The sequence below is a fragment of the Podarcis bocagei genome, assembly GCF_964188305.1.
Source record: "Podarcis bocagei genome assembly, chromosome: W".
Classification (NCBI taxonomy): domain Eukaryota; kingdom Metazoa; phylum Chordata; class Lepidosauria; order Squamata; family Lacertidae; genus Podarcis; species Podarcis bocagei.
In genome coordinates this window covers 74,427,158-74,499,246 of record NC_138131.1, presented here as the reverse complement: position 1 = coordinate 74,499,246, position 72,089 = coordinate 74,427,158, and the positions used below count along the sequence as shown (strand labels likewise).

At 44.9% G+C, this 72,089-nt stretch overlaps 1 pseudogene across 1 annotated transcript; it reads right to left on the bottom strand.

Annotated features, from left to right (window-relative positions):
• Positions 1-35,955: 35,955 nt before the first annotated feature.
• On the bottom strand, positions 35,956-68,936 carry LOC308578102 (protein CIMAP1C-like; annotated as a pseudogene). Its single transcript has 5 exons — positions 68,825-68,936; positions 66,078-66,247; positions 58,916-59,026; positions 58,182-58,295; positions 35,956-36,440 (listed from the first exon to the last, which is right to left on the bottom strand). The product of its transcript is annotated as a protein CIMAP1C-like (transcript).
• Between the last annotated feature and the right edge of the window lie 3,153 nt (positions 68,937-72,089).

Sequence of the window (72,089 nt, the reverse complement as noted above, 5' to 3'; positions counted from 1 at the left end):
AATGGCTGTATTTGCAAAAGACAAAATTCCTCGCTGGACTCAATAACAGAACTAGAATGACTAAATGCTGTTAACCAGCCACCAACTCAAAAACGGATTCTACGCTTACTGTCCTGGAATATTGCAGGGTGGGGAAACAAAGGCGGAGACCCAGACCTAATGAACTTCTTCAAAGATTTTGAATTAATACTTCTACAAGAAACATGGTCAACTAGAGATATTAAAATTAATGGATTCACCTCCTATACGAAACCCGCTTTGAAAACAAAGACGAAGGGCCGGCCGAAAGCAGGGTTCTGTTGTATGATCAAAGACAACTCAGGGTTTGAGATCAAGCAGCTAGAAAAATGCTTTCCACTTGCACAAGCTCTACTTTTAACACAAAAAGACGATACCTTGCTACTTGTAAACGTCTACATCCCCCCAACCAAAAACAACAGCAGCAGTGAAAATTGGTCACAGCTAACCTTCTATATAGAAAATTTGACCGATAAATACCCAAATGCTTCACTGATAATAGCAGGTGATTTTAATGCAAGAGTGGGAACCAACAATGAACAACTATGTAGCAAATTAAATTGGAATACTGATAATGATATCGCACATGCCCTGAAAATAGGACGTTTCTCCAGAGATAGGGTTGTAAACAACGAAGGCTTACGCCTACTCGAATTATGTAACAACTTTAATTTGCAGATTGTGAACGGCTCAACAGAAGGCGATAGAAGCGGGGAGTTTACATACTTCTCCCCCCGAGGATGCAGTGTCATTGACTATATTCTTGCCCCTTATAATATTATAAATTCGATCATGGACCTCAAAATTGGAACGCGTACTGAAAGCGACCATCAGCCACTATCGCTGTCTATAAACTTAAAGAACAAAACCAAAATAACTAAGTACAATATCATAGAACCTTCTCAATACAAACAAATGACTCAATTAAAATGGTCTCAGGAAATGAGTGCAGCAGTGGGGCAAAAACTCACAGCCAACCTGAGAAAACAAGTATTATCCAATTTAAAGACCACTAATCCCTGCAGTGATATTCTGAAAACTTATAATGAAATCTTCCAAATGTTTGTAGAGCTTAGTACTCCACTTAAAGGTTGGATACTTAAACATAGCGCTAGCCCCTGGTTTGACGATGAATGTTTCCAGCTAAAAAGAAAACTGCGTCAAACATTTAAAAATAATCGCATTAAACTAGAGCCCTCTTATCTCGATGAAAAAAGAAAATATCATTACATTTTGGCCGAAAAGAAACAGAAATATGCAACCCAAAAATGGCTACAACTATTTGACTCAATTCAGAGTAAAAACAACAAAGCGTTCTGGAACCTAGTGTACGGAGGACTGAAAGCCGAAAATCAACTAACCCAACCACCAATTGCAGAATCCAAATGGTCCCAATACTTTACATCTGTATTTAACAATCTACACAGTGAACTTAAAGGAAATGAGACCGCTATAAATAAAATCAATAAACTCCAGGAGTGGCCAAGGGTAGAAGAAGTGGAAATTAGAGAGATAGTTAAAAATTTCAAATCGGGGAAATCGCCTGGGCCAGACGGTCTACCAATAGAATTATTTAAGACCTATATAGATTGGTGGGCAGCACCCCTAGCTCAATTGTTTACTCTCATAGACAAAGATGGGATCATACCGGAGATATGGTTAAGATCAATAATTATCCCAATCTTTAAAAATGGCGACCCAAAAGAACCAAAGAATTACAGACCGATAAGCTTACTATCAGTGATAGGGAAAATCTACGCTAAGCACCTCCTATCCAAACTCCTTATATGGATGAAAAATTTAAATTTACCAGGGAAAGAACAAATAGGTTTCTCTAAAGGTTGCTCTACATTAGACCACTGCCTTATACTTATGCATTTGGTTGAAAAATATAGATCTCAAAGGCAATCTAAGATATATGCTGCTTTTGTAGATTTTCGTGGTGCATTCGACTCAATTGACCGCCCAAAGCTGTGGAGGAAACTCGCAGAACTAAAAATTGATCAGCGCTTATTGATTCTAATACAAAATCTATACTCTTCCAATGTCTGTCAAGTCAAACTTAACACCATAGGTCATCTTTCATCAGACATCCCAATCTCGAAAGGGGTAAAACAAGGATGTATTCTTGCCCCCTTTCTATTTAACTTATTCTTATCAGACTTGCCAGATCACCTTCAAAAAATAGAATCACATGCCCCTAAACTTAATCAGAAACCAGTTCCTCTCTTATTATACGCAGACGATGCAGTCCTACTATCATTAACGAGCTTGGGTCTGAAACGTCTTATATCTTCTCTGACCCTTTACTGCGAATGTAATAAACTCTCTATAAATTACGAGAAGACAAAAATTTTGGTCTTCTCAAATGGTTGGAAACTAGAGAAATGGAAAATAAGAGGGCAAGAAATCCAACAAGTAAAAATCTATAGGTATCTGGGAATCTTATTCCAGAGCAATCTAGGGTGGGCAAGTCATCGCACAAATGCCATAAAACAGGCAAAGTGCACCTCATCAGCAGTTGCCCGTTTTTATTATCAGAAAGGTAATCAATTTATTCCTGCGGCCAATCAGATTTTCCAAACAAAAGTGCAAGCCCAGATATTCTATGGAATCCCGCTATGGATTCAAGCATATAACAGTGATTTAAATAAGATTCACTCCAGCTTTCTGAGACGTATTCTTGGACTCCCAGCTGCGATCAAATATGAAACAATGTGTGCAGAAATAGGCATACACACAATGGAATACTGGGCCTGGTCCACCTCAATAAAGTACTGGTTACGCTGCCACTTTCGCTGCTCTCCATCAAGCCTGCTCGCTGATCTGCTCAAAGACTCCTATAAATCAAGATGGTATCAGTACCTCGAAAAAAAGATTGAATCTTTAGGCATCGAGCTGGAGTCCCTGTATAATTCTAATGAGCAATACATTTTCCATAATATCCTAGCTAGACTAAAGGATGTGGAGAGACAAAATATTATGGCAGCTGTAAACAAAACTTGCTCCCCCATATTCTATGATTTAAATATCTTAGATAGCAGAGTCAATTACGTCACTAAATTAATAATCCCAGCCCAACGTAGGGCTTTTATGCTGGCCCGGTTGAACGTCTTTCCCTCAGCATTTGTCTGGGGAAGATATCAAAACATCCCTAGAAACAAGAGATTCTGCAGATGCTCTATGAATGTCCCGGACACTGTAGAGCATATTCTCTTTCATTGCCCATTGTACAGTACGCTCCGTCAACGCGTGCTGTCCCCTCTTTTGGGTGGTCTGGAACCCCAGCAAGGTGAATGTGTGGGATTCTGCCTATCTGACGTTGACCAAAGGGTAACGGCGGGGGTAGCCGAGTTTTTGGCTGCAGTCCTCCAAGGAGCAGGTTAACAAGGAAAACCACTGATTTTATATGTATATATATATATATATATATGATTGTAACCAACTGCTGCCTTTTTATATATATTTCAAGGCTTTTACATGTTATTTTCTTTCTTACGGTTTTTATTTGCATAATGCCTAATAAAGGTTTGATTTCAACATTTTGACTATTATAATCCTCCCCTCTTTGTCTTCATATATCAATTCCGGTTCATATTTGCTTTTAACATACATTACAACCCCCCTCTTTTTTCTTACATCAGATGCGATGAATTCTTCCCCTAACTTTGGTTTTACCAATAGTCTTTTATGCTTAGTATTGATGTGGGTTTCTTGTAAGCAAGCAAGGTCCCACTTCTGCCTCTCTAAGATACGTTCTATTTTCTGCCTCTTCCTCCTATTATTTAGACCATTCACGTTCCATGATAACAATTTAAATTTCATTATTTATTAGTTAAAAAATTCTAAAGTTAATGGAAAGAGTTTACGTTATCTGCAGTGGTAAAGGAGAGGGGTTTTGTAATAGTTATTGGTCTGATTGCCAATATCAAACCACTGGCGTAGTTCTTTATCCTTCCACCCTTTGCTGAGCTTTTTCTTCTTCTTCCGCCTCATCCGATAGCTCTCCCTTTCTTCCTTCCTCATTTCTTACTTCACTTTTCCCACCTCCTAATTCTCCTCGATACTTCCTCCAAAACATATCTGCTTCCTCAAATGTCTCAAATCGTCTTCTTTTTCCTTTGAAGTTGAAGGAAATCCCCACTGGGTATTCCCATCTGAAAGATATTGCTTTGGCCTTTAATGCTTTTGTTAGAAATTGGAATTGCTGTCTCTTTTTTATCAGCCTAGGTGGGACTTCTCGTAAAATTATTATTTCCTTTCCATCTATGGTTAATTTGTTCTTACTCTTTAGTTGGAGGATCTTATCTCTCATCCAATTCGATGTGAATACAATGATGCAGTCTGCCGGCCATTTGTTCATTTTTGCTTTTCTTGAGTTCACTCTGAAGATTTTCTCTGTCTGTTCTATTATGTCTTTTTCCTGTAAATGTAGCCACTTTGCTAAAGTTTCAATCATCTTCTTCCAAATATCCTCCTTCTCCTCTTCTGGAACATTTCTGAATCTCAAAGTCTTCTCTTTAATCTGCATCTGTATCATTGCTAGCGCGTCCCTTCCTTTCTTCAATAGAAAATTCTATTGTCTCCTTTAATGTAAACACCTCTGTAGACAAAATACTATTTCAGTTTTGCAGCTTTCCCACGGGTGTCACTGCTCGGGGCCGTGCCGGAGGCCCTTACCTCCCTAGGTTTCGGACAAGGCAATGCCCCCCGGAGTCCTCTACCGGACTACCCATTTTCATTGGGGGAAGGTGATGGCGCTCCCTTCCCCCCCCATTCATTTGCCTAACAATAACCCCTGCCAATGCCTAACCGCCACTTGAGCAAAGCTCGCCGCCAATACCTTCAGCTGAATGGGGCAAAAGAGGGCGGTCCCCGGACGTGCCTGGCCTTAAATGGGCTAGGCCATGCCCCCCCCAGCCCCGCCGATTGGCGGGCAGGGTTGCCGGCACGCCCGGGGATTCCCCTGCTCTCGTGGGGGCAGAAGGCCAGCCCCCGCGAGTGGAGTGTGTGGGAGGGGTTAGCCCGCAACCCCCTCTCCTCTCTAGCTCGGAAATGGCTTTCCAGAAGACTTGGGCCAAAGCTTGGATCTTCAGTGGGTGGGTCTGCGGCCACAGCTGACAGAAGGTGGCTCACAACAACTGTCCTGGGACCAGCTAAGAGGAGAGTCCACAAATTCATGTTTGAATGGAAGCTATACCACATAATAATAATAATAATAATAAATTTTATTTATATCCCGCCCTCCCCAGCTGAGCCGGGCTCAGGGCGGCTAACAACAATCAAATAAACAATCAAATAATGACACATTCTAAAAAAATTTCATTATAAAAATTAGTTAAAATCACATTGGTGGCAACCGATTAAACAAAATTGTCAGGCTGCGCCCTGACTAAAGGCCTGGCGGAACAACTCTGTCTTGCAGGCCCTGCGGAAAGATGTCAAGTCCCGCAGGGCCCTGGTCTCTTGTGTCAGAGCATTCCACCAGGTTGGACATCAATTTCTAAAAATGAGTTGGTAGTTTAAAAATATTCTTATAAAGAAATAAGCATGGGTTCCAGGTCTGAAAAAGTTTAAGGTGTTGTTTTCTGCATTTGAAGTTTGTGAGCTTGGGGAAAATGGATTGCAGATGGGTTTCATGTAAGGTCCAACATACAGTGGTGCCCCGCAAGACGAATGCCTCGCAAGACGAAAAACCCGCTAGACGAAAGGGTTTTCCGTTTTTCAATGCGCTTCGCAAGACGAATTTCCCTATGGGCTTGCTTCGCAAGACGAAAACGTCTTGCGAGTCTTGCAATTTTTTTCACTCCCCCCCTTTTTCTAAGCCGCTAAGCCGCTAATAGCCTTTTAGCCGCTAAGCCGCTAAGCCTTTAATAGCCGCTAAACCGCTAATAGCGCTAATCCGCTAAGCCGCTAATAGGGTTGCTTCGCAAGACGAAAAAACCGCTAGACGAAGAGACTCGCAGAACGGATTATTTTCGTATTGCGAGGCACCACTGTATTCCTCCATTATCTAGCTGACAATTTCATTTCCCAGAAGTTGGAAGAAGCAACAAGGGAATCATCTATCTTGGACCTGGTCCTCACCCACAGTGAGTGGCGGAGCAACCTGCTGCAGCCCCCAGACAGCATCAAAAGGAATGACAGTAAGAGCTGTTCAACAGTGGAATTTGCTGCCAAGGAGTGTGGTGGAGTCTCCTTCTTTGGAGGTCTTTAAGCAGAGGCTTGACAACCATATGTCAGGAGTGCTCTGATGGTGTTTCCTGCTTGGCAGGGGGTTGGACTCGATGGCCTTTGTGGTCTCTTCCAACTCTATGATTCTATGATTCTATGAATGGCCAGCTGAGATTTAGAACAAGAAGCACATTGGGAAACTATATCCCTTGCTTGGGCCAAGGGAATAGAAAACTGTTTTGCCAATGCTTTCGCAGGAAGGTGAAAGGTGTTATGACATAGTATAGGATCAGAAAAGAGAGAAAAGGCAGAAATGTCCCCCAAAGCCGCATCTGCTCTTGCATTGCCCTCTGCTAAATACCATGGGTGCGATGTGTGGGAGCGAAGATGTGCAACATAATAAGGGAACTCTCTGTGCTGAAGTAAGGCCTGCAGGGCAAGAAACAAGGAAAACAAGTCAGAATCCAAGGAAGGAGTTATATAAGATATTGGTAAAATAGCAAAAAGGTGATATACATACTGAGTATCCACAATAAGATTGAAAGGTTGAGTAGGAAAGGATTGAAATGCAAGAATCACAGCCGCTAGCTCAGCTTGCTGAGCAGAAGACTGTGGGGGGGGGGTAAATAAACATTTCCATTGTCCTCCCTCCTCCCATGTCACTACCCCCTCTACTTCTTGTTCCATCTGCGAAAAGGGTCAATGCAGAGGGGAGAGGTGTGAGAGACAAGGGGGTAGCCAAAACATAGGTGACCTGTGTCAGAAATGTCAAACCGTCATCCTTTGGAGCGTTAAAAATGATGACACCTATAGACTTCCGGGTTGTCGCCATCGCCGCATGGCGGACTCCCTCCGAGCTCCGGAGGGGGTCTGCTCGGCAGGGGCTGGGTCCTACCGCGCCGGCGACGCGGGGACCCTTAAAAACCACGGGCACGGAGCCCGTGGACATGGGTGACTCGGCTGGCACCGTTAGCGCCCTCCCGACTCGTGAAGGAGCCTTTTTAAAGGCTTCGGATCGGGTGCCGGGGAGCGGCGTGGTGCTTTGAGTCCTCTGCTTTCCCTGCCGAGCGAAGCCGCATGCCATTCGACGGAGAGCGCTGACTTCTTCCATTGGAAATTCGGACTATTAACAACAACCCGTGAGTAATTGGGAAACCGGGTTCAAAAGGAGAAAAAAAGAATTTTTTTTCGGATTCGGCACGAGCGGGGGTGATCTAAAAAGGAAGTCAGTCCCCCCCCCTACTGTAAACATTCTAAAACAAGGACTGGGTAACCAAGGTCGAAAGAGAAGCATACTCTTGACAAAAATCATTAATTCCACGATGGGAAATTACAAGAACTGTGCTGGAGGAGAAGAGTGGAGGGTGAGAAGGAAAATGTAACCCCCCCTGGGAACCGGGGCGATTCGCAGAGCCTGGCGAAGAGAGACGGAGACTTTGACAGCTGTCAAAGTAGCTGTCAAAGTTGGAGAATATAAAGAGGACTTTGTTAGGAGGACTTTGCTGGTTAATTTTGTTACAATTTGATACAATATGGATATAAACTGTCGGAAAATAAGGAACAACAATTTGACTTTTGGATTAGAGGATACAAAGTTATTACAATTCCCCTAGAGGGGTTTCGGGACATTACAAAAACGGTCGTAAGTGGAAAAATACTCTTGGATTCGTACAGGACTTGTTATCTTCTGGGAAAGCTGCAAAACTGAAATAGTATTTTGTCTACAGAGGTGTTTACATTAAAGGAGACAATAGAATTTTCTATTGAAGAAAGGAAAGGACGCGCTAGCAATGATACAGATGCAGATTAAAGAGAAGACTTTGAGATTCAGAAATGTTCCAGAAGAGGAGAAGGAGGATATTTGGAAGAAGATGATTGAAACTTTAGCAAAGTGGCTACATTTACAGGAAAAAGACATAATAGAACAGACAGAGAAAATCTTCAGAGTGAACTCAAGAAAAGCAAAAATGAACAAATGGCCGGCAGACTGCATCATTGTATTCACATCGAATTGGATGAGAGATAAGATCCTCCAACTAAAGAGTAAGAACAAATTAACCATAGATGGAAAGGAAATAATAATTTTACGAGAAGTCCCACCTAGGCTGATAAAAAAGAGACAGCAATTCCAATTTCTAACAAAAGCATTAAAGGCCAAAGCAATATCTTTCAGATGGGAATACCCAGTGGGGATTTCCTTCAACTTCAAAGGAAAAAGAAGACGATTTGAGACATTTGAGGAAGCAGATATGTTTTGGAGGAAGTATCGAGGAGAATTAGGAGGTGGGAAAAGTGAAGTAAGAAATGAGGAAGGAAGAAAGGGAGAGCTATCGGATGAGGCGGAAGAAGAAGAAAAAGCTCAGCAAAGGGTGGAAGGATAAAGAACTACGCCAGTGGTTTGATATTGGCAATCAGACCAATAACTATTACAAAACCCCTCTCCTTTACCACTGCAGATAACGTAAACTCTTTCCATTAACTTTAGAATTTTTTAACTAATAAATAATGAAATTTAAATTGTTATCATGGAACGTGAATGGTCTAAATAATAGGAGGAAGAGGCAGAAAATAGAACGTATCTTAGAGAGGCAGAAGTGGGACCTTGCTTGCTTACAAGAAACCCACATCAATACTAAGCATAAAAGACTATTGGTAAAACCAAAGTTAGGGGAAGAATTCATCGCATCTGATGTAAGAAAAAAGAGGGGGGTTGTAATGTATGTTAAAAGCAAATATGAACCGGAATTGATATATGAAGACAAAGAGGGGAGGATTATAATAGTCAAAATGTTGAAATCAAACCTTTATTAGGCATTATGCAAATAAAAACCGTAAGAAAGAAAATAACATGTAAAAGCCTTGAAATATATATAAAAAGGCAGCAGTTGGTTACAATCATATATATATATATATATATACATATAAAATCAGTGGTTTTCCTTGTTAACCTGCTCCTTGGAGGACTGCAGCCAAAAACTCGGCTACCCCCGCCGTTACCCTTTGGTCAACGTCAGATAGGCAGAATCCCACACATTCACCTTGCTGGGGTTCCAGACCACCCAAAAGAGGGGACAGCACGCGTTGACGGAGCGTACTGTACAATGGGCAATGAAAGAGAATATGCTCTACAGTGTCCGGGACATTCATAGAGCATCTGCAGAATCTCTTGTTTCTAGGGATGTTTTGATATCTTCCCCAGACAAATGCTGAGGGAAAGACGTTCAACCGGGCCAGCATAAAAGCCCTACGTTGGGCTGGGATTATTAATTTAGTGACGTAATTGACTCTGCTATCTAAGATATTTAAATCATAGAATATGGGGGAGCAAGTTTTGTTTACAGCTGCCATAATATTTTGTCTCTCCACATCCTTTAGTCTAGCTAGGATATTATGGAAAATGTATTGCTCATTAGAATTATACAGGGACTCCAGCTCGATGCCTAAAGATTCAATCTTTTTTTCGAGGTACTGATACCATCTTGATTTATAGGAGTCTTTGAGCAGATCAGCGAGCAGGCTTGATGGAGAGCAGCGAAAGTGGCAGCGTAACCAGTACTTTATTGAGGTGGACCAGGCCCAGTATTCCATTGTGTGTATGCCTATTTCTGCACACATTGTTTCATATTTGATCGCAGCTGGGAGTCCAAGAATACGTCTCAGAAAGCTGGAGTGAATCTTATTTAAATCACTGTTATATGCTTGAATCCATAGCGGGATTCCATAGAATATCTGGGCTTGCACTTTTGTTTGGAAAATCTGATTGGCCGCAGGAATAAATTGATTACCTTTCTGATAATAAAAACGGGCAACTGCTGATGAGGTGCACTTTGCCTGTTTTATGGCATTTGTGCGATGACTTGCCCACCCTAGATTGCTCTGGAATAAGATTCCCAGATACCTATAGATTTTTACTTGTTGGATTTCTTGCCCTCTTATTTTCCATTTCTCTAGTTTCCAACCATTTGAGAAGACCAAAATTTTTGTCTTCTCGTAATTTATAGAGAGTTTATTACATTCGCAGTAAAGGGTCAGAGAAGATATAAGACGTTTCAGACCCAAGCTCGTTAATGATAGTAGGACTGCATCGTCTGCGTATAATAAGAGAGGAACTGGTTTCTGATTAAGTTTAGGGGCATGTGATTCTATTTTTTGAAGGTGATCTGGCAAGTCTGATAAGAATAAGTTAAATAGAAAGGGGGCAAGAATACATCCTTGTTTTACCCCTTTCGAGATTGGGATGTCTGATGAAAGATGACCTATGGTGTTAAGTTTGACTTGACAGACATTGGAAGAGTATAGATTTTGTATTAGAATCAATAAGCGCTGATCAATTTTTAGTTCTGCGAGTTTCCTCCACAGCTTTGGGCGGTCAATTGAGTCGAATGCACCACGAAAATCTACAAAAGCAGCATATATCTTAGATTGCCTTTGAGATCTATATTTTTCAACCAAATGCATAAGTATAAGGCAGTGGTCTAATGTAGAGCAACCTTTAGAGAAACCTATTTGTTCTTTCCCTGGTAAATTTAAATTTTTCATCCATATAAGGAGTTTGGATAGGAGGTGCTTAGCGTAGATTTTCCCTATCACTGATAGTAAGCTTATCGGTCTGTAATTCTTTGGTTCTTTTGGGTCGCCATTTTTAAAGATTGGGATAATTATTGATCTTAACCATATCTCCGGTATGATCCCATCTTTGTCTATGAGAGTAAACAATTGAGCTAGGGGTGCTGCCCACCAATCTATATAGGTCTTAAATAATTCTATTGGTAGACCGTCTGGCCCAGGCGATTTCCCCGATTTGAAATTTTTAACTATCTCTCTAATTTCCACTTCTTCTACCCTTGGCCACTCCTGGAGTTTATTGATTTTATTTATAGCGGTCTCATTTCCTTTAAGTTCACTGTGTAGATTGTTAAATACAGATGTAAAGTATTGGGACCATTTGGATTCTGCAATTGGTGGTTGGGTTAGTTGATTTTCGGCTTTCAGTCCTCCGTACACTAGGTTCCAGAACGCTTTGTTGTTTTTACTCTGAATTGAGTCAAATAGTTGTAGCCATTTTTGGGTTGCATATTTCTGTTTCTTTTCGGCCAGAATGTAATGATATTTTCTTTTTTCATCGAGATAAGAGGGCTCTAGTTTAATGCGATTATTTTTAAATGTTTGACGCAGTTTTCTTTTTAGCTGGAAACATTCATCGTCAAACCAGGGGCTAGCGCTATGTTTAAGTATCCAACCTTTAAGTGGAGTACTAAGCTCTACAAACATTTGGAAGATTTCATTATAAGTTTTCAGAATATCACTGCAGGGATTAGTGGTCTTTAAATTGGATAATACTTGTTTTCTCAGGTTGGCTGTGAGTTTTTGCCCCACTGCTGCACTCATTTCCTGAGACCATTTTAATTGAGTCATTTGTTTGTATTGAGAAGGTTCTATGATATTGTACTTAGTTATTTTGGTTTCGTTCTTTAAGTTTATAGACAGCGATAGTGGCTGATGGTCGCTTTCAGTACGCATTCCAATTTTGAGGTCCATGATCGAATTTATAATATTATAAGGGGCAAGAATATAGTCAATGACACTGCATCCTCGGGGGGAGAAGTATGTAAACTCCCCGCTTCTATCGCCTTCTGTTGAGCCGTTCACAATCTGCAAATTAAAGTTGTTACATAATTCGAGTAGGCGTAAGCCTTCGTTGTTTACAACCCTATCTCTGGAGAAACGTCCTATTTTCAGGGCATGTGCGATATCATTATCAGTATTCCAATTTAATTTGCTACATAGTTGTTCATTGTTGGTTCCCACTCTTGCATTAAAATCACCTGCTATTATCAGTGAAGCATTTGGGTATTTATCGGTCAAATTTTCTATATAGAAGGTTAGCTGTGACCAATTTTCACTGCTGCTGTTGTTTTTGGTTGGGGGGATGTAGACGTTTACAAGTAGCAAGGTATCGTCTTTTTGTGTTAAAAGTAGAGCTTGTGCAAGTGGAAAGCATTTTTCTAGCTGCTTGATCTCAAACCCTGAGTTGTCTTTGATCATACAACAGAACCCTGCTTTCGGCCGGCCCTTCGTCTTTGTTTTCAAAGCGGGTTTCGTATAGGAGGTGAATCCATTAATTTTAATATCTCTAGTTGACCATGTTTCTTGTAGAAGTATTAATTCAAAATCTTTGAAGAAGTTCATTAGGTCTGGGTCTCCGCCTTTGTTTCCCCACCCTGCAATATTCCAGGACAGTAAGCGTAGAATCCGTTTTTGAGTTGGTGGCTGGTTAACAGCATTTAGTCATTCTAGTTCTGTTATTGAGTCCAGCGAGGAATTTTGTCTTTTGCAAATACAGCCATTTGTCGCTGCTTTCGGTGGGGAGGGTAATGGTGGGTCTTTTAGGGGGGGGGAATGAAGGGAAGCTGCCAAAAAGCTTTATGGAAATGGTAAAGATTTTTGATTTAGTGGATATATGGAGATATAAACATCCTGTTGAAAAGGAGTTCACATATTTCTCAGAACCAAAAAACTCGTATAGTCGAATCAACAGTATATGGATTACTAAGGATATGACAATTGAAGCAGAGAATGCCGAAATATTGCCAAAAACACTTACAGATCACAATCCAGTATCATTAACTCTTAAAGGAAAAGAGGAGAAAGGGGAAAAAATGTGGAGAATGAATGTTTTCTTATTAAAAAACGAAAAAGTAATACAAGGAGCCAGGAAGTTGATGAAGGAATATTTTGAAAACAATTGGAGGAAAGGGACAGATGTTAAAACAGTGTGGGATGCTGGGAAGGCGGTTGTTAGGGGATATTTCATACAACCAAACTCAATAGCATATAAGAATAAAGAAAAAAAGAAAAGGGGGCTTTTAGAAGAAATTAAAAGGAAGGAAAAATTGGCCTATGCAAGCAAAAATAAAGAGAGATTAAATCAAGAAATTAAATTACTGAGAGTAGAATATAATAAAATTATAGAACAGGAGGTAGAACAAGAAATCAAATTTTGGAAATATAAAAAATTTTGAATGGGCAAATAAGCCAGGCAAGATCCTTGCCTGGCAGCTAAAGAAACAAAGAAATGAAAAATTAATAAATAAAATAAAAGTAGAAGAGAGGACAATAAGGGATATGACAGAAATTAAAAAAGAATTTGAAAAATATTACAAAAAATTATATCAAAAAGATGAAGTGCCAATAGAAGAAATAGAGGAATATATAAAGAAAAATAAATTAATAGAGATAGCAGAAGAAGACCATAAATTATTAAATGAACCAATATCAACCGTAGAAATTAAGGAATCAATTCAAAAATTAAAAATAGGGAAATCCCCAGGTCCAGATGGCATACCAGCAGAATATTACATAGAAATGTTAAATGAATTAATTGACCCACTAAAAGAAGTAATAGAGGAAGCAGTAGAGAAGGGGAATATTCCAGACTCTTGGACTCAAGGGTATATAACGCTCCTGCCAAAACAAGGTACAGATTTGGAATCGGTCTCAAATTATAGACCCATTTCATTGTTAAATTCTGATTATAAAATTTACGCAGGATTATTGGCTAATAGGTTGAAAAAAATTATAGGAAAAATAGTACATAAAAATCAGGCTGGATTTGTGGAAGGTAGACAAATAAAGGATAATATCAGAAATATAATAGACATAATGGAATATCTACAAGTAAGAAGAGACAAACAAGCAGCCCTGATTTCAATCGATGCGGAGAAGGCTTTCGACAAAATCTCATGGGAATTTATGAAAAAACTATTAAAAGAATTGTGTCTAGGTGAAAAATTCCAAAAAGGTATAAATGCAATATATAACCAACAGAAAGCAAAAATTATTATTAATGGAGAGTTTGGAGAAGAAATCAACATCTTTAAAGGTACAAGACAAGGATGCCCCCTATCCCCAATGTTATTTATAATAGTATTAGAGGTTCTATTAAAGAAAATAAGGCAGGACAACCAAATAAGAGGAATAGCAGTTGGTGAAAAAAGATATAAGTTAAGAGCCTTTGCAGACGATGTTATGATCACAACAGAAAATCCCCTACAATGTACACCTAGAATATTGGAATGCATAAACGAATATGGCAGATTAGCAGGATTCAAATTAAACTATGGGAAAACCAAAATACTAGTGAAAAATATGGAAGAAAAGGATAAAGTGAAATTACAAGAAATTACAGGATTGGAAATTAAAAAGAAAATAAGGTATCTTGGAATAAATTTAACAACAAATACTATAGACTTAAGTAATGAGAACTATGGGAAAACATGGAATGAAATAAAAAATGACTTGCAAGTATGGGGAAAATTAAATCTTTCCTTACTAGGGAAAATATCGGTAATAAAGATGAACATATTACCAAGGATGATGTTTTTATTTCAAAGTATCCCAATACTAGGAGGAGATAAATGTTTTAATAACTGGAAAAGAGATTTGGCTAAATTCATATGGTCAGGGAAAAAGCCAAGAATAAAACACAAAATAATGATAGATAAGAAGGAGAGAGGAGGATTTGGTCTCCCAGATATGGAGTTATATCACGATGCGGTGGGTCTGACCTGGCTAAAGGAATGGATCAAATTAGATGACTCGGATGTATTGGGTTTAGAGGGAGTAGAGACGAGATTTGGATGGCATGCCTATTTAATAGATGAAAAAGTGAGAGTACATAAAGGCTTCCTAGGGCATATAATCAGAAAATCTATATATAAAATATGGGAGAAATGTAAGAGACTCTTAGAACCGAAAACTCCCTGGTGGGCATCGCCAGCAGAAATTGTCGCAGTGAAAAAATTAAATATGAAAGAAAATTGGGCTACCTATAAAACTGTATTAAAGGAAGAAAACGGAGAATTGGAATTAAAGGACTACACAGAGATTAAAGCTCATATTAGTGATTGGTCCCAATATATTCAAATTAAGTATAGATTAGCAAAAGACAAAAAGTTAGGATTTGAAAAAGAAATATCAAAATTTGATAAATATTTAATACAAGAAAAATCAAAAAATATATCTAAATTGTATAATCTGATTTTAGAGTGGGAAACAAAGGATGAATTGGTTAAAGCATCAATGATTAAATGGGCGCAAGATATTGGGAAAAATATTATGTTTGAACAATGGGAAAAATTGTGGAAAGAAGATATGAAATTCACCATGTGTTATATACTGAAAGAAAATTACCTTAAAATGCAACATAGATGGTATTTAACACCTGAAAGAATAGCAAAAATGAATAAAAACTGTAGCGATATCTGCTGGCGATGTAACACGGGAAAAGGTACCATGATACATATATGGTGGAATTGTTTAAACATCAAACAATTTTGGGAAATAATATATAATGAAATGAAAAAAATGTTTAGATACTCATTTAGGAAAACGCCAGAAGGTTTTCTATTGGGAATTGTACCAGGAAGCCTAAGGGAAGAAGATAAGACCTTATATTTATACGCAACAGTAGCAGCAAGGCTATTGATTGCGAAAAACTGGAAAAGTGGTATAATACCGACAAAAACAGAGTGGCTTGCCAAATTATTGGAGTATTACAATATATCCAAAACAAAGGAAGAAACTGGAAGGATTTCAAAAGAAAAGATAGATAGGGACTGGAAGGTGTTTAAAAGATACTTGCAAAATCATATCGAAAAATCAGAACTCCTATTAGAATAAACAAGTTCCGTTTCAAATACTGATATATCAAATAAGATGGAAAACAATGTGTAATAGAAAAAGAAGTATGAAATTAGGGTAAAGGTGTGTGAAAGAAAGTAATAGAAGTGGAAAGAAATTGTAATTGAGTAGATTGGAAGTCAAACACAAAGGTGGGGTGAAGGGTTGGTGGATGGTGATGGGGAAAGGAACTATTTGTGGGATTGAGTGTAAGTATGTTTGAACATTTTTAAGGATTGTAAGAAATGTATGTTTGCATGCTTGTATATGTGTATTAATGATGAATTTAAATTAAAAAAAAAAGGAAGGGACTGGACGTAAGTTTTTGTTCCTGAACAACAAACCTCTGTAGAGATACCCAGCGGCGTAGCGTGAGTTGTCAGCACCCGGGGCAACGCAAGTAATTTGCGCCCCCTAACCCGGGGCAAGGCAAGTAATTTGCGCCCCCCAACCCCTAACCTGCGAGTTGCCGCTGGCGCTGCCACGCAAACAACGCTGCTTGCCCGGAGGAGGATGGAGGCAGAAGCAGCCGCCGCCTGTGGCTGGGCCGAGGGGATGGCGGCGGCGGCAGGGTGCAGAGGCTGCCCGTGCCCGGCCAGGCGTCGGTGGCGGCGTCGGCGCTGCTGCAGCGGCTGCTCCTCCTGCGAGCAGTGAGCGGAGCGCAGCCACAGCGACGGCGGGGGGCGCGCGTGCTAGGGCGCAAGGCTGGCGGTGGCGGCAGGGAGCCCGACGGAGGAAGGAACTTGTCCCTTCCCTCTGGACTCGCGCCCCCCCAGATGTTGCGCCCGGTGCGGTCGGCACCCCTGGCACCCCCCACGCTACGCCACTGGAGATACCAGATTTCCGAATTAGAACGTTTTCGCAGCTGAACAGGACAAGAAACCTGAGAAAGTGAGGAATAAAAAGAACAAAGGACTGATTACGACATGGAAAGAAAAAAGGGAGGAGCGGTAAAGACCAAGGAAATTAAAGGCCTTTTTTAGATTGGACGTTTGAAGTTAAACATTATTAAAATAAATAAATTAAAAGAAAACCGGCAAGGTGGAACTGGGGAGAAATCTGGCCATGGATTTGAGACCTCCAGGCTGACAACATACAGACTGATGGACATAGGGAATCTAAACCGGGGAAGGGGGGGGGGAGATTTGGAATCCAAAGGCTGTGCAACTATTTTTTGAATCTTTTTATATCTTTTATCTTTTATATCTTTATATAACTCTTGTATATCATTTCATTTTGATTGGACATGTTTTTTTTAAAAAAAAGGGAATTCGTGGAAGGAAACTGTTGATTTATTAGTGTGTGACCTGCTAATTGATTTACGGTCCAATTAGCTCTTTACAGCGGTCCGGCACGCTTCCCACTCAGCGGCGCAATCTGCTTCGTTCCGTCACGCCTAGCAGAGTAAAACACAGCGGCAAACTGTCACGTAGCTTCCGACAAATACACAGAGCACCAGATTGTCCATTTACAGCTCTTTATTGCATCGTTTCTCAGAAAACTCCAGGACTTCTCGCAGCCATGACAAACTGCGTCTTTCTCTCTCAAAGACCGAGAGGAACAGTCAGAAAACTCCTCCCAGCTTCCAAAGCTGACGTCAGAATGTTGAGGCATCATGGGAACAACTTAACCTCTTAAGTTCCGACTCCCATACCCCCTCTGCATCACATTCTGACAATACCTGTGGAACATCCACATACCTATCAGACTTACACTGTGCGAAACTTACCCACGCACCTGTGGCCTGATATCTTTCAGGTGGAACACCCTTCGTTGTGCGACTGGATCGCCTGGGCAGAAATTCAGATGCTTCCCCTGACTCACCATCACCAGCAGATGTGTCCTCAGCATCACGGGATTCCCCCTCTGACTTAACACGTTTTCGAATCCCCTCCATCACACTCACTGGAGAACTAGGCTCACTCTTGGCCTCTCTTTTAACAACTTGTGGAGATGCCCCACCCTGCTCCAGACCTTGGTCAGTGACCTGATCGTCATCAGCAGACTCAGCCTCTCCTTCCTCCCCCTCAGAACCTTCCTGCTCTGAATCAGAAAGACATTCTGATAGAACATCACGCTTGACAGGAGTCTTTAACCTTTCATCCTGTTCGTAGAACTCAGCGTGTTTGCTGATCAGCATTTTACTCTGATCACCTGATGGGAACGCAAACCTCCATGCACGCGCTGCTGGCTCATACCCACAGAAGATCATTTTCCGGAACTTGGATCCATCTGGCCCTTGCAAAGCTTTAGGCACTGGCACAGATGCGTCCGAACCAAACTTGCGCAGAAAATGAATCTGGGGTTTCCTGCCATGCAACAAACCAAAGGGTGTGTCACCTATCATTGAATTGTAGGTACGATTCCAGGTGAAGCTCACATACCTGATTGCCTCCAGCCAAAACTTTGGTGGCAACCCAGAATCTGCCAGCAACACCTTTGCAGCCTGGACCAGAGCCTCACATCGGAGCTCTGCCACCCCCCTCTGATTGGGTGAAGTCACTGTGTGACGTATCCCTTTCATGCGAAAGAACTTCTGCAAAGCAAATCCTGTAAACTCAGCACCTCTGTCACTTGTGACTGCTTGCACTTTGGTGGAGAACCTTAGTTCCACCTCCTCAATCCAACTTCTGATCAGCTGAGCTGCATCTTCCTTGGATTTGAGCCCAAGAGTCCAGGTATTCTGTGTAAAGCTATCCTGCATCGTCAGCAGAAACCTGGCCCCTCCCAGACTTGGCTCCTTTACGGGACCCAACAGATCTATGTGAACCAATTCAAAGAGTTTGGTGTGTACCCTCTCCACCTTTGGGTAACTGCACCCTTTTACCTTTGCCTGTCTGCATGCTTCACATTTTATCACACATCCACATTCTATGATGTGACAGCCTTTGGCGACCTCAGGCAGCGTCTGTAGTTCTTCTAAAGAACCATGAGCTGTCCTAGCATGCCAAACATGAGCACATGACACATGAGCGGGAACTGTAGCACACAGGGCTTGTGCTTTCTCAACCTTCCCCTCACCCTCCAGAGGCGTTTTAAGAATGAAGAGATCATTCTGCCCCTTTTTAACCTTGGCAAGTATCCTCCCTCCTTTGGAGATTGTGCAGACATCATCTTCGAAACAAACCTTAAACCCCTTTTTTAACAAATAAGGCACAGACAAAAGACAGTGGTGTATCCCTGGGACAATACTGTTAGGATATTTCCGTTCCACCTTAAAGGGAGCAGGCTTTGTAAGCAACAGAGTCTGCGCATGTCCTGTTGACAGGATGTTTATGCTTGCTGTTTTTCCTTTCGGTTTTGGCAGTCGGCTCAGACACGCTGACAGAATGGACGTGTTTTCTTTTGTTTCTGTTAAACGCTAAATAAAGTCTGTAAATTATGCTCTTCTGTGATGCAAGCTTCTGACTGTGCTTTCTGCTGAAAGAGGGTGCACACCAGCCTAGGAATGTGGCTAAGAATTTCCAAAGGCTTTGTGCCCCTAACTGTTGGATCTGCGTGACTACGGGAGGCCGATGGATGTCCAGAACTCCGGCTTGGGGGCCATGATGGACGTTATCTCCCTGGCAGTTTCCCAACAACAAGGTTTCGGGCCCAGATTCACGGCACCTACAGGAGAGTAAAGCTGCAACAGACTGCGTTTAAGAGGTACGGTGGGAAAAGCGAAAGAAATGAGGGAGGCTTTTGGCTTTTCTGTTTACCTCGCAAGGATTAATTGGCCTGGGAGCCGAGCCAAAGAGTTCGTGATTAATGGGCTGCCAAGATAAGGAGTCTTTGAAGGCATAGGGCTCACGGCTCAAGTAAAAAGCTGAGATGGATCTCTTACAGACCTCAGAAACTGCTCCGTGTCCAAAGTTGGATGGGCAGAATTATGAAGCTTGGGCAAAATGGTGTGAGAGTTTGCTGCGTCAGTTTGGGGTGTGGCATGTCGTTTCTGAAGCCCCCCCAGTTCCTCTGACAGAGAGATGGAAATCGCAGAATTCGAAAGCGATTGACGTAATAGTCTTATCCGTATCTCTTGAGGAAATTAAGACGCTGGCTGGCAACACCACTGCACGTGGAATGTGGTCTGCTTTGAAAAAAGCTTATTTGCCAATAATCCCAGCCCAGAGTTTGACTGCATCGGAGGTCCTAGCTGTTTCCCAGAATGCGATTGAGTGCAGGGATGCTGAGGGCACCGGTTGCAAGCTGCAGGGGGAGCTGACCGTCACGTCATCCCAGGCAGCGTTCCAGCCTCCAGGGGGAGCCAAGGAGTCGGCAGCTGAGAGCTCTGTTTCTCATGGGAACCAAGGCCATCGCCTTTGCAGAGGCCGGAAAGGCAAAGGTAAACAGAGCCACAGGCAGACACCTGCAGATGGCCAGGAGCAGAGGGAGGGTGAAGAGCCCGCGCCAAACAAAGCGATGTTTGCTGGCACTGCTTCACCAAAGGCTGAAGGCACGTCTGCTGACCAGAAGCAGGGGGGCAAGCTGCAAAAGCCCACGCCAGTGGAAAGCAAGGTTTTGCTTGCTGGCACAGCTTCACCAAAGGCTAAAGGCACGTCTGCTGGCCAGGAGCAGCAGGGGGGCAAGCTGCAAAAGCCCACACCAGTGCAAAACAAGGGTTTGCTTGCTGTAAAGACTGCTCCAACAGCCAAAGGCAGGTTTATTGTGGATTCAGGTGCCACCCGCCACGTTTCCAAGGACAGGCATCTCTTTATCTCCTTCAAGCCTCAGGAAAGTGAGATCCACCTGGCTGATGGAAGGACGTTGCAAATTGCAGGAGAAGGGACTGTGAAACTTGCAAGTCTGCACACTACCATCAGTAATGTACTTTATGTTCCAGGAGCGGCGAGCAACTTGTTGAGCGTCCCACAGCTTACTGGACGTGGTTTTCAGATTTCCTTCAAGAGGAGCGTCTGTGTCATCAGTAAAGGCAAAGAGGACTATTTGCATGCAAAGTTTATGGATGGTTTATTCCATATAACTTATGATGACACTGTTGTTGTGAATAATGCTGATTCTTGTTGTGTTGCACAAACTAACAAAGTTCTTCATGCAGGTTGCATTCACGATGCACATCGACGGTTTGGTCACCTCTCTTGGAAGGCACTGGCCAAGATGCCAGAGGTGGTTGAAGGTTTGAACATCAAACCCTGTAAATTTCACATGAAATGTGTATCTTGTGCAGAGAACAAGGTGAAGGTTGCTCCAAAAGGCAAGGAGTCTAGCAGGCAGGCTTCCAAGCCCTACCAGCTAGTGCATGCGGACCTGGTTGGGCCACTTGCGCCCTCTATAGGAGGAGCAAGGTACTTCATGATTCTGATTGATTCTTTTACCAGGTACATTCATGTGTATTTGCTCGAACAGAAATCGCAAGCGTTTCCAAAGTTTAAGGAATTCTGTGCTTGGTTGGAGAATGTGCACGGTAAACGCATTTCTTCTTTATTTACTGATCGGGGGCGGGGAGTTCACTTCTCAGCAGTTTGAAGCTTTCCTGACTGAGAAGGGAATCCAGCATGACATGTCAACGCCCAGATCGCCATGGATGAATGGTCTTGCGGAGAGAGCAAATCAAACATTGCTGCAAGGAATAAAAACCTTGTTGCATGATGCCAATCTCCCTGATAAGTTTTGGGGGGAGGCTCTGGGGAATTTGGTTTACAGTTATAATCGCAGATTGTCATCACCCATTGGTTGTACCCCCTATGAGAAGATGTTTGGCAAGAAACCCAACACCAAACACATGAGAATTTTTGGTTCGGACATGTGGGTACGCACACAACAAACCAACAAGCTTGGGAAGCGTGGGGCACATGGTTTGTTCATGGGGTACGAAAAAGGTGCATACAGGGTATGGATGACTGACTCTAAGTCCATTAAGTTCACAAGGAGTGTTGAGTACAATCCTAAGTGGGGGGAAAATGTGGGAATTTTCCAGAGTTACCCAGAGGAGGATGAAGGTGATGTCAAGCAAGCAGCTAAAGCTGAGGAAGCTGCTGATGATGAGGATGAGGATGAGGATGAGGATGAGGATGATGATGATGATGATGATCAGAGTTCGGATTCCAGTTCAGTGGGCGGCGCTACTGCTGATGTCAGTGAAAGTGATGACACAGCAGACTACCAGAGCGCAAAGGCCTCAATCAGACCATCTGATGCGTCTGACAATGAACTGGAAGAACCACTGTTCACCATTGGTCACTTTTCTCCTAAGAAAGAGGAGATGAGTCCAGAAGACTTGCGTCTAGTACGCAGATCTGAAAGGGCGACCAAGGGCAGACCTCCAAAGAGGTATGCTGATGAGTTTGCTAAGACAGCAACTGCTGTTCTTAGTAGCTCAGAGAAGGTATGGGAACCTTCAAGCTTCAATGAGGTTCAGGAGTTAACCTCTAAAGATGCTGAGCCTTGGCTTAATGCCATGAAGGCTGAAGTTGATTCCTTGAACAGGAACCAAACTTGGGAATTGGTACCGATAGTCCCAGGAATGAGACTGGTTGGCAGCAAATGGGTCTTCAAGGCCAAGACAGACCAGAATGGCAAGGTAGTCAGACACAAAGCCAGATTGGTTGCCAGAGGTTTTTCACAGGTACCAGGACAGGATTACCACGAGACCTACTCTCCCACAGTCAAATATGAGAGCATTCGGCTGATGCTCAAGATCGCTGCGGAGGAGAAACTGCATGTTTCCCACCACGACATTAATACAGCTTTTTTGTATGGGATTTTGAATGAACAGCTGTTCATGCTTCCACCTGATGGGATGGAAATACAGAAGGGAATGGTCTGTAAACTGCGGAAATCCTTATATGGTCTTAAGCAGAGTGCCAGGTGTTGGAACACAAAACTCACTGAGACATTGCTTTCTCTAGGTTTTCACCAGGGCAAAGCTGATCCATGTGTGTTTGTCAAGGAGGAGGGGCAAAACAAACTGTATTGTTTATGTTTTGTTGATGATCTTCTGATGTTTTGGAAGAATCAGGCTTTTTACCAAAGCACCCTAGCTCAGCTGAAGGAGCACTTTGACATGAAGGATCTTGGTGAGGTATCCAACTATCTTTCTCTGCAGGTGGAGAAGGACCAAGCAGGTAATTTTCTGGTACACCAAACACAGAAAATTGCTGATGTGTTAACCAGGTTGAATTTGATTGATGCAAACCCAGCAGACACACCGATGGTGACAGGTTACCAGGTAAACAGTACTGCTGAAGCGTTTTCTGACACAACGCTGTACAGATGCATTCTAGGCAAGCTGAATTTCATTGCCAGATGTTCAAGACCTGACATAGCTGTAAGCTGTAATCTGCTTAGCAGACATGCCAACAATCCTACGGTTCAGGATTGGAAAGCTCTGAAGCGCATAGCCCGCTATTTGAAAGAGACTATGCACTACAGGCTGAGGTTCACCAGTCAGAAGACTGGAGGTCTTGAAATCTTTGCAGATGCAAGTTTTGGAAGTGACACCACGGATGGTACAAGCACTTCTGGAGTATGCTACATGTACAACCACTGCCTGTTTGACTGGTTGTGCAAGAAGCAGACAACAGTGAGCCTAAGTTCCTGTGAAGCAGAACTCAATGCTCTGTCATTTTCACTCATGGATTGTGAATGGTTGATGCAACTGTTTAAGGACATCAGGGTGTCTGTGAAATGTCCTATACAAGTGTATCAAGACAATAGATCGTGTTTGGCTTTGCTGAACTCCGAGAGTTGCAAGCAGAGAACCAAGTACTTGCAGATTAAGCTACATCGTGCAAGAGAGTGTATTCAGAAAGGACTGATTCGGGTGTCCTACATGGCAGGAAATGAAATTCCTGCTGATCTGTTGTCTAAGGTTGTTAACAGAGAACAACTTAAGGTTTATGTACAAAAGTTGCAATTGGGTGAACCACAGGTACAACAGGTTACACGGAAAGGGGGAGGATGTTAGGATATTTCCGTTCCACCTTAAAGGGAGCAGGCTTTGTAAGCAACAGAGTCTGCGCATGTCCTGTTGACAGGATGTTTATGCTTGCTGTTTTTCCTTTCGGTTTTGGCAGTCGGCTCAGACACGCTGACAGAATGGATGTGTTTTCTTTTGTTTCTGTTAAACGCTAAATAAAGTCTGTAAATTATGCTCTTCTGTGATGCAAGCTTCTGACTGTGCTTTCTGCTGAAAGAGGGTGCACACCAGCCTAGGAATGTGGCTAAGAATTTCCAAAGGCTTTGTGCCCCTAACTGTTGGATCTGCGTGACTACGGGAGGCCGATGGATGTCCAGAACTCCGGCTTGGGGGCCATGATGGACGTTATCTCCCTGGCAGTTTCCCAACAAATACAGCACTCCAACTGCTCCTGTAGAATAGACATAAAGACAGTTGCAACGTTAGTTACATTTCTTTTCTGTCCATTTGCAAAAAGTACAGTTTTTCCAGCAGAAATTGCTCTGCAATTCCACATCTCGACAGCAGGGGTCTCTGGAATCAAGTTGCGATTAGCTGCAGAGTCTATCACAAAACAAAACTCTGAGCCTTTCTCACAGCTGTTCTCAAACAATGCCATACTGGCTGTTATTTGATAAGTCTCCTCCTGGTGTTTGTCATGTCCACCTGCCTCAGTCCCACGCCTGGCTGCTCTCCCAGGCTGGTTGCCATGGAAACCCGACTGGTTCCCATGGGAGTTGACCTTGACAACATCCTGCCTTGCCTCCTTGCTCCGGTGGGGGCAATTACGCCGCAGATGTTCCGTAGAATTACACACGTAGCACCGACGAACGGAAAAACACTGGGGTGAGCTCTCAGCTAGCAAAGCTTCCGGGACACCAGCTCCGCCCCCTCTGAAACGGCACTTCCCCTCGGCATACACAGTGGAAACTTTTCCAAACTGGCTTTTGGGCTCCTCTGCCCCCCCAACACTTCCAACAGCACTCTGTAAGGCTGTAAAATCAGGGCTTCTGGCTGAACACTCGGCATCATCCTGCTCCTGGCCTTCTGCTGAGCTTTGACACAAACCCCTCAGCACATTCCAGGCTTCACAGGCCGACTCAATGCCTTCCAAATACGGCAACAGCTTAGCGTGTACGCTTGCTCTCAACATGCAGATCTCAGCTCTCTCAGCTTTCTCTCTCTGCATCTTCTCCTCCAGAAAAGCAGACTTCAGCTTTCCTGCATCTCTGTCCACCAGCCCCGCAATTTCAGCAGCAGCCGGTTCGCTTGGGGACGGCTGTTTCTTGCTTATGTCCCACAAGCCAGTTGCCCAAAACCAGGCTCTCACCCTTCTAACCCAGGTTTCCCACGACTGGGTGGTGAGCTCTTCAAGCTCTTCAAGCTTCTCAAGCGGAACTTCAAACACCTCTAGGTCATCTGCCATCTTTCTCCCGTTCTCCCCAGGCGCCCCAAGCTGTACTCACAGATCACCAGCTCTTCCGGCTCCTGTCCGTGGAGAAACGATTCCTTGCTGCTCTTGGCACTGTTGCATTCAGCACAGGCAAACCTTTGCGTCTTTCAGCTAGCTGCTTGCCTCAGATACAGGCCTCCGCTTCCGGTCAGCTTCACTGCCTCCGAACGCAGACTTCAAACATTCCGGCAGCCTCCAGTGACAGCTTTACAAGCAGTAATTACGGCCCATAACCTGTTGATTTATTAGTGCGTGACCTGCTAATTGATTTACGGTCCAATTAGCTCTTTACAGCGGTCCGGCACGCTTCCCACTCAGCGGCGCAATCTGCTTCGTTCCGGCACGCCTAGCAGAGTAAAACACAGCGGCAAACTGTCACGTAGCTTCCGACAAATACACAGAGCACCAGATTGTCCATTTACAGCTCTTTATTGCATCGTTTCTCAGAAAACTCCAGGACTTCTCGCAGCCATGACAAACTGCGTCTTTCTCTCTCAAAGACCGAGAGGAACAGTCAGAAAACTCCTCCCAGCTTCCAAAGCTGACGCCAGAATGTTGAGGCATCATGGGAACAACTTAACCTCTTTTTTTAAAAAAGGGAATTCGTGGAAGGAAACTGGGGTGGATCTGGGGAAAAATCTTTTTTTTCTATTTTTGTAAATGATATGGGAGGGAGGTAAGATTGTGTAATTTAAATTGGATAGTGGGTTAAACAAATTAAGTTTTAAATGGGGAGTGAGAGATTGTAGAACTAAATTCATGAAAGGGGAATACAGCTGGGAGGGGGAAGGGGGAGTCCCAGAAAGTTGGTATTGAAAGTAAGGCTTTAAGTGTATTTTATCTTTGTATTTCTATATTTTTTGGAAACTTTAATAAATATGATTTTTTTTTAAAGTGATGACACCTATAAAATCAGCCAAGGCAATTTGCACGGCAGCATTTGTTATGAATAAATGCTGCTGTTCAGTCTGTGAGAAGGGCAGATATATTGATGCAACATCAGAACCGCTCAAAGCTATAGCACGTGAACGTCCTTTGATAACAATGTCTGATGTGGATTCAACAACGGAATAAATGTTTTTAGGTGGGGTGTGTGGTAAATGTAGCCATTCTATAATGCAGATTGTCTTCTTCTTTTCTGTCTGAGCATATAAATTCCTGTTGGCAACAATGGTGTAGCAAACACTGCCAGATGCAGCTTGTGTGCAGCACCTCTAGGTGGTGCATGCGGAAAGGTTTCAATGCTTCACCCACAAAATGTTGACAAAGTGTAGGGGAGTTCCGCATGCCTTGAGGCAGGACAACCCACTGATATCACTGGGTGGGCTGCGAATTGTTATATACTGGCAATGTAAAAGCAAACCGTTCCCTGTCTGCTGGAGCCAGTGGGATGAAGATGGTTCAATGTGGCCGAAAGTCAATTGTTCAGAATGACCGCTCCCCGCTTAAAACGGGGGGCGCCCTTTGCGTGGGCGCGTGCAGCCCCTAGACCTGGAGCGGCCCCAACAGCATAGGCTTGGCTTTGCCTTCCCTCAGGTGTGATACCTGGAGGTCTCCGCCTACCTCAGTCAGTTGTCCAATCCCACCTGGGGGAAGCGTTGCCAAGGAGACCAGGCCAGGTAGGGGAGGGATTACCTGCCCACACAATAGAGGGAGGATCTCACCTAGGAATCCTCACTTGGCTCCAGAGCTTCTCCCACCCTACCCACCCTCAGTTAATGTCTTATTTTGCAGGTTAACTTTTCTTCACAGGTTTTTGCAGGTTAACTTTTCTTCACAGGTATGCGGGCGCTGCTACGTTAAGGTCGCTGTTAAAGGGCCGGAAAGGAATTTCCCTGCATTGGCAGGTTTCGCCTTTCCCGTAGCAAAACGTCACAACTTTGGCGGTATCAGGCCTTGGGCGGAATCCTTTTGTCCATCTTCCTCTTGCGGCGGCGATACCAGGGTTCCCCGTTAAAGGGGTTTTCTGAAGGGAGGCTTTGGCCGTACACCGAAAGGTTGTCATTGCTCTCCCCTGCGGCGGCGGCGTTACGGGGGCGGCCATCTCTGCTTGAACATATGTTCTCCAGAGCTGGCCCATCCCCCACACACACACTGGATAACCCTGATGCTCCCTAGGTCCCCGGCTGGGGACCAGGGAGGGAGAACGCCCAATGCCTGAGCCAAGGTCTACCCACATTTGAAATTTAATAAAGTTGTGGCCAATTTAATCCCATAGCACGTTGTCTTGAGTCGTTATTCCACATGACGGGGGGACCGTGCAGGATCTGGGGACTCCGCCTGCCCACGCAAATAAGCTGTTCAGAAACAGCTGGTGCCGCTGCTGCTGATTTTTCTTTTGGTAGAGGCCACTGTTCTACCCCCACTGGGGTATCAGTGATCCTGGTTTGCCACACTGGAAACAAGTTGTATCGGTGGCTACAGGCTGGTTTTCATTTAGCGCTGCTGCCAGCAGATGAGCCTTGTGGGTGGCTGTACCAACAGACTGACAAATGCGAAGCATGGCTGCTGTGTCTGTGGCAGGATTGTGTATCATCGGTTGTAACGCAACCTTACAATCCTCATTGGCATTTTCAAAGGCCAATTGTTTGATAATTATTTGTTTGGCTTCAGGATTTTCAATTTGACGACTCACTGCTGTAAGCAGCCTGTCCATAAAGGAAGAATATGATTCTCTTGCCTCTTGCCTGATTGAACCCCACCTTGATTGAATACTGGTGGGTTCTGGGATTTTTCTCATTGCTTGTTTAGCAGCAAGAGCAGTGTCCCTCAATAAGATTTGCAGCAGTGTGGCTTGCACTGAAGCTTGAGTGAAAGGACCACGCCCCATCATGGCATCTATGACGTCTGCAAGGGTAATATTTGGATTATTTCCCCTGATTTGTTGAAACAAAGCTGGAGCATAAGCACGGCAGGCAGTTTCCCATTCGTGGGCAAACAAAACACCTGCTGATTGGGGTAACACTGTACGTGCCAAAAGCTTGATGTCATCTGGAACCAAAAGCTGGGCTAATGTGGCTTCCAAAAGAGCCTGTGTAAATGGGGCTTGAAGTCCATTTGTCCTTACTGACAATTGCAGCTCTTTCAAGATTTTAAAGTCAAAAGGTTGGTGTGTCACTGAAAGTAGCTGGAGTGAGTGCCAAGCCAGGAATCATGCTTCTTTTCAAACCATGTTCTGAAGTTTGTTTCATGATCAGAACAATCCTCTCAAGTGATTGTTTTCACCCTGCTTTAAAAGCAACACTTCAAAGAACGGCTCAAAAAAATAAATACACAAAAAAAAACCTTAGCAAAACAGGATTCCCAATGAAATGGTCTGCCTCACAGCCAGAGGCTCTACTCCAAGGAAGCACTGAGGAGGAGTGTGACAGTTTGGAGCTTTGCTGTGTGTTCTCTGATCTGGTGACACATGCTGTCTGTTGAAGTTGAATGGGGAGGGGCCCTTAGATGTCTGAAAGAGTTCTGGGACTTGCTGGTTAATGGGATTTTCTGCCGTCCTCAGCGGATGCTCAGCCCTTCTGTCTATTCCAGCTGTAGTGTTTCAGAAAGTTGCTTTGAGCCAAACACACTCCCCTTTGAAAGTTTCAAGATCTCAAGTCTCAAATGTTTGGTAGCCAAGAGCATGGCTTAATTAGAATTGGAAACACTATTGAAAAGGTTTACTTTTCAAATACATTTAAGTAGGAATTACTCAGCCTTGGAGAAGCCCCTTCCTTGGGTCTCTGTCACTCACCTGTCAGTCACTCATCCATTCTGAATGGGTAGAAAGAAGCACAGAGCTATGACATACAGAGAGGCGTCAGGCAACCTCACTGGAGGAGGACTGGTGATTCTGGCCATGTATCTGAGTCAGTAATCACAACGCAGAGAATTGCCAGAGTTAGAATTAATCATCCTAGCAGAGACTGCTTAGAAGTATGGAATTCAACAACAATCAATCATGCAGAGATGCAACGGAGAACATTTTCTGAAATTAGAAAAAGCTGCCCAGTGCTGGGGAATGACCCCAGTCATGTCCAGTGTGGGAGAGACATGGCAGGATTAACCACCCTGTGCTCTTTCAGCAACTTTCTCTGTGGTCAAGAGCTGTAGGTGCTCATCAAATGGAAGCCCTACTTCCATCTACTGCTCTGAAGTAGGGTCATCTCTGCCTCCAGGTTTTCAACTTTTATGTACATCTTCTGAAAATGCACAAACCTTTTCTCTTGTATGAATGATGCCAGGTTTTAGCTCACTGGTTCCTTTATTTTATCCAGTTTTCTGTTTGGAATCTTAATGGCTCCCCCTTTGTATTTTTTTTAAAATAATTTTTATTAACTGGCTAATCACATCAAATTAAATCACATCATATAAATTCCAAATTACAAAGCCAAATTTTTAAATTTTGTTGGGGGAACCCATACTTCAAGATCCAAAGGGGGATTCAGATCATCTTCTTTACTGCGTTAATGTCCAAATCAGTCCCAATCAGTCCAAACAAAGTTCATAATTCTATCCAGTCTTATCTTGGTGTTTCCACATCATATCTTATTCATATAATTTCTCTTTTTCCTTTACGATCTCTTCTGTTGGTCTCCTTAAGCCGATAGCAAGTATAATAATCCTGTGTGGATTTCCCGTTCCTCCACTAAGTCCAGATGGTTTCCATATATCTCCTTAGTAGATAACCTCGTTCTTTCCATCGTAAATTTTGGCATTTGTCGCTCTTAAGTCCCACCGAGGAGTTGATCCACGATATGTAAACAACTCTATTTCTCTCTTTCTCCTCCCAGACCCAAGAGCTCCAACAATGCCTCCCAAAATGGCGACGGCATTTTTAACTGCGTCATTCCAGAACTCTTAGCTTTCCAGCTTCATCTTGAAACATTGCTTTGGATCGAAAGTTTATCTCCACACAGCCTTAAATCCACAGCTTAAGTCCTTAGTTTCTGACTCATTAGGGGAGGGGATTCTTGTTAAATCACATAAAAAAAGGAAGGCAGGTTTTCTCCCCCCTCCCCCATTTGTCATACCATATCTTGACGTATCTTCTCATATTTTATTCTTGTCTTGTTATCAGAGATCTCTTCTGTCAGCAGTCTTTACTCCCCTTTTTCCTTGAAGCATGTGCAATTAATCTTGTCCAAATTGTTTCTTTTAAAGATCATTTGCAACTAGCGGCGCGAATCAGGAACGGCGTCCAGGAGAGCCGGAAATCCCACAGGAGGGCTTTGTGCCTAGTGCCCCCACCCCCATAAATTCGGGGGTGGTATAGGGCACAGCAGGCAAGGGCCGTCCCCCGCACAATTCTGCACCTCCTCCCAATTGCTTAGCCCAGCCATACTGAATTCTGTCTGTTGATCACACTCAAACACAACAAGGGACTAGGGATGGAGGAGAAATGTGATTCAATTTGCATTTAAAGGCAAACCTACTTAATTTGCACTTCCCAAAACAAAATGAGTACTGAAGTGCAGCCATTGTTTGAAATCCACACTTGCTGAATTTTGCAAGGTTGTCCTCCAGTCAAGCCATGTGTCCAGAAATGCATGTATTAGGGAAATAACATACAGAAATGTATTACATTAATTTAAATTGTTTTACAAAAATACATTAGGCAAGTTATACATACAAACTATGTGCATGTTATGAGAAATTTGCACTAAAAATGCTGGTGATTTTTTCTTTTAATTGCAAACTGATGTGGGAATGTGGCAAAATATTTTTAAGGTGACATGGAAATGAGGAGAGCTAAACTTAAGACATGGGTATAGCCAAGGAGGGGCAGATCCAAAAATATTATTGAAAAGCATTGAAAGTACTCAATTATCTGAGGTTCTGCTCCCCCTCAGCAGAAGCCTGGCCCCCACAATGTCTTATTTATGGTGTATTTTTGCCTGTGACTTAAGAAACTGAAACTGAAAGATTCTACCGTCCTTACAAGGGAAGTAACCTAGGCACTATCTCTCATTCAGTTCTGTAGCTTGGGGGTTCCTTCTACTGGAACCTTCGCCAACCTGGGGCTGGAAGCTGCAGGAGGGGAGGAGAGGGCTCTTGAGCTGGGGTCCTGCTCATGGGTTTCCCTTTGGGGCATTCACTGTGGGAGCAGGATCCTGAATTAGATGGGTCATTGGCCTGACCCAGCAGGTTTTTCTTAGTTTCCTATGTTCACATGCTGGTTTAAGAATAATCAATGTAGGTGATGTATTTTGGAGAGGTTCTGGCCCTATCGGGTTCTTTATAAGGGTGCTTTGTATGCTGCCATTCTTTCTGAAGGCACCTTGGTATCTCTGGTCCCAGCCCATGCCCTCATGCCATAGACCTGGCTGTTCCTTTCTCTCCTTGCAGGCTGAAGAGAAGCAGAAGGCCTCAGCTGCATTTGCTCAGCTCCACACTGCCATGGAGATCCTGGGAATTGTGGTGGAGGAGCAGAAGGCCATCTGGCGAGTTTTGGCCGCCATCTGCCACCTGGGTGCTGCAGGGGCTTGCAAAGGTAAGACTAACGGCTGGCAAAGGTGGCATTTTGGGCTGGGTGGTTCTACAAGGAGACTGCTGTGCTGGATCCATCTGCTGCAGCCTGAGAAAGGAGATGATGGAGATGTCCCTGCTTTGCAGGCTGCATGGTGCAGCATTTCAGAAAATCAAGCCATCTGCTTGGGCTCATTTGTCTGAATTCCCTGCCCCCTTTTAGCCTATCCTTCTAGGAGCATTACAGAAAGTCAATGGATCTCAGTTCAGCCTCTCTGCTTGAGAGGCTGCTGTTTTCATATAATGCTGGTCTTGCACAAGGCCTGCTCTTGGAGATCCCTGGAGTGGGAGGAGAGCCAGAGAAAGTGCAAGACCCTCCAATATCAAGAATCACAAAACAGAGAAACCAGTAGGAGAACACTTCAATCTCCCAGGACATTCTATACAAGATCTCAAAGTAGCTGTTTTACTACAAAGGAATTTCAGAAATAGACTGGAAAGAGAAGCTGCTGAATTGCAACTCATTACCAAACTTAAAACAACGGAGACACCTGGTCTGAACAGAGACATTGGATTCTTATCTCATTATACATGACTAAGCCACTTCTCACCTTCTCACCCCTTGCCTTTTCCTGTAAGACCTACTACAGTCGTTAAGAGTCGTCAACAGGCTCATCAGGCTCATCTCAGCTATCTGCCAATCTCCGATTCCCACCACCCTTCTGAGTAATACCCCTCCCCACCTTCTCTATATATAGAAGGATCTGGCAACTTCTGTTTCAGTGTATCTGAAGAAGTGTGCATGCACACGAAAGCTTATACCAAGAACTAACTTAGTTGGTCTTTAAGGTGCTACAGGAAGGAATTTTTTTATTTTGACTATGGCAGACCAACACGGCTACCCATCTGTAACTCCCACAATGAGGTCACTGTTATTCTTCTGTCCCTTAATTTTGACCCAAATGCTCTCACTTTGGCATTGAGGTTCTAAATCTTGGATCTCTTCACAGGTATACACATCCCTGACATATAACGCCACTCCTCCTCCTTTCTTGTCTGGTCTGTTTCTCTGAAATAGATTGTATCCCCCCATTATTACATTCCAATCATGGGACTTATCCCACCAGGTTTCAGTGATGCCTATTATGTCATATTTAGTTTGTTGTACCAAGAGCTCAAGCTCATCTTGTTTATTTCCCATGCTTTGCACATTAGTGTACAGACATTGAAGTCCATTAATCATTTCCCCGTGTCTCTTATTTAAGGATTTTTTCCTCCCACCACTAGGTCTGTGTGCTGTTTGCTCCATTTGGTCTATGACATTTGGATGATCGTCTTCATCAATTGATGGACTCCTACCTTCAGGAGCACTGTCTCCCTCCCCCACATTAGTCAGTTTAAAGCCCTCCTGATGAGGTTTCTGAGATTCTTGGCAAAAACATTTCTCCCAACCGTTGTGAGGTGCAGCCCATCACTTGCCAGAAGTCCATCTTCAAGAAACTGCAGTCCGTGATCTAAGAATCCAAACCGTTCCTGTTTACACCATTTGCGAAGCCAGCTGTTCACTTCCACTATTTTTCCCTCTCTCCCTGGGCCACGTCGTTCAACTGGGAGGACAGATGAGATGACAATTTGTGCATTTAGTTGCTTCAATTTCCTGCCGAGGGCCTCGTAGTCTCTTTTGATCTTCTGGAGGCTATTGCTTGCAGTGTCATTGGTTCCCACATGAACCAAGAGGAAGGGGTATTTGTCAGTGGGTTTTATGATTCCTTGCAGTCGTTCAGTTACATCTTGGATCTTAGCCCCGGGGAGTCAGCACACTTCCCGAGACATCTTGTCAGGCCCACAGATCACTGCTTCTGTTCCCCTCAGTAGGGAATCCCCTATCACCACTACACGCCTCCTCTTAGGTTTGGTCGGGGTTCTTCCGTGAGCTGTCCATTCCAAGGTCGCCTGCACATTCCCTGAGGACTGACTTTGCTGCTCGTCTTCATATACCTGATCGACTGTAATGAGGGAGAGATCCTCAAATGGAGTCTGCTCTTCGTCTTCCATGCTAGGGGAGAGGACCTCAAAGCGATTGTGTATTTCTAAACAATCAGAGCGAACCCTGGGCCTCCTACTTCTTTGAGTCACGTTTCTCCATATATCTGGCTCCTGTGTTGGTGAACTAGCCTCCTTCTCAGGGGAGTCCCCTGTCTCCTCCTTGGTGGAGACGGTGTGCTCTGTTGCTTCCAAGAAGAGCTCCAGCTCTCTAATTCTTTGGAGCGTAGCTACACGTTCTTCCAGTTGCTGGACTTTGTCTTTTAAGAGGGCAATCAACATGCAATTGCTACAGGTAAAGCTGCCTGCAACCTTTGGCAAGATGGCAAACATTGCGCAGGAACCGCAGGCGACTGCAGCTGTTCCCTCCCACTCCATCTTGAGAATGTGTCATTGGGGGTGGCTACAGCGGTCCTCCATCATAAAAAGCGTGAAGACAGGACAAATAACTCCTCCCACAAAAAAACCCTAGGTCTCCCCCAACGAACGTTTGAGACTAGCTCCCCTAAATCTACACGATGGATCAAACTGCGCGCGCTGCTGCCCTGCAAGCTCTGATAAGCTCTTCCCACAGCTAATCACCTGCCTCAACAGAAACCCTGCCCCCTCTGACCTTTGCACAGGGAGAACAGCTAATCAGCCACAAAGAAACACACACACACAAGAAAACCTTTTTTGCTCCTTCTTCAACTGCTGCCCTGCTAGGTCTGATAAGCTCCTCCCACAGCTAATCCCCTGCCTCAACAGAAACCCTGCCCCCTCTGACCTTTGCAAAGGGAGAACAGCTAATCAGCCACAAAGAAACACACACACACACAAAAGAAAACCCTTTTTGCTCCTTCTTCAACTGCTGCCCTGCTCATTGATGTTTTGTAATGTGTTCCTAATGTTGTACACCACCCTGAAATCTTTTGCTAAAAGATTATAAAAAAATTGAATTATTAATATTAATAATAATATTTCACTCATGCACTTGCAAAGAGGTTGGATACAGTTGGCTGGAAGTGCTGTAAAAATGATACATGGAGCAAGAGCAGCTTAGTTCCCATCTGGTTTATAGAAGAATAGAATAGTGGGAAAACATTCCTGTTACAGGATAAATAATACATTGAAAAAAGGCAGTTTAGAGCCTGGTTCTTACGCATTCTTATTGTGAAGTGAGTGAGTTCAGTGAGTCTTCTTCCCAAGAAAGTGGTTTTTGGCTTGTGGTGCTCATCTAGATTAGGAGGAGAGAGCTAAGAACCAGCATTTCTCTTAGAGGAAATTCTGTGTATGTGTTGTGGGCAAGAGGCACCCTCAACCTTGAGACTGATGTGAAGTGCCATAATTTCACCACCAGCAGACAAGACAAATAACATATTTGCTGGCAGGAGACAAACTGTAGCAGAACAGAAATGGTGCTGCATGCAACAAATAAGAGGTTAGGATAGAAAACGATACCCAAGCAGCCCAGTCTCACTCTCCCTTTCATACATTGAATCACCTGGGTATGGAGGGGGAAGGGATGCACAGAGCTCATAAACATAATCAATGTAGCCTACATTTATCAATTGAGAGCATAATGAATGTGGTTTGATGATAGGCATGTTAGAAGGTACATTAGTCATCCCAAGCTGACAAAATCCAAAACTGCGATCTAAATTGGATTTATTTATTTACTTACTTACGCAAAGCAAGTAACATGTAAACAAGTTACATAGACTGCCCTATAAATTCACTCTTTGGAAGGCTCTTCAATATACACTGGTAAAACACAATATTAAAAACAGCTCTCTCATTTTGCATTTCATTCTCAGTGTAAATAGAATAGTAGCAAGGAAAATAAATATTTATGGAGCTTTGTAAAAAAAAAAGGTAATACTTATAAAATTATAAAACTATTTCTTATATGAGCAAAAAGAGCATCTTAGCCTTCTTCCCAATAATCTTCTGTAACAGAAAGCGAATTAAGTGGTGGGGTGAGAAACACTTCACTAGTAATGCACACTGGAAGGAGGAAGGATAGAGAAAGGATTTTGCCAAGAACCAAGGCAGACCCCCTGTCTCACCAAGGAGGGCTATCTAGTCCCCCTCCCCAATTACCTGACCCTGGCATAGCCCAAACGTGTTCAAAGTTCATCAGAATCTCTCCCTCTGAAACAAGCTATTTACACCTGCTTCCTGACACTGTGTCACAATGGAATTATTTGGAGGTGGGTCTACCCAAAGGGGCAAGTCACCTCTGTGGCCTGTGAGTCCACCCTCACTCTTTGAGTAAACAAACTGGAGGTGTGCCATGAGAATACTCAGAGTGACGAATCCCAAGACTGAACTGTGGGGCTCTGGGTTTGTCGGTGGTGACCAGCTCCGCATTGTAGTCAGGGGGTCCTGGTGTATAGTTCTTGCTGGAGGAAGCAAATCTTTGGGAGATGCTGTAGGATGGCTGGTGGCACAGGTAAACATCTGGTTCAGGTATGGTATTCATTGCCGGGCCAGGCCCTCTCACCAGGTCTTTAGCATAGCCCCACACAGAGGCACTGGATGCCATTGAGAGGCAGGGAGCTGCAGGTTTGACAGGCAGCTTTGGACCCAGTGTCTGTGGAAGGGTGTATTGGTTGGGTGCTGGGTTTGGGCTGCTCACCCAGTAGTGCGTTCGAAGGCCCATAGTGTACGCTGGTGCATTCGACTCTTCAAGTGGGTGTATCTTCTCCACGTAGTACTCATTTGGGGCAGGCGTACAAGATATAACTGCAAGCCAAGAGCAGATAGGAGGTGACACCCCCCACTTGGTGCTCCCCACTGTCGAGCATGTGGATAAACCTGTGGATACTGTTGGGAATCAAGCCTTTATCAGGAGAAACTGGCAACTCTCCAGGCACCTGGCTTGATCTCCTGATGACCTCCCTGTCTGCATTGCTAGGTCGCGATAGGCGATCCTTCTCAGCGTGAGAAGAACACACCCCTCTTTCCTGCCCCCCCCCCCGGCAGGGGAAAGAGATAGACAGAAACGTATTTACATGCCTTTATTTCTGTCTTTGCAGCGTTACAGAAAAACACGACTGCTCTCTTCAAACTCCAACAGCCGAGAGACAAACTCCACCTGTACTTCCTGTACAGCTCATATTACACTCTCAGCTAATTCCGGCGCCCTCTGCACTGTGAATTGACTGTCCCTCTGTTTCCCATGGAACAGTCCCAACATTCCCATTATGTTTTGCTTTCAAGCTACCAGCTCGCGGCCGCATTGCTTCTATATCGTAACATACTCCCCCATATGAATCAATGTGCGCTGCGAGCAAAGCGTGATCCAGAGAAGAAAACAAACAGTTGTTATACATATAACACTCCCCTGTTGTTTCAGTTCCACCCTTGGAACTACCCGCCACTGGTTTCCCCAGTGTACCTCTCTGGTAGTCTGACTTCCAAGGAATGAGTGCATCTGCATGACCTTGGCTAGGGAATGTAGTGTTACACTTAGCAACTCCCTGTTGTGTCTTTGTCTCTGACTTAGACACAGCTTCAACCTGTCTTGACTTGTCAACAATAGTAACACACGCAACAGCTAAGTTAGCAAACTCTTTTGAATACCTCTTGGGTGGTACACCCTTTGTAACTCTCTCAGACCTACGTATGAGGTGCTGATCCTCTTTGCTCACTGGTTCAGTCTCAGGACTCTTTGGAGAACCAGTTCCAATAGTAAACAGTGGTTCATCCTTCATTTGTGAAGGTCTAGCCATTGTGTGAGATTTCCTCTCAATGACTGTGTCAACTGAGCTCTTTGAGCTATCACTGTCACTCTGAGTACCACTGTAATCAGTAAAATCATCATCAACATCTGAATTGTCCTCAGTGGGAAATGTGTGAACAATTACTCTCTCCTGTTCAGGAGCACTCTCTAGAAATTTTTTGAGAATCACCTGACCAGATTCAGACAAAATTACTCTGTAGAGACCCTTTTCATAACCCACAAAAATGCCTCTAGCATTCTTTACTCCACCTGGAGCTTCTGTCTTCACATGAGACCCAAAAACCTTAAAATGGGCAACACAAGGTTTTCTACGGAACAGCTTCTCAAAAGGAGAACTTCCCAAATCTTTTGAAACCTTTCTCAATCAAGACTAACAATAACACAATATCGACTCCGCCCAATACTCATGTGGCAAATGTGAACTCAGCAATTGTGCCTTCATGCCATTTTACAATTCTTTGTTCACTTGCACACAGACACTTCTGTTCCATGCTTCTGCAGAAACAGCAGTCTTGTGTCTTGTGCCTTATCCCTTTCTTATCCAGGAAATCCTGAAAATCCTGTAAAAGAAAAACTGGCTTTTCATCTGTGAAAAGACAATCAATGTTAGCATTATGAACATTCTTAACCTTGTCACAAAATTCTTTAAACCTTTCTAAGGCTTCTTGTGGTTTCTGCAATATATATACCCACACATAATGAGAGAAATAATCCACACACACAAGATAATATCTTGCATTGCCTCTAGATGGTGCTAGAGGACCAATCACATCAGCATACACTCGCTGAAAAGCTTTGATTACTTGCGTCGTCTTCTGGACTTTTTTTTGGGGGGGGGAGTTATTTGTCCTGTCTTCAAGCTTTTTATGATGGAGGACCTCTGTAGCCACCCCCAACGACACGATCTCAAGATGGAAGGGGAGGGAACAGCTGCAGTCGCCTGCAATTCCTGCGCAATGTTTGCCATCTTGCCAAAGGTTGCAGGCAGCTTTACCTGCAGTAATTGCATGTTGATTGCCCTTTTAAAAGACAAAGTCCAGCAACTGGAGGAACATGTAGCTACGCTCCAAAGAATTAGAGAGCTGGAGCTCTTCTTGGAAGCAACAGAGCACACCGTCTCCACCAAGGAGGAGACAGGGGACTCCCCCTGAGAAGGAGGCTAGTTCACCAACACAGGAGCCAGATATATGGAGAAACGTGACTCAAAGAAGTAGGAGGCCCAGGGTTCACTCTGATTGTTTAGAAATACACAATCACTTTGAGGTCCTCTCCCCTAGCATGGAAGACGAAGAGCAGACTCCATTTGAGGATCTCTCCCTCATTACAGTCGATCAGGTATATGAAGACGAGGAGCAAAGTCAGTCCTCAGAGAATGTGCAGGATGTTAGGATATTTCCGTTCCACCTTAAAGGGAGCAGGCTTTGGGGAGTCACAGAGTCTGCGCATGTCCTGATCACAGGATGTTTTTGTTCAGATATTCCTTTCGTTTTTGTCAGATGGTCAGAGACGCTGACTGAGAATGGACGTGTTTTCTTTTGTTCTGTTCATGTTCTAAATAAAGTCTGTAAAAATGCTCTTCTGCTCTTCTGCGGTGCAAGCTTTTGACTGTGCTTTCTGCTGAAAGAGGGTGCACCAAGCCCTGGAATGTGGCTAGGAATTCCAAAGGCTTTGTGCCCCTAACTGTTGGATCCATTAGTGTCCATCATGAGCCCCCAAGCCGGAGTTCTGGACGTCCATCGGCCTCCCGTAGTCACGCAGATCCAACAGTTAGGGGCACAAAAGCCTTTGGAAATTCAGGCTGCATTCCTAGGCTGGTGCACCCTCTTTCAGCAGAAAGCACAGTCAAAAGCTTGCACCGCAGAAGAGCAGAAAAGCATAAAGTCTGTAAAAATGCTCTTCTGCTCTTCTGCGGTGCAAGCTTTTGACTGTGCTTTCTGCTGAAAGAGGGTGCACCAAGCCCTGGAATGTGGCTAGGAATTCCAAAGGCTTTGTGCCCCTAACTGTTGGATCTGCGTGACTACGGGAGGCCGATGGAATCTCCGAACTCCGGCTTGGGGGCCGTGATGGACGTTATCTCCCTGGCAGTTTCCCAACAACAAGGTTCCGGGCCCAGATTCATAGCACCTACAGGAGAGTAAAGCTGCAACAGACTGCGTTTGAGGTATGTTGGGGGAAAAGCGAAAGGAAAGGGACGCTTTTCTGTTTTACCTCGCAAGGAGCCTTTGATCTCCGGCAAGGCCTAATTGGCCTGCGAGCTGAGCCAAAAAGGCTTCGTGATTAATGGCTGCCAAGATAAGGAGTCTCTCGAGTTAAAATAGACTCACGGCTAATTGTAAAAGCTGGAATGGAGTTTTTCCACGCTTTTGAAGCTTCAGAGGCCACTCAGTGCCCAAAGGCAAATGCTGAATGCCCTAAGTTGGATGGGCAGAATTATGAAACCTGGGCAAAATGGTGTGAGAGTTTGCTGCGTCAGTTTGGGGTGTGGCATGTCGTTTCTGAGCCCCCTCCGGTTCCTCTGACAGAGAGATGGAAATCGCATGATTCGAAAGCGATAGACGTAATAGTCCTATCCGTATCTCTTGAGGAAATTAAGACGCTGGCTGGCAACACCACTGCACGTGGGATGTGGACTGCTTTGATGAAAGCTCACAAGCCAATAATCCCAGCCCAGAGTTTGACTGCATCGGAGGTCCTAGCTGTTTCCCAGAATGCGAATGAATGTAGGGATGCTGAGGGCACCGGTTGCAAGCTGCAGGGGGAGCTGACCGTCACGTCATCCCAGGCAGCATTCCAGCCTCCAGGGGGAGCCAAGGAGTCGGCAGCTGAGAGCTCTGGTTCTCGTGAGAACCAAGGCCATCGCCTTTGCAGAGGCCGGAAAGGCAAAGGTAAACACAGGCAGCCGCCTGCAGATGGCCAGGAGCAGAGGGAGGGTGAAGAGCCCGCGCAAGGGAAAAACAAAGCGTTGTTTGCTGGCTCAGCTTCACCAAAGGCTAAAGGCACGTCTGCTGACCAGAAACAGGGGGGCAAGCTGCAAAAGCCCACACCAGTGGAAAACAAGGGTTTGCTTGCTGTAAGGACTGCTCCAACAGCCAAAGGCAGCTTTGTTGTTGATTCAGGCTGTACGCGCCACATTTCGAAGGATCGCCATCTCTTTATCTCCTTCAAGCCTCAGGAAGGTGAGATCCACCTGGCTGATGGAAGGACGTTGCAAATTGCAGGAGAAGGGACTGTGAAACTTGCAAGTCTGCACACTACCATCAGTAATGTACTTTTTGTTCCAGGAGCTGCAAGCAACTTGCTGAGCGTCCCACAGCTTACTGGGCGTGGTTTTCAGATTTCCTTCAAGAGGAGCATCTGTGTCATCAGTAAAGGAAAAGAGGACTATTTGCATGCAAAGTTTATGGATGGTTTGTTCCATATATCTTATGATGACACTGCTGTTGTATCTAAGGCTGATTCTTGTTGTGTTGCACAAACTAACAAAGTTCTTCATGCAGGTTGCATTCACGATGCGCATCGAAGATTTGGTCACCTCTCTTGGAAGGCACTGGCCAAGATGCCAGAGGTGGTTGAGGGTTTGAACATCAAACCCTGTAAATTTCACATGAAGTGTGTATCTTGTGCAGAGAACAAAGTGAAGGTTGCTCCAAAAGGCAAGGAGTCTAGCAGGCAGGCTTCCAAACCCTACCAGCTAGTACATGCGGACCTGGTTGGTCCACTTGCGCCCTCTTTAGGAGGAGCAAGGTACTTCATGATTCTGATTGATTCTTTTTCCAGGTACATTCATGTGTATTTGCTCGAACAGAAATCGCAAGCGTTTCCGAAGTTTAAGGCATTCTGTGCTTGGTTGGAGAATGTGCACGGTAAACGTATTTCTTCTTTGTTTACTGATCGGGGCGGGGAGTTCACTTCTCAGCAGTTTGAAGCTTTCCTGACTGAGAAGGGAATCCAGCATGACATGTCAACGCCCAGATCGCCATGGATGAATGGTCTTGCGGAGAGAGCAAATCAAACATTGCTGCAAGGAATAAAAACCTTGTTGCATGATGCCAATCTCCCTGATAAGTTTTGGGGGGAGGCTCTGGGGAATTTTGTTTACGCGTTTAATCGCAGATTGTCATCACCCATTGGTTGTACCCCCTATGAGAAGATGTTTGGCAAGAAACCCAACACCAAACACATGAAAATCTTTGGTTCGGACATGTGGGTACGCACACAACAAACCAACAAGCTTGGGAAGCGTGGGGCACATGGTTTGTTCATGGGGTACGAAAAAGGTGCATACAGGGTATGGATGACTGACTCTAAGTCCATTAAGTTCACAAGGAGTGTTGAGTACAATCCTAAGTGGGGGGAAAATGTGGGAATTTTCCAGAGTTACCCAGAGGAGGATGAAGGTGATGTCAAGCAAGCAGCTAAAGATGAGAAAGCTGCTGCTGCTGATGATGAGGATGAAGATGATGATGATGATGATGATGATGATCAGAGTTCGGATTCCAGTTCAGTGGGCGGCGCTGCTGCTGATGTCAGTGAAAGTGATGACACAGCAGACTACCAGAGCGCAAAGGCCTCAGTCAGACCATCTGATGCGTCTGACAATGAACTGGAAGAACCACTGTTCACCATTGGTCACTTTTCTCCTAAGAAAGAGGAGATGAGTCCAGAAGACTTGCGTCTAGTACGTAGATCTGAAAGGGCGACCAAGGGCAGACCTCCAAAGAGGTATGCTGATGAGTTTGCTAAGACAGCAACTGCTGTTCTTGGTAGCTCAGAGAAGGTATGGGAACCTTCAAGCTTCAAAGAGGTTCAGGAGTTAACCTCTAAAGATGCTGAGCCTTGGCTTAATGCCATGAAGGCTGAAGTTGATTCCTTGAACAGGAACCAAACTTGGGAACTGGTACCGGTAGTCCCAGGAATGAGACTGGTTGGCAGCAAATGGGTCTTCAAGGCCAAGACAGACCAGAATGGCAAGGTAGTCAGACACAAAGCCAGATTGGTTGCCAGAGGTTTTTCACAGGTACCAGGACAGGATTACCACGAGACCTACTCTCCCACAGTCAAATATGAGAGCATACGGCTAATGCTCAAGATCGCTGCGGAGGAGAAACTGCATGTTACCCATCATGACATTAATACAGCTTTTTTGTACGGGGTTTTGGGGGAGGAGCTGTACATGCTTCCACCTGATGGGATGGAAATACAGAAGGGAATGGTCTGTAAACTGCGGAAATCCTTATATGGTCTCATGCTTCCACCTGATGGGATGGAGATACAGAAGGGAATGGTCTGTAAACTGCGGAAATCCTTATATGGTCTCAAGCAGAGTGCCAGGTGTTGCAACACAAAACTCACTGAGACATTGCTTTCTCTAGGTTTTCACCAGGGCAAAGCTGATCCATGTGTGTTTGTCAAGGAGGAGGGGCAAAACAAACTGTATTGTTTATGTTTTGTTGATGATCTTCTGATGTTTTGGAAGAATCAGGCATTTTACCAAAGCACCCTAGCTCAACTGAAGGAGCACTTTGACATGAAGGATCTTGGTGAGGTACCCAACTATCTTTCTCTGCAGGTGGAGAAGGACCAAGCAGGTAATTTTCTGGTACACCAAACACAGAAAATTGCTGATGTATTAACCAGGTTGAATTTGGTTGATGCAAACCCAGCAGACACACCGATGGTGACAGGTTACCAGGTAGACAGTACTGCTGAAGCGTTTTCTGACACAACGCTATACAGATGCATTCTAGGCAAGCTAAATTTCATTGCCAGATGTTCAAGACCTGACATAGCTGTAAGCTGTAATCTGCTTAGCAGACATGCCAACAATCCTACGGTTCAGGATTGGAAAGCTCTGAAGCGCATAGCCCGCTATTTGAAAGGGACTATGCACTACAGGCTGAGGTTCACCAGTCAGAAGACTGGAGGTCTTGAAATCTTTGCAGATGCAAGTTTTGGAAGTGACACCACGGATGGTACAAGCACTTCTGGAGTATGCTACATGTACAACCACTGCCTGTTTGACTGGTTGTGCAGGAAGCAGACAACAGTGAGCCTAAGTTCCTGTGAAGCAGAACTCAATGCTCTGTCATTTTCACTCATGGATTGTGAATGGTTGATGCAACTGTTTAAGGACATCAGAGTGTCTGTGAAATGTCCTGTACAAGTGTATCAAGACAATAGATCTTGTTTGGCTTTGCTGAACTCGGAGAGTTGCAAGCAGAGAACCAAGTACTTGCAGATTAAGCTACATCGTGCAAGAGAGTGTATTCAGAAAGGACTGATTCGGGTGTCCTACATGGCAGGAAATGAAATTCCTGCTGATCTGTTGTCTAAGGTTGTTAACAAAGAACAACTTAAGGTTTATGTACAAAGGTTGCAATTGGGTGAACCACAGGTACAACAGGTTACACGGAAAGGGGGAGGATGTTAGGATATTTCCGTTCCACCTTAAAGGGAGCAGGCTTTGGGGAGTCACAGAGTCTGCGCATGTCCTGATCACAGGATGTTTTTGTTCAGATATTCCTTTCGTTTTTGTCAGATGGTCAGAGACGCTGACTGAGAATGGACGTGTTTTCTTTTGTTCTGTTCATGTTCTAAATAAAGTCTGTAAAAATGCTCTTCTGCTCTTCTGCGGTGCAAGCTTTTGACTGTGCTTTCTGCTGAAAGAGGGTGCACCAAGCCCTGGAATGTGGCTAGGAATTCCAAAGGCTTTGTGCCCCTAACTGTTGGATCTGCGTGACTACGGGAGGCCGATGGAATCTCCGAACTCCGGCTTGGGGGCCGTGATGGACGTTATCTCCCTGGCAGTTTCCCAACACAGGCGACCTTGGAACGGACAGCTCACGGAAGAACCCCGACCAAACCCAAGAGGAGGCGTGTAGTGGTGATAGGGGATTCCCTACTGAGGGGAACAGAAGCAGTGATCTGTGGGCCTGACAAGATGTCTCGGGAAGTGTGCTGTCTCCCCGGGGCTAAGATCCAAGATGTAACTGAACGACTGCAAGGAATCATAAAACCCACTGACAAATACCCCTTCCTCTTGGTTCATGTGGGAACCAATGACACTGCAAGCAATAGCCTCCAGAAGATCAAAAGAGACTACGAGGCTCTCGGCAGGAAATTGAAGCAACTAAATGCACAAATTGTCATCTCATCTGTCCTCCCAGTTGAACGACGTGGCCCAGGGAGAGAGGGGAAAATAGTGGAAGTGAACAGCTGGCTTCGCAAATGGTGTAAACAGGAACGGTTTGGATTCTTAGATCACGGACTGCAGTTTCTTGAAGATGGACTTCTGGCAAGTGATGGGCTGCACCTCACAACGGTTGGGAGAAATGTTTTTGCCAAAAATCTCAGAAACCTCATCAGGAGGGCTTTAAACTGACTAATGTGGGGGAGGGAGACAGTGCTCCTGAAGGTAGGAGACTATCAATGAATGAAGATGATCATCCAAATGTCATAGACCAAATGGAGCAAACAGCACGTGGACCTAGTGGTGGGAGGAAAAAATCCTTAAATAAGAGACACGGGGGAATGATTAATGGACTTCAATGTCTGTACACTAATGCGCAAAGCATGGGAAATAAACAAGATGAGCTTGAGCTCTTGGTACAGCAAACTAAATATGACATAATAGGCATCACTGAAACCTGGTGGGATAAGTCCCACGATTGGAATGTAATAATGGGGGGATACAATCTATTTCAGAGAAACAGACCAGACAAGAAAGGAGGAGGAGTGGCGTTATATGTCAGGGATGTGTATACCTGTGAAGAGATCCAAGATTTAGATCCTCAAAGCCAAAGTGAGAGCATTTGGGTCAAAATTAAGGGAGAGAAGAATAACAGAGACCTCATTGTGGGAGTTTACTATAGATCCCCAAGCCAAACGGAGGACATAGATGATGCCTTCCTGGAACAGATGGCCAAGCATGCAAAAGGAAGGGAGATAGTAGTAATGGGGGACTTCAATTACCCAGATATTTGTTGGACGTCAAACTCAGCCAAGAGCATAAGGTCAAACAGATTCCTCACTGGCCTTGCAGACAACTTCATTGTCCAGAAAGTGGGAGAAGCAACAAGAGGAACAGCCATTTTAGATCTGGTCCTAACCAATGTTGATGACCTGGTTAGTGGGGTAGATGTGGATGGATCATTAGGCGCGAGTGATCATGCTCTTCTGAAGTTTACTATACAGCGGAAAGGAGCAGCCAAGCATACTAGGACTCAATTTCTTGACTTTAAGAAAGCCGACTTCATAAAACTTAGGGAAGTGCTGGGTGAGATCTCATGGACAGCAATACTAAAACATTCCTTAATTTTGCAATATTTTTGTAAATAGTCCTTAAATTTTTCCCAATCATCCTCTGCCGACTCTTCTCCCTGGTCACGGATTCTGCCAGCCATTTCTGCCAGTCCCATACAGTCAATCAGCTTCATCTGCCATTCTCCCAAAGTGGGCAAATCTTGCGTCTTCTAATACTTTGCAATAAGTATTCTTGCTGCTGTCGTTGCATACATAAAAAAAGTTCTGTCCTTCTTTGGCACCAATTGGCCAGGAGAAAGGCCTCTGTTTTTTTCAGGAAGGTATACTTAAATACCTTTTTCAGTTCATTATATATCATCTCCCAGAAAGCCTTAATCTTTGGGCACGTCCACCAAAGGTGAAAGAATGTACCTTCCATTTCTTTACATTTCCCACATTTGTTATCGGGCAAATGATAGATAGATTTTTGCGAGCTTGACTGGGGTCATGTACCACCTGTAAATCATTTTCATAATATTTTCTCTTAAGACATTACATGCCGTAAATTTCATTCCGGTGGTCCACAACTGTTCCCAGTCAGCAAAATTAATATTATGTCCAACATCTTGTGCCCATTTAATCATGACAGATTTAACCGTTTCATCCTGAGTATTCCATTTCAACAGCAAGTTATACATTTTTGACAAAAATCTTGGTTTTGGGTTCTAACAGTTCTGTTTCCAGTTTAGTATTTCCCACCTGGAAGCCAACTTTTTTATCCAAATTGTAGGCCTCCATTATCTGATAATAATGGAGCCAATCTCTCACTTTACTTTTTAATTTCTCGAAACTCTGTAATTTCAGTTTATCTCCTTCTTGTTCCGAAATTTCCCAATATTTCGGCCATTTGGCCTCCATATTGAGCTTTTTCTGGGCCTTTGCTTCCATCGGTGACAACCACCTTGGGGTTTTATTTTCAAGTAAATCTTTATATCTTATCCAGACATTAAACAATGCTCTTCTGACAATATGATTTTTAAATGCTTTATGTGCTTTAACCTTGTCATACCACAAGTATGCATGCCACCCAAAAACGTTATTAAAACCTTCTAAATCCAAAATGTCTGTGTTCTCAAGAAGCAGCCATTCTTTCAGCCAGCAAAATGCCGCTGATTCATAGTAGAGTTTAAAGTCTGGCAGGGCAAATCCACCTCTATCCTTTGCATCAGTTAATATTTTAAATTTTATTCTGGGCTTCTTGCCCTGCCAGACAAATCTAGAAATGTCTCTCTGCCACTTCTTGAAACAGTCCATTTTGTCCAAAATTTGCAATGATTGAAACAAAAATAACATTCTTGGCAATACATTCATCTTTATAACAGCAATTCGACCTAACAAGGAAAGCTTCAAGTTTGACCAAATTTCTAAATCTTTTTTAACTTCCGTCCAGCATTTTTCATAGTTATCTTTAAACAAATTTCCATTTTTAGCTGTCATATTAATCCCCAAGTATTTCACTTTCTTAACCACAGTCAAACCTGTTTCATTCTGGAACTTCTCTCTTTCCAATGATGTTAAGTTTTTCTCCAAAACCTTAGTTTTTAATTTGTTCAATTTAAATCCTGCCACCTGACCAAACTCTTGAATTAATTCTAATACTCTTTTGGTACTAGACTCTGGCTCCTGTAACGTCAAAACTAGGTTACCTGCAAATGCTCTCAATTTATATTGTTTAGCTCCGACCTGTATACCTTTAACCTGCCGGTCTCTTCTGATCATATTGAGCAGAACCTCCAGGACCGATATAAAAAGCAATGGGGAAATTGGGCACCCCTGTCGTGTTCCTTTTTCTATCTTAAATTGTTCCGTAACCACATTATTTACAATTAATTTAGCCTTTTGTTCAGAATATATTGCACCTATACCATTTTCAAAACCTTGGCCTACCCCCATACCCTGCAAGTTCTTTTTCATAAAACTCCAAGATATATTATCAAAGGCTTTCTCTGCACCCACGAATATCAAAACTGCTTTAGTGTTTATATTCACTTCTAACTTTTCCAAAATGTCAATTACGTTCCTCAGATTATCAGATAAATGTCTTCCCGGCAGAAAACCCGCTTGGTCCTTATGAATCTCTTCAATCAGTACTTTTTTCAGCCTCTTAGCCAAAATATCAGCAAAAATTTTGTAATCCACATTTAATAAGGATATGGGACGGTAGTTCTTAAGTTGAGTCTTTTCAGTCTCTGTTTTCGGTATAAGTGGTTCCTCTTCATCCTGGAGAAGAGTGACTAGTGGGGTGCCACAGGGTTCTGTCTTGGGCCCGGTCTTATTCAACATCTTTATCAACGACTTGGCTGATGGACTCAAGGGCATCCTGATCAAATTTGCAGATGACACCAAACTGGGAGGGGTGGCTAACACCCCAGAGGACAGGATCACACTTCAAAACGACCTTGACAGATTAGAGAACTGGGCCAAAACAAACAAGATGAACTTTAACAGGGAGAAATGTAAAGTATTGCACTTGGGCAAAAAAAAATGAGAGGCACAAATACAAGATGGGGGACACCTGGCTTGAGAGCAGTACATGTGAAAAGGATCTAGGAGTCTTGGTTGACCACAAACTTGACATGAGCCAACAGTGTGACGCGGCAGCTAAAAAAGCCAATGCAATTCTGGGCTGCATCAATAGGAGTATAGCATCTAGATCAAGGGAAGTAATAGTGCCACTGTATTCTGCTCTGGTCAGACCTCACCTGGAGTACTGTGTCCAGTTCTGGGCACCACAGTTCAAGAAGGACACTGACAAACTGGAACGTGTCCAGAGGAGGGCAACCAAAATGGTCAAAGGCCTGGAAATGATGCCTTATGAGGAACGGCTAAGGGAGCTGGGCATGTTTAGCCTGGAGAAGAGGAGGTTAAGGGGTGATATGATAGCCATGTTCAAATATATAAAAGGATGTCACATAGAGGAGGGAGAAAGGTTGTTTTCTGCTGCTCCAGAGAAGCGGACACGTAGCAATGGATCCAAACTACAAGAAAGAAGATTCCACCTAAACATTAGGAAGAACTTCCTGACAGTAAGAGCTGTTCGACAGTGGAATTTGCTGCCAAGGAGTGTGGTGGAGTCTCCTACTTTGGAGGTCTTTAAGCAGAGGCTTGACAACCATATGTCAGGAGTGCTCTGATGGTGTTTCCTGCTTGGCAGGGGGTTGGACTCAATGGCCCTTGTGGTCTCTTCCAACTCTATGATTCTATGAAATTTTGGTAGCAATTTCTCCTTTGCATATATCACCAAGCCTCTCTTTTTAACTTTGTCATACGAAATAAATTCTTGTCCCAATCTCTTATTAATAAGCATTTTCCTGTGTAGCCTCATTACATGTGTTTCTTTTAAACAAATCAAGTCCAATTGTTCTTTCCTTAATACATGAAAAACAGATTTCCTCTTCCGAGGGGAATTCAGTCCATTACAATTCCAGGTTAAAAGTTGCAGAGCCATGGTAAGTTACTTAGCTTTCCCTCCAACTGCACCGAGTTGTTGTTGTTCTTCTGTCGGTGGTGTGTCTTTCCCTGGGCCCGGGAATCCAAATGACAAGTTTGCTATGTCTAGAATTCCTTTTCCTGATGCAGTCAGCTCCTCTCCTGATTCCACTTCCTTCTGTAAGTCCTCCTCGTGATCTTTCAGAAACTTGTCTGTATCATTCACTGTCCTTATTCTTATTTTCCTTCCTTTGTATTTAAAAGATAAACCTTGGGGAAATTCCCACCTGAAGAGTATTTTATTTCTTCTAAGTAGGCCGACAAGATCTTTATAATAAGCCCTTATATCCAAAATGTGTTTAGGTATATCCTTGAAGGACTCAACAAATGAGTCTTCAATTTCCAAGGTTCTTTGGTAGTGCAGATTCAAGATTTTATCTCTTTCTTCTTTTGTTCTTAAGGTGATCAAACAATCTCTTGCTCTGTTCTTTCCTTGTCTTTTGCTGAGTCTAAATGCACTCACCATTTGAATTCATCTTTCCCCAGGTCTTGTTGCCAAAAGTCTGTGAATTCCTTTGTAAGGAAGTCTATCAAGTTGTCTTTCTCACTTTCAGGTACTGCTCTAATTCTTAGGTTTCTCTCCTTTCTTTGTAATTCAATCATAGAGAGTGTCAGGTCGTGATCCTCTAATTTCTTATATACCGGTGGTATCTTCTCTTGAACAGCAGTTGCAATATCCTTAGCTTCCTCTGCAATCTGTCGAGTCGAGGCTGATTCCTCTAATAGTTTTTCAATGGACTGTGTATTGGAGTTCACCTTGTTCCCCAGTTCATTAATACTTGGAGTGTTCAAATCTATTTTTGCTGAGGCCCCAGCTACTTGTTTATTTGTCTCTGCAACCTGTTTGGCTAATTTTTCCAAAGATGCATCAATTTTGCCAAGTGCCTGAGCCAATAGCTCTTCAGATGACATAGCTTTTGATTTTACTTGCGAAGCAGCAGCTCCTACTGTGCCTGCCGCTCCGGATGTTGAGGCCCTTCTCTGAAAAGTAATATCAGTCTTGTATTGTCTGCCGGATCTGGTAGTTTTATCCTGTATGCCACTCACCAGCTCTATCTTCCCTTTCCCATCTGCCATAACAAGCCCAAGGTCAGTCACACGCTTGGTGAGTTTGTTTTGCAAAGTAATTTTCCAGAGCTTGGTAACTTGATGACAAAATAGTTGTTACAACGTAGTCTCCTCTAGGGGGACACCCTTCCAACTTCACTATGCAACTGTTAAAAACAAGTATAGTTCTTAAAAGTTCCAATATCCCTCAAAAGCCAGAGTTTCAATGCTTTTAGAAAAGTTTCAGTGTCTCTAAAAAGTTACTTTATAGTCAAAGGCAGATCTATAAACACTGTATCTTTCTCAAAGTGTCAATATTCTTTACCCTTAACATGCAGACAATTCTTCCCACTGGTCGACCTTCCCTGTCATAGGCAGTCCGTTCCCAGTTTTCCGAGACAGCAGAAATATATTTACACCCTCTTTTCTTGCAGGTAAAATAATGCTCGGTTCTCCCCCCTCCACTCCTGCAAACCGGAGGGGAGTCGTCTTTTTTGGTGCTGGATTTGACCTTTAAAAGTCGTCTTTCAGGGTTACAGCTTTACAGTCTCTTTACTTTAATCTATTTACAAGTTGGAAGAGGCAGACTTCCTGTTTGTGCCTTTCCCGTTTCGGTGCCAAATTAACTAAATTTTTCTTCCAATTACTTGCTTACTCCTACTCACGGGTAGTTGCTTTAGCTTCCAATTGTCCAGAAAGAAATCAGCGCTCTCCGCGCCACACACCCCCTTTCCGTTCCGGAGCCTTTAAAAAGGGGGGCGCAAACGGAGCCCGTCGAGTCTCCAAGTTCTCAGGCTTCCCCGCCTGAGATTTCTTCGGGTCCCGCTTCGCCGCAGCGGTCAGACCCTGTCCCCGTGGAGCCGATTCCCTCCGGAGCTCAGAGGGAATCCGCCATTGGTCGCTGGTGCTGACCGGAAGTCTTTTGCAGGTTTCACCTGGGACTTGGTACGACTTTTGCCTGACGCTTCAGGGGAGAGAATTGCACCCTGAGGCACTCCACACACCAAGGAGTGGCGCGATGACAATTCCCCCCCAAGCGCCACCCTCTGTCCCCGACCAGAGAGAAACGAGTGCAGCCATTGAAGGACTGTGCCCTGGATCCCCACGTCGGCAAGGCGGTGGTCCAGGAGTTCGTGATCGACCATGTCAAAGGCTGCTGACAGATCTAGAAGAATCAGCAGCCCCGACCCGCCTCGATCCAGCTGCCTGCAGAGATCATCTGTTAGGGCGACCAGAGCCGTCTTGGTCCCATGACCAGCGCGGAAGCCGGACTGGAATGGATCCAAAGCAGATGTTTCATCCAGAAACCTACCAAGCTGTTCAGCAACCGCTCTCTCAATCACCTTACCCAGGAATGGAAGATTCGAGACCGGGCGGTAATTGGATAGATTTGAGGGATCTAATGATGTTTTCTTTAAGAGCGGACGCACCACCGCCTCCTTCAGTTCCCCTGGGAATATCCCGGTGCCAAGGGACAAATTGATGATATCCCCCAGGGGGGCCCGCACCTCGTCTGGACACGCTCTAATCAGCCATGACGGGCACGGGTCAAGAGGACAGGTGGTGGGCTTTCCAGCTTGGAGGAATCTGTCCACATCGGCTGGAGATATCCGGTCAAAGTGGTCCAATACTGGACCCGAGGACAGTCGAGGGGCCTCCAGTTCCTTTATTGTATCCAAATTGGCAGGGAGGTCATGGCGGAGCAACAGGACCTTCTCCGCAAAAAAGCTCGCAAATGCCTCACAGCTGTGTGTCAGATTGTTATTTAAATTTGGCTGTCCTTCAAGGGATGTTAAAGACCGAATTATACTAAATAATTGCGCCGGGCGAGAGCTAGCGGATGCAATGCAAGCCGAGAAGTAAGACGTCTTAGCGGCCTTCACTGCCATCTCATAGGTTTTCATAAAAACCCTATAAGATGTTCTTGAGGCTCCGTCACGGGCACCCCGCCATACTCGCTCTAGCCGTCTGAGGTCCCGCTTCATTTTCCGAAGCTCCTCGGTAAACCAGGGAGCCCGGTTTCTGCGGGGTCGTAGAGGGCGCTTAGGTGCAATCTCATCGATGGCTGCCAGGAGCTGGGTATTCCAGCCCTCAACAAGCTCAGTCAATGAGTCGCCAGGGGGAGAAAGGTCCCGCAAGGCTTGACGGAATCTATCAGGGTCCATCAGCCTCTGCGGGCGAGCCCAAATCGGCTCGCCACCTAAGCAGGGTGGGGGTGGAACATCAATCCTGGCTTTCAGAGCATAGTGATCAGACCATGGCACCTTCATCGAAGGAGACATGATCACATCTATACCGGCGCCAAAGATCAAATCCAGCGTGTGGCCTGCTTGATGTGTGGGGCCCGAAACAAACTGGGAGAGCCCTAGTGTCGCCATGGAAGACACCAGGTCCAGAGCCTGTGAGGAGGGAGTGGCATCAGCGTGGAAGTTGAAGTCTCCCAATACCAATAGGTTAGGGAACTCCAAGGCCCAGCCGGCCACCGCCTCCAACAGGCCTGACAGGGTGGCTGCTGGTACGCTAGGTGGCCGGTACACCAGCCAGACAGCCAAGCTCTCCTCGGAGCCCCACACTAGGCCAACACATTCAATGCCAGGGATCAATGGCGATGGTAGAGCCCTGAAAGAACAATCTTCCCGGATTAATACTGCCACCCCTCCCCCCCGGCCCACAGTCCGTGACTGGTGGAGGACGGAGAAACCCGGGGGCGCCATCTCTCGTAAGGTAACAGTTACCCCTTCGCGCACCCAGGTCTCCATCACACAAGCCAGGTCAACCCCCTGCGAGGTAAAGAAATCTCGCAGGGTAGCGGTTTTGTTGCCTATAGACCTGGCATTGCACAACACCAGTGAAGGAAGTGAGTAATCCTTGCTCACCCTACCCTCGTCCCTCGGGATGGGGCGCAGATTGGAAGGGGTACGAGCATATCCGTATCTCAATCCCCTTCGCCTATAACATCTGCCCCCACCTCCATACCTCCCTCGCCCCTCCACGGTAGCAATCCCAAGCCTCATACTAACCTCCATTTACAAATTAGAAAACAAAACAACCAAAACAATTGTGCCCAAACAAAACCAATCCCCACCCCACTCGATGTCCAACCCCAAAAACAAAACAAGACGGAACAAACAAAAATACATAGATAAAAACCACCATTCACGGTGGTACAACAAAGTAAACAATAAAAACACCTTTAAAACACCTTAAAATATATATAAACATCTTCAACATTTGCTGCAGCAGCACCAGTGTCCTTAAAGCTATTACGGGGGTGAGCCTGGGCCCCGCCCCCTAGGCCAGATGGAGTGAGCCTGAGGAGGGAGAGGCCTTCTCCGACACTCCGATGCAGCAGCAGCGATGTCCCAGACCCCAATGAGGCCTCTTAAAGCTGTGGCGAAGGTGAGCCTGGGCCCCGCCCCCTAGGCCGGATGGAGTGAGCCTGAGGAGGGAGAGGCCTTCTCCGACACTCACGATGCAGCAGCATAAGTCCGATTAAGGCTGTTAATAATCATGAAGCAGAATATGTCTTCCTGTAGAGGGAAATTGCATTCCGCCATCTGCTGGCGTAAGAATTTCATCTCTGTCAGATGCGCTTGTACATCTCCATCTGGCACTAGCCTTAGATTGGTCAGCTTTTCAAAATGCAGCAACGCTGAAGAACCAGCATCTCTTTGATGTATTCTACGCAGCTGTCAGAGCCGCTTCCAGGTCCCAGCTCACAGAGGACCACGCTAGCCGGCAGTATTGTACAAACTTCTTTATTGAGCTACAGTTTCCATTTTCAAGCCGCAGCGCGCAGCTCTACGTCTTAGAAGCTAGACCGGCGAAGCTCCGTCTGAGTCTCCGCCTCCTGTACACCAACTTAATACTCTAGCCTTACTCCACCTCTTCCGTCTTTCCTTTCTCCTCTGGGTCCCTCTACCCCCCGTGGTCTCTTCCTTCCTGGACTCTTCTGACGCTGACCCCCCCGACTCTTCTCCCTCCTTGCGGCGGGCTTCCTGTGCATTTGAACTTGGCGCGCGCGCGCAGCCTTCAACCTTCCTCTTGACCGTTTCCTCGCTCCCCGATGGAGGTGTGGCCAATCCTAACTCCTGCCCTCCCGCTTGCGGCGAGCCGCCAGATCCCGATACCTGGGACCCCTCCCCCCTACTGCGCTCTGGTGGGGAAGCTGGTCCCGATTTCCAACTGCTGCTCTCTGAGTCCCCTCTGGTCCCTTCTACCTGGGGTGTCCCCCTAGGCGCCCCCCTTGCTCTGACCACTGGCGCCCCTTTCTGTGAATCTTCCGATTCACTGGAAAGACTCAGAGATCTCGGGCCGCTGTCATCACTCATATTACCTCCGGATTCCTCCCCCTCGCTCTCTGTTTCCTCCCTTTCCTGTGCCTCTGCTCCTGAACCCCTGACAGCAGCGTTTGCCAAATCTCACGCGCGCATTGCAAATTCTGAATATGCACGAGTTGATCATCTGAGATACAGAGAATTATGGCCGTCCTGGCTCTCACATTCTGTGAATTCCAACCTGGCGTTGGTGCAGCAGGGATGGGGTTTTCAATCACCCCAAAAATCCTCTGATTCTGAAGCAGGGCTTTCATCTTTACAGACCATGAGGAATAATTGTCATTAGTCAGTGGAGGTGGGTAAGGTAAGCCTCCTCCCTTCTTGGCATCCATTTTGAATCCAAGCCTCAGCTCTCACTCTCGAGCCTGTAAAATTCCAAGAGTCTATTGGCTGTTTACTGCCTCACTTGGCAGTTAAACACAGGCTGTTTTGAAAGTCCTTTCAAGAGCAGTGAGATATTAGACAAAACAAACGCTGTTTACCAGCCTCTCACAGTCCCAGCCCCTCTTCCGTTGTTGGCCGGTAACTTTCCACTTTACTGACGTTTCGTTGCTTAGCAACTGGACATTCCAGGCTTATCAAGACTCAGGTATGCGAAATATGTGGCTCTCTTTCAGTGCTGGTTTCATCCAAAAGCAGACACTCAGTGAACCGAAGAATGTCTCAATTCGCGTTCACTCTCACAGCCATAAAATTAGCATACCTTAGGGGTTCCGTTGCTCAGCAAAAACACCTCCTCCGGTGCTTCCATCCGCACGCTACCATATCTTCCTTATCTCCTTGCAGAGGATGAAGTACGCTCCATCAACCTCTCTTGTTGCTTTCATGGATCAAAACCATCCTCTGCTACCAGATGTTGGGAATCAAGCCTTTATTAGGAGAACCTGGCAACTCTCTAGGCACCCGGCTTGATCTCCTGATGACCTCCCTGTCTGCATTCCCCAGCAGGATACAGGCTAGGTCGTGATAGGCGATCCTTCTCAGCGTGAGAAGAACACCCCCCCTCTTTCCTGCCCCCCCCCCCGGCAGGGGAAAGAGATAGACAGAAACATATTTACATGCCTTTATTTCTGTCTTTGCAGCGTTACAGAAAAACACGACTGCTCTCTTCAAACTCCAACAGCCGAGAGACAAACTCCACCTGTACTTCCTGTACAGCTCATATTACGCTCTCAGCTAATTCCGGTGCTCTCTGCACTGTTAATTGACTGTCCCTCTGTTTCCCACGGAACAGTCCCAACATTCCCATTATGTTTTGCTTTCAAGCTACCAGCTCGTGGCCGCATTGCTTCTATATTGTAACAGATACATCATATCCTACAGGAGCACAGGAGGAGGCAGGAATGATGGATGTAAAATCTGACAGGTGAGAAACATTGAGGCTTAAAGAGAAGGAGCAATCTGCCATGCAGGGTTTGTTTGTTTTTTAAGTTGCTGTTTTACTTGCTAATGTTAGGAGTAAAAAAACCCCACTTATTGATCTATTAGTAGATCCCAAGCTTCCATTGATGTTTCTCAAACGAAAGGGAAAAGCATTCCCCATGTATTTGCTACAATACTCTGCTCCTCCTTGTAGATGACAAGCCTTGCATATTCTCTCTCTCTTTCTCTCTCTAAATTTGAGAATTCTATTTGTTCTTAAGCTGAATCATTTGTAAACTGTTGTGCTTTTGAGGATGTTGGAGGAAGAGGCACTATCCTCCTTGCCTTGACTGAAAATCCCCCCCACTTTTAAAAATCATGGCATTGTCCTCCAATCTCCTCTTCTAGCAGCCTTTCCAACTAAGTTCATCACCTGTGGAGTTAAGAGTGCACTGCTATTAATCTCTTCCATGACATCTTCCCTTGCAATTCACTGTCATTTACTGTTAATTCCATAGGTACCCTCCAGACTACTTCCTAGATTATGACTCTAAAGCAACATGACCCTCTTGTTTTCCCTTATGCTGTTTTTGGTGGCTCTCCTTTCTGTCCGTTCATCAGCCACATGCTCAACATCTTATGGTCCCTTGGCATCAGGAAGATGAGACTTCCAGCGTGATTGACCAGAATGCTGCAACATGATTGCTGGCAGGAGTGAGACCTTGTCAGCATATAACACCTGTGCTCAAAGATCTGCACTGGCTGCTGATTTGCTACCAGGCCAGGTTCAAGGTGTTACTATTGATATATATAGCACATGGAAGAACCCTTTGGCTAGAGGACTGCCCTCTGTAAAGTAGGACACTTAGACACCCTAATGGTAAAAAGTGTTTTTCAACCCAGTTGACTTGGTGGAACACCAATCAGGAAAACTATATTTCCCCCAGTTCCTTGAATGCCCCTTTATCCAGAGCAGCCCCACTCGGTCAAGGCCAATAGCTGGAAAGCAATAGGGATCACACACACACATGGAATGAATGGAGGGATGGATGGGCGTCACAGACACTTTTAAACTACACTTTGATATCACCCCAGACAATCTCCCACATCAAACAGCCCACTTAGGTAAGGTCTCTGTACATAGCTGGTTTTCCTGTCTGGTTCTTGAAAACCCCCTACTCAGAAATATTTTTTTTATCAAAGAGTGAATAAACTTTTACAGCCTATGGACAACACTCCCATGCAGTCAACCTTCCAGGGCCTGCAAACCAGTGGGGCTGGGACAAACAGTGAGTGTGGCTGATAAAAAAAGAGGGTGAGGCCACCTGTCTCTTTTTCATATGCTTCTCTCTGTAGTGCCAGATCTAGGGCAGTGCAGGCTGTTCCCCTGCTCAGGGTGCTGAGCCAAGGGAGCATAAAATAATAATAATAGTAATAATAATATTGGTAGTAGCAATAATAATAGTAATAATAATAGTAATAATTAATACTTATATTCATGTGGGTACCTACTGAGAAACCCCATTAAAAAGCAACTGTACCAAAAGGAATTACTGTGGAAATAAAATATATTGGGGGAAGTGCCAAATTTTGTCCTCACTTAGAAAACCGTATTACCAAAGTCTACCCCTGCTCTCTGTCATTCATACACAAATCCACATGCATGCAGGTAAAAGGTAAATGTAAGGTAAAGGACCTTACATACATAGTCAAAGGCGTCTATGCGGTGTGGCGCTCATCTCACTTCAGGTCATGTGGCCAGCATTCTGGTGCACCGGGACACTGTGATAGAAGCCAGAGTGCATGGAAACGCCGTTTACCTCCCCCCTGGAGCAGTACCTATTTATCCACTTGCACAGGTATGCTTTCAAGCTGCGAGATTGGCAGAAGCTGGAACAGAGCAACAGGAGCTCACCCTGTCTCAGGGATTCGAACCACCAACCTTCTGCTCAGCAAGCCCAAGAGACTCAGTGGTTTAAGACCACAGCTCCACACATAATGCTCCCACACATCCATTTTCATGCATAACACACCTGCTCATTCACTCACACTCATTCTTTTTCATTCCCTCTCTTTCATGTTCAGGGATTGACCAACAAGCCTTCTTTGCACAAGGTGAGAAAGAAACATTTTCATCACAAAATTGCACAGATGCCACTCCAGCCCCATCTTGACCATCATAGTATCTCTCATCTTTCAACTTACATGCCCGCTTTCTCTCTTGCACCATGCGGAATGAAACTGGTCTCCATATCCCTAGACGGGAAATGCTTGGGTCCACATAGTAGCAGGGCCCAGGACTCTCCGTGATCGAGATCACTTGCAAAGGAAAGAAGAATTGTCTGCATGAGGCATGGTGTGGATTCTGAGCTATTTAGCTTGGTTGCAATGACTGACTTCCTATCCGATATCAATTAAAGGCACCCACTAGCTAGATAGCAGTGAATATGTTAAGCTCCGCCCCCCTGCACCTCCATTCCTGTTATCCTTCAACATGGCTTAAGTGTAGATCATCCTCTTCCCACTAAGGTCCACAGCTGTACAACTGAGAACCCTGATTTTTGTGCAACCATAATAATCAGCAGTATAAGACCCTCCAGCCCTTGCTGGACTACAACTCCTATCATTCTTGACCATGCTGACTGGGGCTGATGGGAGTTGTAGTCAAGAAACAACTACATTAGCCCCCTACATGCAGTGCCATTGATCCAGTTGGAATGGAAACTTTGGAAAGCCACCCAGCTCTTGATCATGGATCACCCAGGTCCCATCAACTGTGGCCCCGATAATTAGAGAGTCCCAAAAACACAGGTTGTCAATCTCTGTTCAAATGTTTTGCCAGCAAATTTAACAGTTGTTTAGCCAGCTTCACCCTGTGGGTCAGTTAATGCTGTTGGGAAAACCCAAATAACACAGAACCTAACTTGTCAGCATCTTACATCTTTCACTGGATTTCACACGCATTGTGTAGGCTGGCTCAGCATACTTGGTGAAGTCATGGTCCTTAATGCCACTGAGAGGCTACCTACCATACTTCCCAGGTCCTGGCCCTGCAAGAGAACCACAAGGGGGGGAGGAATAAAATAATGGGAAGACAACCCGGAACCATTAGCATTTGCAGATTATGAGCTGCCACACTGGGTAAAAGGGCAAAATGGAATAATATATTGTGTTGAATAATATATTGAATAATATATTGGGTTTTGGAGCTACAGCTCTCTAGGTGTTGTTGTTGTTGTTTAGTAGTTTAGTCGTGTCCGACTCTTCGTGACCCCATGGACCAGAGCATGCTGGGCACTCCTGTCTTCCACTGCCTCCCGCAGTTTGATCAGACTCATGTTTGTAGCTTCGAGAACACTGTCCAACCATCTCATCCTCCGTCGTCCCCTTCTCCTTGTGCCCTCCATCTTTCCCAACATCAGGGTCTTTTCCAGGGAGTCTTCTCATGAGGTGGCCAAAGTATTGGAGCCTCAGCTTCACAATCTGTCCTTCCAGTGAGCACTCAGGGCTAATTTCCTTAAGAATGGATGTGTTTGATCTCCAGGTGTTGCTGCACTGCAACTCCCATCATCTCTGACCACTGAACCAGACTGGCTGGGGCTGATGGAAGTCCCACAACATACTTTTCTTCTCCCTCTGGTAAAATCTCGCTAGCCTTGGGCCAGGATATTTGCATTGCAATAGGAAGTGAGCATTACAAGGCACCTGAATTCTTCTGTGGCTCGGACTATAATTCAAGCCAGAGAAGATTTCCCATTTTACTCAACCACCTATGCTCTGCCTGTACTTTCCCAACCCCCTTCCTTCATCCCCTTTAAACAAGCGTTACCCTGGTAGGACAACAGCAGTGGTGACATACCAGCCACAGGAAAAGGAAAACAAAAGAAAAAAAATATTATTAGCCTGACTCCCTCCTTTGGCAATCTTCACAGAACTCTAGCCCAATGGTTGCCATCAATTTGATTTGAATAAATTTTATAATGAAATGATTTTAGAATGTTGTATTATTTTATTGTTGTTAGCTGCCCTGAGCCCAGCTTCGGCTGGGGAGGGCGGGATATAAATAAAGTTTATTATTTATTATTATTTATTAACAAGGAAATATGCACTGTCTCGCATGCTAGCAGTACTCTTGGAAGAAAGTTCTGATGGTGACTGAGAAATGTAGATCAGTTTCCTTCTTGGGTTTCCACAAGAACAAAAAAGGAACCCTGATGGGAGGCGGCGTCAAGATGGCGATGAGGTAAGACGCATTTGCCGGAGTTCATCTCGAATCCTCTTTAAAATCTGTGTTGTGGCTCCCAGCCTTGCAAGTTTTTGCTGAAGATTGTATCAGGGTGTTGGAGCCCATGCCAGGAGTTCACATTGTTGATAACTGTAAAGCCTGCATCGTAAATCAGCTTTAATGAGCAGATAATTGTATTCTCCGGCAGCCTTGGAAGCAGCCTTCGACTTACTGGCTCTCCGCCAGCTCACATTCAGTTGTTGTTTTTATGTCTACCACTTTTTACTACCTTTCTACCACTTTTTACTACCTTTTAAGCACCGCTATTTTAAAAGACTTATAACGATGGGCCAAGGCAAACGCCTAAGGGATTGTGACGAGGCTCTGCCCTCCCCAAGAGCCAAACAATTAAAAACCGACCCCCCCGTGCCTGGCAAACGGAGTGACCCCATTGAATTCTGCTATAGGGTGAAAACTCAGAACCGTTTCTACCCTCTAACGTCTCCAGAAAAAATGTCAACACCAGAGGAATTATTTTTACCTCAGATTAAATCTGCGGACGGCAAGCTTGGAGGAAGAGGGTATGTCCCACTGAGGGTGGTGCAGGACGCCGGAGCTGAGGACTGCGCAAGACAAGAACAACATGAACATCTCCATCTTGTGGTCAGAACCCTTAATTGCATATTCAAGAAGATTGATGTGCTATCCTCCCAGCTATGTAACCTCGAACAGAAAATTGATAACTCCTGGTCAAAGTTTAAACCAACTGTAGACACAGGGGAATTGAAGTGCCAGAGGTCCATACCTTCAACCAAAAAAAGAAGTGTGATCCCTAAATATAAACCAAATCCTGCACTGAAACACCAAGCGTTGTCCCTACAACCTAAGAAAATCTGCCTAAACATCGGGGCAGGGTCACCAAGGTGGCTTACTCTGAGTGGGGTTAAAAAGCATCTAAGCAATCTCCTAAACATAGAAATCTCACAATGTGATCTCATTGCAGTATTACCCTTGAACCAGCACCTCAGGCAACAGAAAGTGATGCTTGCGTTTTACTCTCCAAGGATCCCTTCAGCTATCATCAGGCAGAAATCACTCTTGGCTAGGTATGATATCATCCCAACAAGAGTTTTTATGGATAGCATGATCCACCCCCTTCTACTTGCCGGTCACGGCACGGAGCGGACTCTGTCGGAGAGGTCGGGAGTACCTCAGGACATTGAGCCTCCTCTCCCGGAGGATATCCACCCGCACCAAAACTGGATTTACCCTACGCCCCCACGAGCTCTAAAGAAACCCACTGGCGCAAGTAATTCTCTGACCCCGCCGGAGGAAAGAGAGCTTTTAGCCACCTTTGGTGACCTTCCAACGAGAGAATAACAAGAAATAATTGATAGACTAGAAGTACTTAATCATCAGCTCATACATGTCCAGAAGAACGGAAAAGTTCTGCCCACTTTTCAGGACTACCCTGCCAGCTTTTCGGAGTCGTGTTTTAAGGAAGCAGGAAGTCTTCTTCACCTTAGTCCTGCTCCTAAACCCATGTCTCCCCCATTTGTGGGCAAAACCCACCGACGCCTGGCAGACCCAGGTCTTGCCCCACAAGTTGGCCTCTCACCTCAACTCTTGATAAATTTTGACTCGCCCTCCAAGAGTCCCCCGCTGAGGAGTGTATCTCAGAGTTCCTTCCACCAAAACAATTCCTTACCATCTAATCCATCAATGCCGGAACTGGAGTCCTCTTATTCCCCTGAGCGGCATAGACCCGACATACAAACGGTACCAGTACGCCAAGCATCCCCTGTACCTTCACCAGCATCAGGTCATGGGAGTGCTCCACCTACATCAAAAAATGGCCCGGATTTGATTGAAGACCCGGCCGGACATATAAATCAAATGGTTTCATTGGCGACCTTCAGCCCTCGCGGTGGGGCAGTCTCAGCAAATCCTGTGGAGTTTCCCACTGAAGTGTCCACCCTTGGGTTACCCAGCGGGAGACCCGTTTTGTCGCCTCAGTCAGAATACTTCACTACCAACTTCAAGACTAGGTACCTTCAGCAGGTGCCTGCCGTGCAAAGTAAAATAACTGACTTTTTTGCGGGGTCTGCCCTGCCTCCAAAGGACTCACATCTCTCCCTGAAATGACAGCGAATTGGGCACAACAGGAACTCCCCCCTATCAGTCCTCAGCTGGAACATTGCGGGCTGGAGGGGGAAAAAACTTGACCCAGAATTCCTGGAGTATATTAACCTGTTTCATATCATCTTGCTCCAAGAATCGTGGGAAGTAGAGAAAATTTCCCTAAATGGCTTTGAGCTTCTAGAACTCCCTGCCTGCCCCTCCCTGAAAGGAGGCCGCCCTAAAGGGGGCCTAATAATAGGCATCTCCCTCAACCTACATTCTAAACTTACTCTAGTACAGGCCTTGCCTCCTTACGCCCTTACTGGACTGATTGCGGGGGAAAAGATCTCACTTCTAGTTACAAATGCTTACTTGCCACCTGGGGGCTCTTCCTCCGAACTGGGCTCTAAATGGGGCTCGCTAGAAGAGCATTTGCTCTCATGCTATGTTAAGTTTCCTAACACCCCGGCCATAATAGGTGGCGATTTTAATGCCCGCACAGCAGCAAATTGGGACTCGCTAACCAAAGCCAAATGGTGGGTTACCCCAAACCTTGATAATTATGAGCTGGAACATATCATGAGGAGAACTTCTAAAGACCAACGAGTTAACGAGGCTGGAGTACTCCTCTATCAAATGGCCATCCGTTTAAATCTGGTCCCCCTAAATGGAACATGCCTCCCTGATATTCCAGGGGATTTCACTCATCTGAGCGTTAAATCAAACAGCGTTCTCGATTACCTGCTGGTTTCCAGTGATATACTTAAGTGTATCTCCACCTTTAAGATCGAGAATGTACAATCTAGTGACCATCTTCCCCTTGTAGCCAAGCTCTCCCTGAACTGGCAGTCAGAGGCCCATAGACATGCGACCCAGATGGTAACCAACGAATCTCTCCAACTAAGAGGAATCAAATGGTCGGAGACCCAGGCTCAAAGGTATCAGGAATTCTTTCAAAAAGAAATCCTCGGGCCCCATTCCAACATAGACTCTGCCTCAGACGAGTATAGCATAGTGTTGAAACGCTTCCACCACCATACGACTGATCTTACGTCCTTCTTCAGGCTACCACCCAAAATATTAAATCGAAACGAGTATACTTACGGTGCCCCCTGGTATAATTCTTAGTGTAAACAAGCAAGACAGCGCCTCCGTGCTATATATAATGTGTACAAGACCTCCGATGCATCTACTCTGCCAGCTAGTTATGCACAAGCCAAGCAAGTTTACAAACGCACGCAGAAAACTGCCAAACGCGAGTGGCAACAGAATCGCTGGCAGGCCTTGATTACTGCTTCAAAACCACATAGATCCAGGGAATTCTGGTCTTTGATTAACAGAAGGGCGAGGAAATTCCCAAGGGCAGTCATCCCAGCACCGACATGGGAATTGTTCCTGAAGAAATGTTTCTCACAGGCAGATGCTCCCTCCGACCATCTGATGCATCTGTTTTCCCACCTACCTATTTGGCCTCCCACCGATCCGGACGAAATAGCCAAGCTAATAGCCCAGCTGAAACCGGGCAAAGCCCCAGGGCCCGACCTGATCCCTGCTGAAGCCATCAAACTACACCCAAAATGGTGGGCTGACATCTTGGCCAAAACCTTCGACGCAATCAACGCTTCTGGTCTCATCCCCAAAATATGGAAGGAGGCCATTATAGTACCAATTCATAAAAAAGGTTCTCCAATGGAGCCGGAAAACTACCGTAACATCAGCCTCCTTTCGATCATAGGGAAAATTTATGCCAGCTTTTTGCTGACTAAACTATTGCGATGGGCAGACGAGACTAATCAGATTGGTCACGAACAAGCAGGGTTCAGAATTAAACGTTCAACAACTGATCATGCGATAGTTCTTTACCATCTGGCACGGAAGTACTCGTCCCCCCCCCCCCCGGGGCTACCTTTGTGCTGCCTTCTTAGATCTAAAGGCAGCCTTTGACAGCGTTCCTAGAAATATTCTTTGGGAGAAACTTGCAAAACAGGGCATCGATAGAAGACTCTTATGGCTTATAAGCCAGCTCCACGAAGGTACCCTTGCCAGAGTGAGACTTACTCCTGCGGGCGACCTCACAAATTCGATTCCAATAAACAAGGGAGTGCGCCAAGGATGTATATTAGCTCCCTGCCTATTCAACCTATTCATCAGCGACATGCGAGCACCCCTAGTCAACTCATCTCCAAGTACACACGCGCCTAGACTAGCGGATTACCACTGTCCACTCCTTTTATACGCGGACGACGCGGTAATTCTATCTTATACACGTGTTGGACTAACCAGAGCTCTGAAGATCTTTGCCACGTACTGTCAACTCAACCAATTAACCATCAACCATGCTAAATCTAAGATTCTGATTTTCGCCAGAAGTCGGAGATTATACAAATGGAAGCTTGGTGGAGCAAAAATAGAGCAAGTCCTAAAATTTCAATACCTAGGAGTTATTTTTCAACACAATTTGGGGTGGAAAGCACAAATTCAACACCTACTCAACAAGGCCAAAACTCTGTCATATGCGCTCCTCCGATTTTTCTTTTCGGATGGAGCTTTGCATGTTCCCTCGGCCCTAAAGGTGTTCAAGGCAAAAGTGGTTCCCGTGCTTGCTTATGCTGCCCCGCTCTGGGCCGTGATGACAGATCTTGCTCCTCTTGAGACTTTGCAAAACCAATTCCTACGTCGGCTCCTAATGCTCCCCCTGTGCGTAAGCAACGCAGCCATCCGATTAGAATTGAAGATCGCATCCTTAGAAACTTGCCTGTGGAAGCAAGTCTTCAATTATTGGTTATCATTGTGGCACAGATTACCAGACCATTACCTTGTCCAATGCCTATGGCGAGATGAATTCTCCAGCCTTTGGACTAGTAGAATTCATGCCAAACTCCTGAGTTATGGAATCTCTCCCCTAGATTCCCTAAAACTAGATCAAATCACTGCTCAAAGACTGATCCGCCAAAGACTGGACGACATCGATTTACAGCGAAATTATACGCTGGGGGGAGGTGTTTGTTCGCCCCAGAACATTGGTATCACTTTAACTTACTGCGTTCCATCATACCTCTCCTCCCTTTCGTCTGTTGCCCATAGGCTGGCCTTCACCAAGGCGAGGTTTAACGTTTTTCCCTCTAATGTCCTGAGACATAGATTCTCAAAGGGCCAAGCCTCCGCCATGTGCGAATGTGATAAGGAGACGCCGGAGTCGCTTCAGCACATTATGTTCACTTGCCCCTTGTTCAATGTGCCACGGGCAAATTTGTTGGGATTAATCATACAGAAGCTAGAGGGTACCCCACCAAAATTCCACCTTGCCCAAATCTTGCAGGATAAGGACATCCATACGACACTGAAAGTGGCTAGGTTCCTGGTCGCTGTCCTTACCCAAAAGCGCTGCCAAGGAGCACTACAAGTTAATTAAGGTGCAGCATGTCATTCCTTCCTTCCATTCCATACTACAGTATTTTATTGTTATAGTGGTGTTTTAGCGGCTGTTTTTTCCCACGTGCAAAAACTGTTATTTATGTCTTGTTTTTATCTGTATGGGCCTACGGCCGCAATAAAATTTCTTTGAAATTTCTTTGAACCCTGATGGATCAAGCCAGCCAGCCACCGAGTCCAGCATCCTGTTCTCACAGGGGCTAACCAGATGCCAGAGGGTCTTTCAACAATGCTGTTGAACACATCCAGACTGGCAAAGATATAGGTACCTCTGTATTCCTGATCTCCTTCTCTCTCTTGCCCCATCTATTCCCACAGCTCACCTTTATACTTGGCACTGATGGACGCATACTGCTTCTTGATGGCCGGCACTCTGGCTGGATGCTTAGAGATACCAGAAAGACAACTAACAGGCTGAGCTGCACCTTTGGCTCTGGAAGTCGGCATTGGAGTGTGCCCACTGCAGTGGGGAGTCGTATGTGTCACCAGTGCTCTGGGGAATGAAAGTAAATGAATGAATGCAAGTCCAACCTGCAATAAAATGTTGCACCATGGAGTGTTGCAGCTCAGGGTTCCAGCTACTCCGTTCTACCCCACCCCAAACAGTATTCAATTTCCACTAAGTATGCTAAGTTCACATTGGGCTATTTGGGGAGGGGGGAGTGTTCTCCTCTGAGGGATCCTATCCTATCCTATCCTATCCTATCCTATCCTATCCTATCCTATCTTCAAACCTTGCCGTTTTCTCCAGGCTTGCTGAGCCCTCCGTCTTGCACAGATGGTGCTGTTTTGGCCACATAAGGACCATAAGTGCTAAAAGAATGGAGATTGCTGCTTGTTTATGTGATTTAACGGCATGTACCTAGGCCAGGGTAGCCAACATCCCAAGAGCTTGTTGGACTCCAACTCCCATCAGCCCCAGTCACCATGGGATGATGGGAGTTTTAGTCCAACAACAGACAGAGAAGAGCCCCTTTGCAGCCCCTGCACTGTAAGGGCTAAGGGAATGAGGGTGAATCTAGAGGTCTGTGTGCCTTTGTTTATTTAAACCAGGAATGGGAGGCTCAGCCCAGGAGCCACATGCCACCAACCAGACCTCTCTCTCTCTGACCATTAGCACTCTCTCCAGGTCACAAGCCTCCCTGCCCCTGCTTTGTGCCCTCTTCAAGTGCTTTTGCCTGGCTGGAATGTGAGAGCAAAGCCTCTTGCTTTCCTGAATGAAGATGGGGGCAGGGGTAGGTATAGAAACTTGGAGGGTATGTGGAGCTGGATTATAGCCTAATGCACAAAGAGTCCCTCCTGTTGCTCCACCCAGTTTTTGTATCTAACCCCATTCAACACTGGTACATGGCCCTCAGATGGTTATCAAATATGGCCCTTGCACTAAAAAAAAAAGCTTATCGACCCCTGATTTTACTGCCCCCCCCCAGCCTGCCTTTCAACAACAAGGTCCCCAAGGCAGCTCAGAACAATTTAAAATGAACAACATGGAATGAAATTGCAACCATAAAATATAATTGCAAGCAGCTCAAGCAACAGTACCACGATCCCAAACAGCAGAAGGAAAACAATAGAAATGATTAATAGCAAAATAGCCATGTAGAAAACACACCAAAAGAAACATGCAAGGGGAACCAGCAGGCAGGAGTTGGGGAAATAGTTTCATGTGTGTTGATAGCATTAAGCAAAGCCCCAATAAACAGCGCTTAGTTTAACTATGGAACTCCCTCCCACAGGAGGCAGTGCTGACCACCAACATGGATGGCTTTTAAAGAGGACTGGATAAATTCACAGAGGAGGATAAAGCTATCAATGACAACTAGTCAGGACAACAGTGGAATTTGCTGCCAAGGAGTGTGGTGGAGTCTCCTTCTTTGGAGGTCTTTAAGCAGAGGCTTGACAACCATATGTCAGGAGTGCTCTGATGGTGTTTCCTGCTTGGCAGGGGGTTGGACTCGATGGCCCTTGTGGTCTCTTCCAACTCTATGATTCTATGATTCTATGATTCTATGACTATGTCCTGCTTCTGAATACCAGCTGCTGGAAACATGGGAGGAGAGTGCTTGGATCCTGCTTGCAGGTTTCCCACAGGCATCTGGTTGGTCACTGTGAGAACAGAATGCTGAACTAGATGCCCTTTGGCCAGATCCAACAGATTCTTATGTTCTTACGTTCTTATTTGTTCGCAGCAAAGCACACTCACCATTGATGTGTGGAATTTGCTGCCACAAGACTTGTTGAACCTAGGATAACTCAGTTGGTGCAGCATGGGACTCTTAATCTCAGGGTCATGGGTTCGAGCACCATGTTGGGTAAAAGATTCTTGCATGGCAGGGGGTTGGACTAGATGACACTCATGGGCCTTCCCAACTCTACAGTTCTGTGATTCAATGATGGACGAAAGGCTAGATAGGGATCTCCATCCTTTTCAGTAACATGCATTTGGGGACCCATTTCTTCATCATTGACCATATATTTGCATGGTGGAAGTATTGGTGGAAGTCCTGACCCACCAGCTGAAGACCTAGATGGCATTGAAGGGGGAGTATTTATTTAGCTAGTTGTTTTCTTACATTTATATCCTGCTTATTTTTGGCATGAGTAAGCTGTCGCCTGCCCTTTTCCAGGTACCAAAATACTGATTCCAGACATTCCAAGCATAAGTCTGACCCTTCCCCCCGGAGAACCACAACTGTGTCCACCCTAATCCCAGAGCCCTTCAGGACAGAGGAGCAGAATGAAGGGAGCACCCCCTCCAGAGCATGAGACCAGGCCTGATCCCTCACCCTGAGCACTTTGGAGGGGGTGGGGAATAAAACTTAAATACAGGGCACAAAAACAATGCCTTTTGTCATCTCCTTGTAGTGGCATGGTCTGTGGGGCAGCATTTGGAGAATACAAACAATTTCTTCTGTGTCTTTCTAATTCTCTGGAGTTTCTAAGAGAGGTGGCAACTGGCCTTTGCATTGCTATGCTCCCTAACCCTAATCATGCTAATACACAGCAAACAAAGGTCTTAGGATTTCAGTTACCAATCAAAGTAGCAATTGGTTGTGTCAGTCACCCATACCGCTGATGCTGCTTCTCTGGATGGAATGGAAATCTGGATGTAGATTTCAATAAGGAGTGGGGATGTTACTCAGCTTTCCAATTCCTCCTCTACCCCCTCCTTTTTGGAACATAAACAATGCCTCATGTCGCAATTCGCTCCCAGGTTGCCCAGGCGATGCTGATGCAAGTGTGGAACCAGACTTGTTTATTTCCATATTACCATGGTTCTGGCAGAATACTCTCCCTCCCCCTCCCTCCCTCCCTCCCTCCCTCCCTCCCTCCCTCCCTCCTCTCTCCCCCCCCCTCTCTCTCTCTCTCTCTCTCTCCCTCTTTGTGTGCTGCTAATACAAGTCCTCCTTCCTTGCAAGTTACCAGCCGGGGGGGGGGGGGGAGAGCCACAAGCCCAAAATACCACATTTTGTTTCATAAGACCCATGGGCATAGCTAAGGGGGTGGGGACAGAGGGCAGCTGCTCCCTATCAAATAAAACAATAGAAATACTTAACTGACCAATCATGTCATTTCTGCCCCGCTAACAAAAGTCCTCGCTATGCCCATGCTAAGACCATGTTCCCCATTCCTTTGCCTTCATATGATATAGTATTCATTGATTTTTTTTGTTCCATTTTTTCGTTTTATTTGCAGCATTTGTATTCTAACCTTCCCCCATTCCCAGGAGCTCAGAGAGGGGTGTTTGCACAGGCTGCCTGGGCAACAATGACCACATCCCAGTTAAAATGAAACAAAAAGTCCAGAAAGCATAAAAAAATGAACCTCAAAGCAAAAGAGAATGTTTCTCAATATGAACAGAGGGATGGAGAGGAAATTCAGTTCCCTTAACATGAAACTGACCCAATTCACCCTTCCTTAAACAAGAGGCACACTGAAACGCAGCTTTCTTTTGAAATTTGCACTTCTTGGAATTTTGCCACATGGTTCTCCAACAAAAAACAATGTGGACATACTGTCAGGGAACTGACATCGGAGCAGAGGGGAGAGGCGAGGCTCCCGGACTCTGCAGGAGAGGGGACAAGTAAGGGAAGAGAGAGAACGTCATCTGGGGAAGGAAGTCCAGGTGACACCAGGAAGAAGGGAGAGGCAGAGAGCAGCTCGGACGTGAGGCTCCGAGACTCTTCCAGTGAAGTCAGTGAGGAGGGTGGAGGACCACCACTCGGCACGCCCACTCTGCGCAGAAGGCTTCCGCGCAGAGAGGCGAGGCGAAGGTTGTCTGTTAAGGAATTCTTTTTTAAAAAAAAATAAAATATTTATTGCAATTTTTTAAACAACGAACAAACCACCAAACATATAAAATACCATCACCATACAGACAGAAAAAGTCAAAGCAAAGTTAAGAAATAAACAAAGAATAAAAGAAGAATACATATAAAACACAGTTGTTCATAAGTCATATTTTCATAATCTTTGGACTTCCCCGCATCTCCCTTCCCTGCGTTCTCAGTCACATAGTTATAGACAGCAATTTATTACCTTATTTCAATTCTTATTTTGTAAATCTCGGATATTATGTCCCAACTTTTAAATAACTTTATCGTAAATTAAACTGCTTGATTTAAACATAATATTGCTTCAAATTTCATCATTTCCTTAAACCTCACTTATTCTCATATATTTTACAACAAAGTTTCTGCTGCCGTGTTACTTTCAATTGTGCATTCTCCTAACATTCATACAGTTTGTAGTGTTTTTGTAAATAGTCTTTAAATTTTTTCCAATCCTCTTCCACCGTCTCTTCTCCCAGGTCCCGGATTCTGCCAGTCATTTCAGCCAGTTCCATGTAGTCTATCAGTTGCGTCTGCCATTCTTCCAGTGTGGGTAAATCTTGGGTCTTCCAGTGCTCTGCAATGAGTATTCTTGCTGCTGTTGTTGCATACAGAAAAAAGGTTCTATCTTTCTTTAACACCCCTTGGCCGACAATGCCCAAAAGGAAGGCCTCTGGTTTCTTAAGGAAGGTATACTTAAATACCTTTTTAACTCATTATAGATCATTTCCCAGAAAGCCTTTACTTCCGGTCGGCGCCAGCGTTTATGGCGGTCCTCTTTCCGAGCTCCGGAGGAGGACTGCTCCACGAGTTCGGGTCTGACCCGCTACGGCAAGTGGGGGACCCCTAAAATCACAGGCGCGGATGCCTGTGAACAAGGAGACTCGGTGGGCACCAGAAGCGCCCCCCTTTACTGCCTTTTTAAAGGCTCCGGAACGGCATCGGGAGAGCGCGGTGCTGAGAGTCGCTACCCAGCCCGCAGAGTGAAGCCGCGTCGCCATTGACGGAGAGCGCCGATTCCTTCCTGCAAATTGAATTCGGATTGAAAACCCCGTGAGTAGGATTGAATGACTATCGGGAACTTTTAAATTTAAATTGGAAATTTGGCCGGAAACGGGGGAGGTTAAAATCAAGGAAGTCTGCCTTCCCCCGACTGCATGACAGATGAAGCAACGAAAAACAAAGAGCTGCATCTGAAGGGAAATAACAATAGGACTATTTAAGCCTGGCATTTGGATATAAATCTCCTCTCTAGCAGGCAGGGGCAGAGGGGAGGGAAAGTAACCTCATTAACCTGCATGATTTTTGAAAGAGAAAAACTTTCCGCTGCCTCAATCCCCTGAGACGGACTGTCAAAATAAGATACCAGGACAGTGAAAAGATTTTAGAAACTTGTTACAAGGCTACATAGTTGAGGACTTAACTGATACAAAGTTTTGGGGTTTTGCTGCTACAATATACCAGACTGGACTGTGTTGACAGAGAAACTACATAGAAAAAGTGTTGCAGCATTTATATTGAAGTTTCCTGGTTTCTTTGTTCTATATTCTTTGTTTCCTTCACTTGGACATTATGTTTTGCCCCCTCTAGAGGGCTGAGAAGTAACAGTTGCAGAATAACAGATTAAGACAGTGGGATTTTCCATTTGGAAATTGTTCCTGTGAGAACGTCCTTGGGACATGAGTGGCCCAGCAGAGGAGATAACTACGAGAGCTAAAGCAAAACAGCAGCAACAGCAACAGAAGAAAAGAGGCTCAATATCAAGTTTAACACCGACAGGTGCAGCTGGGCAGGAAAAAGTGACGGCTGTCTCCATGGAGTCAATGACACAGGCGTTACTCAAGATAAATCAATCCCTGGAAGCTTTGACACAGCAGAGTACAGAAAATTCACAAAAACTAACAGAATTAACAGCAAGGCTGGATTTGAATACGAAAAGTGTGATATCCAACACAGAATCTATAAATAAACTGATTGAAGAAAACTCGGCAACACGTAAAATCG